The following is a 70,617-nucleotide window of genomic DNA, read 5'->3' as shown; positions in this document are numbered from 1 at the left end:
CTTCCCCAAGTCTTTCCTGCTGATGCCACTGTAATCAAGGCCTGTTAATGTCACCTCCCAAGTCTTTTCCAACTGATTTTCTTTGCTGCCAAAGCATGACTTCCACACTCTGTGCTTAGGTGTGGAGGTACAGAGATGAGAAGGTCAGTTCCACCTAGGACTGTTGTCCAGGAGGAGAAAGACGTGTACGTAATTAATTACAATACTTCTCAGTAGGCACCCTGTCTTAGGTATGAGAGCAAAGGCTTAAAGGAGGACCTAACTACCTAAAAGAATTTGGTAGTATTTTCACAGAGTGGACACTGGGTTGAGCTGGAGGATGAAGAGAGGTTAGCTATGTGAAAATGGGGGTTGGGTGGAAAGAGCAAAGGAAACAGCCAGGACAAAGGCCTGGATGTGTGAGCCAACTTGTTGAATATGGGAAATTGTGAGAAAATGCAGTGTTGATATTCAGCTGGTAGGCACATGGAGGGCTGGACCGGTTTTTATAGTCAGCGCCCATTCTGATTGGCCATCTCCGTCAAATATTTTGAATACTAGCCTCAGCTAGAACACAGTGAATAAGAAAGGGAAGAGAAGGAAACGAGCTGAAAAGCTAGGCCAAATGGGGGAAGTGGGCTGTGCTCATGCGGCAATTGGGAAGCAATAACTGTTACATTGATTACGCTACCACCCTCTTCAGAGACCTCCACTGACATCTTGTTTAATAACACAAAACCCATTTATACCCCGGCCTTCGCGGATGACCCTCAGGTCTGAGCTGTGTTTAGAGCCAAGGTAACAATTTAGAAAAAGAAAGACAAGCAAAAGGTCTGAGGTCCTTCTGAGTATGGCCCACTTGGACCTAAGCCAAGTATGAAGAAAAAAGGGGTGTGGGGTGGTGTCGAGATGTTGGGGGAACACTTTGTAAAGTATACGATTGTCTAACCACTATGCTGTGCACCCGAAATGAATACTGAATGTAAACTGTCTTGAAAAATAAATAAATAAATAAATGATACTCTGGGAAAAACAAAAAAAGAACACGAAGAAGGAAGACCTACAATCTCTTCAGGGGTCTATAGAGTTTTTTTCTATAAACCCATCTGTCCCCTCCCAAGGTACCTGGGAGACTTTGAGTCCATAAATCAGGTAAGTTCCTCCTGTGGTTGCAGTGGGAGAGCTCGCAGTAGTGGCTGGAGGAGATCACCATGATGCCCGGGGGCGGGGCGTGCTGGACAAACGTTATCGCCGGCCTCTCGTCGGAGATGCAGCCCTTCGTGGCTACGATTGCTGCCTTGGCCCCTGTTATGAGACAGCAGGGAGGGACCTGGGATGGTGGGCCGCACGTTCGGCCTGGGGGAGGGGAACGTGCTGACACACTCACCCCCTCCCACCCAATCCATCGGGCCCTTCTCCTTCTACCTGATTTAACAATCAGCAGGGATTCCTGGCAAAGTGATCCATTGTCACAAGTCTCAACTTTCTCTGTGCTCCAGTCAAACATGCTTGGATCGTCTTTCACGCTCATGGATATACCCTTGTGACAATAGAAATTTTGTGCCACTGGGGAGAAAATGAGGTGAAGATAAGCCCTTCTCTGCGGGGCCCAAATCACACCTTTTTTCCAGCAGAAATCCCTCCTGTGACCCCCCCTGCTCACCCCCTCCCCTGCACATACGAATCAAGGAGGAGGCTCTGAGGAGAAAGAGGAACAGCAAACCCTGGGTGGGCTGGGGACCCATGGCTCCTTCCAGAGAGGTTTGGGAGAGCTGCTGCGGACCTGCGATTGCGTGGCGGAGAGGAAGCTTGTCAGCCCCGCAGAAAGAGACCACACCTCGGTCCTGGCGAGCACCGGCTTCAGGGCCGCGCTTACCGCCTGTGCCCTCGGAGCCCCGAGGTCCCTCCGCCCCCAGCTGCAGTGCGGCCGTGCGCAGGCGCACTAGCTCCCTGTGCCTCAGTTTCCGCGCTGGGGGTCTCAGACCCAGCACCCAGCTCCCCGAGGCCAGGCGTTCAGCAAACAGAGGCTCCCCAACCCCAGGGCCCAGAGTCCGGCCCAGAGGCCCCTCCTCCCTCGGACTCAGCGTCCAGGCCCGAATCTCTGCTGCTCTCCCAAGGCTCAGGTCCCCGTCCCTGGCCCGGAGCCCGGCAGAACCCGGCATTCGGAGACCCCGGCCCGGTCCTTCCCAGGGGCCCAGGGCTTGGGTTCAGTGGCCGTTTTCCGCAGGACACGTTATTCCGGGCCCAGCCCCCGCCCCAGCCTGCGTCCCAGCCCCCGCCTCCTCTTTCCCCGGGACCCAGGAATCTCGGTCCCCAGCCCCCTTTGGGGTTTTAAAGGACCGAATTCTCCTGGCTTCCAGAGAACCTCACAGGAATGTAAAGGTGCTGAAAGTGTAGTCTGGAATGTGCCCTCTGGCCCCACCTGACCTTCTCTTAACGGCTGGGTGAGGCACGCCCCCCTCGCCCCCACCCTCCAGTCACTCGAGGCTCATTGGTCAAGCAGCAGCGTCCGATGAGCTCATTGGGTGAGCCTGGAGGAACGCCAGACTCCGTGGGCCCGGGCAGGCTTGGAAAGCACGCATGCGCAAAATCCTGAGTGGCGGGTAAGCGTGCACGCGAGGGGATGGGGGCGAAGTTCTTTGCATTTGCAGCGTGCAGCGTGCAACACAGGGAGCAGCAGCACATCACCCGATGACCTCGCTTACTCTGCTCTCTTTTTGGGCACTGGCACTTCTACTTCCCCTGTCACACTAGGAAGTCACACCTTTGGCCCTCACCCACTGAGGTTGTCTCTGGCCAAGTGGCCTCTCAGGGTTCCAGGCTGGCCCCTGCCCCAGCCCCCACGCAGAAGTCAGTTCTAGCTACTGGCTTCCTCAACTTGACCTCGTCACTCTTCACTTGGCAGTGGCTCCTGCTCGGCCCAGGAGCCGTCCTCTGATTGCATCACGGCACCAGTCCTGTCGTCCATCGTCTTCTGGAAGCTGCAGAGAGGAATGCTGATCACCAGCACCCCTGAGTATGCGCATGAGCAGTCACTGTGTGAAGGCACAGGCCGCCGTCATGTGTAGCCCAAGTGTCCGCGTCGGTACCGTGAACCAGGCGGGTCATTCCGTTTTCTTGTTCATGGCGGAAAATTCTGTTTCATTCCTATTATGTATATATAAACTTACTGGATGAACCATGAAATAAAGATGCCTGTTGTGTACTTTCAGACTTGCTATTGTTTCTGTGAGTTGTATGGTATTAATAGAGTAAAGGCCATAATAAGAATGGCGTTGGCGAAGCTCTTAATTTTTTGTAAAAATATGTTAAGAACTTTAACATGGTTAGAAAACCCTAAAGACAGTTAGTACAGACATTAAGAGAGAAGCAAATTAGCTAGATTAGGAAGAATATTTATCCTTTAGAATCCCTCAAAAATGTTTTTAATTAATCAATTTATTTTTAAAAATATTGATGGCTGGGTCCCACTCCAAGAGATTTTGATGTAATTAGTCTTGGGTGTAGTCTCAGCCTGTGGATTAAAAAAATATATTTTATTTATTTTTAGAGAGAGGGGAAGGGAAGGAGAAAGAGAGGAAGAGAAATATCGATGTGCAAGAGATACATTGATTGGTTGCCTCTTACACGCCCCCAACTGGAGACCTGGCCTGCAGCCCAGGCCTGTGCCCTGACCAGGAATCTAACATAACCTTTCTGTTTGCAGGCTGGCGCTCAGTCCAGTGAGCCACACCAGCCAGGGGAAACAAATAGTTTTATTTTATTAAAAAACCAACCAACCAGTAATCCGAGACAAAAGAGCTACAATTAGATTACATTGTAGCCCTAATCATTTGATGCTTTAACATACAAAACACTAAGAATGGGCATGTGATTCATGCAGGGGATGGGAAATCTTTAGGTGTCAGAAGCCCTCAGGTCCTGGGGCTACAGGACAGGGTGGGCTGGGGTCATCAGGAGGCAGGAGAGGATGAAACACCTCATGAAAGGGCCCCTGCCAACCTTGCCCCAGCAACCAGGCCAGGGGCAGCGGCCGCAGGTTTCAGGGGGAGAGGTGTCTGTTATGGTGAGAGTGAGTGTGGGTGATTTTGCTGTCAGTGTCTGGATGGCATGTTCTGGAAGTTTTGGCAGTTTTCAGGATAATGGAAGGGACTGTCTTGAGTGGTGTCTTTTAACAGGGAGCAGGCGTAGGGGTTAGGCAGTGTTTCGTGACCATCGTGGTTTTGATCCCACCTCCAGGAGAAAAGACAGCAAGAAGTTCACCTCAGATGCGGGGTCCCTGCTGCCTGGCCCCCATACTCTTACCACACAGGAACTTATGGCTCCCTATCTCGGTCCCCTCCCCCCTCTAAATATATTAAGAACTTTCAACTGGGGAGTGTTAACAACAAGAACGTAACTGTGAATATTATTATTAACCTAAATGTCAAAGGCAGCAAAGATAAATATTTAGAGGGTCTTTGAGGACCCAGGAGCCTGAATCAATCTCCCTTCTTTTCAGGACTCAGGGCCCAACACCCGCCTCCCTGGATCTGTGGCAGGACGTGGCTTTCCTAGGGCACTCTGTAACCGCAGGCGTGGGCCAGGGTCCCAGGTCTCGACCACAACTGCCAATGCAGGACTAATGGATTGGGGGATGTGGAGGCCAGAGAGGGTGGCTGGCAGCTGCACCCCTTCCCTCACCCCTTCCCATCTCTGACTCGAACTTCCCCTGCCTCTTCAGTCCTGGCCCCACAGCTGGCTTCCAGCACCTGCAGTGAAAGTCCTCTTACACCACTCTCCTCTCTGTCTGTGTGTTTGTTTCCTGGGGCCTGAGAGGCTTAAACAAAAGAAACGTATTGTCTCACAGTTCCGGAGACTGGGAGTCCAAAATCAAGGTGTTGGCAGGGTTGGTTCCTCCTGAGGGCTGTGAAGGAAGGGTCGGCTTCAGCCTTCCTCCTCGGCTTGTAAGTGGCCACCTTCTCCTTGTGCCTTCCCATCATCTTCCTTCCGTGTGTGTGTGTGTGTGTGTGTGTGTCTGTGTCCATATCCCCCCTTTGTACGGGATAAGGACTCCAGTCATGTTGGATTAGGACCCACCCTAATGACCTTTAATTTGATTACCTCTGTAAAGACCCTGTGACCAAATAGGTCACTCTGTGAGGTCCTAGGGGTTAGGGATTCAATTTATTAATTTGATCGGGGGAGGGGGACACAATTCCCCCCATGACAGCCTCTTAGAGCCCTGGGTTGCTGATGAAGTAGTGAGTGCCAACCAGCGCTCCATTTTGTGATTTCTTCTGTTTTACTGTGATTTCCTGCTGGGACCCTGGCCAATTCAATATTTAGGACGAGGAGTGGCACCTGGAAACAGAGGCATAAAACTGTATTCTGGCATTAGGTTTCCATCACCCAGGAGAAGCACAGAGATAAGCACCTTGATGGGGGAAGAGGGAGCACAGGCGAGACAGAGCCTGTGGTAATCTCGCAGTGGCTCCAATGACCACTGGTGCTAGCAGCCAAAGCAGTGCGGGCGGAAAGCAAGGCATTGGGAGTTGAAGTGGCTGTGGTGCTTTGTTACTATGGCAACAGAGCGACTGTTGATTGCAGTCAGTTGGTTTATTCGGATGATCCTACAGAGCAAAAGCGGGGAAGGGGAGCAACTGAAAATTGAGGATGTCCAAACGGAAATGCAATGAACAACTGGAAAGTTTCCTTCTCTTAGAGCGACCCTTGTCTTCTCTAGTACCAGGGCAGATATGGCTGACCCCCAAGCCCAGGGCCTGGTTGCAGAGTTGCACCGCCAGGTAAGTGTTGAACCCTGCCAGGCTGCGCTAAGGCGAAGGCACGGGCGACCCTCGGACGTGGGGTGGAGACCTTGGGGACCAAACTCTCTGCACACTGGTAGTCCCCCACTTCCGTTTGAGGGAACCAGCCCTCCCTGCGTAGAAGCCTGCAAGTGATGCGCCTGGGGGGCAGTCCCCTCACCAGGCAATGCCTGTTCTCCTCCAAGATGTACAAGAGAGGCTTTCCAACATAGTCCAGAGCAACACAGGGCCTGCCTGGGATGAGCATGCCACAGACTCAGCCTTACAGGACCTCGCCAGTCTGCCCTGGCAGAAGTCCCCGAGCATGTGTATGAATACCTTCGTGCCAGTCATCTGTTTATTGCTTCTCAGCTCCAGGTCCACTCATAATTGCGGTGGATCTTGCCAGCATTTTTCTTTGTCCTCCTGGCACATGCTAACCTTTGCCAGTAGAGGGTGCCAGAAGGACACTGCAAGAGGAAAGGCTTGTCTTCCAGCCAGAGGCGGAGAGGTTGCTACATTCCTTACTCTTCAGAGTTCTCCTTACACTTTTAGTAACCAGTCTCCATGTTAACTCTAATCCCCTGTTACTAGTGACTATTCCTTATATTACTTTTTCCCTGTTAAAACTAGTGTGTGGTTTCTGACTCCTTCCTGGACCCTGACTGATACAGATTCTAAGGGTATGAGACCAAAGAGGACCAAGAGTAAGGCTTGATGCGGCCGAATCTTTTCACACGGGATATAGGATTTAAGGTCAGCTCAAGCATGGGGGCCTAGCATTACCAGTTGGCCCAGTGAGTCAGTCAATATCTGGATTCAATGCTAGAGCTTCTCTGGCACGTTGGACATTGATAGAGTCCCCAGTCTGGGGTCAGGGGAAAGCTGGCATGAGTCTGTCAGGGGCAGCCTCCTCAGTCACCTGCTTACCATACCCCCTGGGGAGGAATTAGCACATACATGGAGAATCGGAGAAGTGCAGGCCTGGGTGGTGGACATCAGGTCACAGGAGACAAGAGATAAGACAAACTCTACAATCGATGACCTGGGATGGGGCTCACCCCAATGAATCTTGAAAACCCCATGGAATGAAACTTACTCCCCAGATATTAGAAGAAATGTGTCAGAAAAGTAACTGGGGACAGTCAGTATATCAACTGCATTCTTTCACTGGACAAGATCAAAGACAACTATCCTTTTGTTTAATTTTATTGTTCAGTCGCAGTTTACATTAATATTATTTTATATCAGTTTCTGGTTTACAACATAGACAATCACATACTTTACAAAGGGGTTCCCCTGTGTTTTCAGTATCTACCTGCCCCCACCCACAGTATTAGAACATTTAAAAAATATTTTGTTTATTTATTTTTAGAGAGAGAGGCAGGGAGGGAGAAAGAGAGGGAGAGAAACATCTTGGTTGCCTCTCACACGCCCCCCAACCGGGGACTGGGCCCGCAACCCAGGCATGTGCCCTGACTGAGAGTCGAACTGGTGACATTTCACTTTGTGGGGCGACGCTCAACCAGCTGAGCCAGACCTGTCATGGCGTTATTACAATATTATTGACTGTACTTCCTACGCTGTACTTTATACGTCCCTTTGACTATTTTGTGATTAGCAGTTTGTGCTTCTTGATCCTTTCACCTTTTTCACCCAGCCCCCAACCATCACTCTGATCTCTGTATTTATGAGTCTGTTTCTGTCTTGTTTGTTCGTTTATTTGGCTCCTTGGATTCCACATATAAGTGAAATCATATCGTATTTGTCTTTCTCTGTCTGATTTAACTTCACGTAACATAATACTCTCTAGGCCCACCCATGCGGTCGCAAATGTGCCGCTGCTTTTCATCCACTGGTCTGCTGATGGACACTTGGGTTGCTTCCATATTTTGGCTATTGTAAATAATGCTGCATGATCACAGGGGGGCCTATATTCTTTTAATTAATATTTTGGATTTCTTTGAACATATTTCTAGAAATAGAATCACTGGGTCATAATTCAGTTCCACTTTTTATTTATTTTTAGAGAGGGGGAAGGGAGGGTGAAAGAGAGGGAGAGAAACATTGATGTGTGGTTGCCTCTCACGCATCCCCATCTGGGGACCTTGCCAGCAACCCAGGCATGTGCCCTGACTGGGAATCGAACCGGCAACCCTTTGGTTCATAGGCCGGTGCTTAATCCATTGGGCCACACCATCCAGGGCCCATTTTTTTTATTTTTTGAGAACCCTTCATCCTGCTTTCCACAGTGGCTGCACCAGTCTGCCACCAACAGTGCACAAGGTTCCCTTTTCTCCACATCCTTGCCGACACTTGTTTTTTGTTGGTTTATGATGATAGCCATTCTGACAGGTGTGAGGTGATACCTCATTTATGGTTTTAATTTGCACCTCTCTGGTAATTAATGACATTCAGCATCTTCTCATATGTTTTTTGGCCATCTGTATGTCCTCCTTGGGGAAGATATGTTCAGGTCCTCTGCCCATTTTTTAATTGGAGTGTTTGGTTTTTTGGTGTTGAGTTGTATGAGTTCTTTATAAATTTGGTTGTTAACCCCTTATCAGATGTATCATTGACAAATATCTTGTTTTGTTGATAGTTTCCTATGCTGTGCAAAAACTTTTTAGTTTGATGTAGTTCTACTTATTATTTCTTTTGTTTCTCTTTCCCAAGGAGACACGTCAGAAGAAATATTGCCAAGAGAAATATCCAAGATTTTACTGCTTATGTTTTCTTCTAGGAGTTTTGTGGTTTCAAGTTTTACATTTCAGTATTTAATCCATGATAAGTTTATTCTTGTATATGGTGTAAGAAGGTGGTACTTCCAGTTTTTTTTTGCATGTATCTGTTAATTTTTCCAACACTTTTTATTGAATAGACTGTATTTAACTCACTGCATGTTTTCGGTCACTATATCTTTAAATAGGTTCTCAGGTCCTTGCTCTCTCCTTCTCTTTCAGGTACCCTATGATGCAGATCTTGTAATGCTTGATGTTGTCCCAGAGGTCCCTTGAACTATCCTCATTTTTTCTGTTTGCTGTTATTAGGTGTTTTCTGCTGCCTTGTCTTCCAAATTGTTGATTCAGTCCTCTGCTTCATTTAGTCTGCTGTTGATTCCTTCTACTGCATTCTTTTTTATTTCTTTTTTAAAATATATTTTATTGATTATGCTATTACAGTTCTCCCATTTCCCCCCTTATTCCTCTCCGTCCTGCACACCCCCTCTCCCACCCATATTCCCCCCTTTAGTTCATGGGTGTCTATGGGTGGTACATATAACATCTTTGGCTCCTACATTTCCTATACTATTCTTAACCTCCCCCTGTCTATTTTCTACCTGCCATTTATGCTACTTATTCTCTGTACCTTTCTCCCCTCCCACTCCCTCCCATTCCCCTGCTGAAAACCCTCCATGTGATCTCCATTTCTGTGATTTTTTTCCTGTTCTAGCTGTTTGCTTAGTTTGTTTTTTAGGTTTGGTTGTTAATAACTGTGAGTTTGTTGTCATTTTACTGTTCATATTTTTGAGCTTCTTTTTCTTAGATAAATCCCTTTAACATTTCATATAATAAGGGCTTGGTGATGATGAACTCCTTGAACTTGACTTTATCTGGGAAGCACTTTATCTGCCCTTTCATTCTAAATGAGAGCTCTGCTGGATAGAGCAATTTTGGATATAGATAATTGCCTTTCATGACTTCAAATACTTCTTTCCAGCCCCTTCTTGCCTGCAAGGTTTCTTTTGAGAAATCAGCAGATAATCTTATGGGAACTCCTTTGTAGGTAACTGTGTCCTTTTCTCTTGCTGCTTTTAAGATTCTCTCATCTTTAATCCTGGCTAATGTAATTGTTATGTGCCGTGGTGTGTTCCTCTTTGGGTCTAACTTCTTTGGGACTCTCTGAGCTTCCTGGACTTCCTGAAAGTCTATTTCCTTTGCCAGATGAGGGAAGTTCTCCTTCATTATTTGTTCAAATAAGTTTTCAATTTCTTGGTCTTCCTCTTCTCCTTCTGGTACCCCTATGATTCGGATATTGTAACATTTAAAGATGTCTTGGAGATTCCTAAGCCTCTCCTCACTTTTTTGAATTCATTTCTTCATTCTGTTTTGGTTGAATGTTTCTTTCAGCCAAACCGTTGAGTCCCAGTTTCCTTCCTGCCACTGTGGTTCCCTGCACATTTTCTTTATTTCACTTAGCATAGCCTTCATTTTTTACTCTAATTTGCAACTGTATTCAACCATTCCTGTGAGCATCCTGATTACCAGTGTTTTGAACTGTGCATCTGATAGGTTGTCTATCTCTTCGTTGCTTAGTTGTATTTTTTCTGCAGCTTTGATCTGTTCTTTCATTTAGGCCATTTTTTTTTTGTCTTAGCGCACCTGTTACGTAAAGGCCTTAGGTGTTCCCGGGGTGGGGTAACATTGGTTGCTGCACTGTGATGCTATATGTGGGGCAGGGGCTGAGAGGGAGCAATGACGCTTGCTCCACTTTGCTGGATTTCAGTCACTCCCTCCGCTATCCACAATCAAACTGGGCCCCTCTAGTGCTGATTGCCGAGTGGGTGGGCTTGTGCACGCTCTAGGCCCCTGTGGGTCTCTCCAACGACCTCTCCCGTGAGGCTGGGAGTTTGTCCTGCTGCCACCTCGACCCCCATGGGTGTTTTCAGAGGTTTGAGACTTTATTTCCCCGAGCTGGAGCCCTGGGTTGCGCGCGGTCTGTTTTGCTCCCCCGCCATTCCTCCCAGTTTATCTATGGGCGAAATGTGGGGCCGTGGGGTCTGCTAGCGGTCGCACTGCCTGCACCGTTTGTTCAATGATCCGCCACATCTCTGGGTCCGGCCATGTTGCTGCGAGTCCCCTCCACCGCAGCTGCCCATCTCTGCCCCGCCTACCGGTCTGGATGAATGTTTCTTTCTTATCTCCTTGGTTGTTGGACTTCTGTGTGGTTCAATTTTCTGTCAGTTCTGGTTGTTTTTTGTTTTTAAATTGTTGTCCTTCTTTTGGTCTACCTATGTCTCCATCTTGGCTGGAACTCCAACATTAAATAAAAAATTTGTCTGTGATAAAAAGAAACTCATGTTCTGTGGATTCTGGGTAAGAATGTCAGCCACTGAAAAAGTCTTCCCCTGACTCATTCAGGGGAAATCATGTGGTGAAGTTTCATCTATGAGAAAGTTAATGCTAATTTGTGAAAATCTGTAAACCCTGCAGCACAGATGCTGATGGAACCACCAAATAAAGCAAACATGTCAGACAAGCAAGATGTTTGAATTCTTTAAACTGTGGCTAGTCATTCTTATTCTGATAATCGGGTGGATCATGTGCCACCTCAGGCGAGGGCCCTCTGAATGGCCACTCGAGGAATTACAGCTGCCAGGATGGGCTCACATGGAATCAATTTGCTTTACTAAAGACCATTTAATGCCATTTATTCATTACAAAATACACAAGAACAATCAAAATTATCTATGTGTAATCACAGGACCCAAAGTGGTTGAGCCAGCCTTGCATACCCAAGTCCTTTCCCATGTTTCTGTGAAATGGTTTTAACCAACACTTTCTACCATTGTAAAAACTCTTTGCCGTTTCCTGATGGTGTCTCAGTTGAAGGAGAATCGCAGGAAGGTTGACTGGTGCTGAGACAGAGGAAGGAGGGGCAGAGTCTGTGAGGATTGCTGGCACTCTTTTGGCGTCATTCTACCAGCTCTGGAAAGCAGGAAACTCTTTGGGACTCAAAGCAGCAGGCCAGCCAGGGTTCCAAGGGGACTCTGGGTGCTCCCAGCTGCCATCTTCCCTCCATGGCACTGGGGCAGCCAGAAGTGCTCCATGACCTCTATGACCTTGGCTCTTCTTCCTTTCTCTCAGAAAATGGAAGGCCGTCATTCTGGGTGGGAAGAAATAAAGCCTCCAATCCAATTGTGTGTTTATGGGAAACTGGACTCCAGCTGCATCTCTTCAAGTTCTCAGCAAACAGTTTTCACTGTCAGTCAGAGGGCCTGGTCTTTCTGAAAAGTTCCTAAAACCTTGCTCCCAAGTAGCACTTGGGAAGGAAAGTAGGCTAGGACAGGGCTCCCACCTCCCCGCTTGTGGGTCAAATGCCTGTGCTTGAGAGGGCAAGTCTGCAGGATGGGACTAGCCAACCATGAACCCTTCCCAAAGCTTGTTCCCCAAGTCTCTCCATTGCCCTGCAGCCCTGGGGTTGGGTCTGGGGGTCTGAGCTGAGGCTCTGAGGACCTAGCCACACCTTTGCCCTGGTCAGGAGAGTGGGGAACTGTAGGGAACAGGACTGTGGTCCATGGCCCCAAGGAGCTGGGTACCAGTCTCTTCCTTGGGTGGACACTGCCCAGCTCTGTCCTTGCTCAGTCCTGTCTGAGACGCCAGTGCCTGGCAATCCACAGGCTACAAAGGGAAGGGGCTTCTCTTGGAGTAGAACATAGCTCCTGGAACACATGGAGGGACAGAGAACGGGGGCTATGTGCTGATGGAGGGTCTTCTGGAGCAGGGTCCTCAACTCTTCTTCCATCTGACTCTTCACCTGCACTTGACACTAGAGCTCAGAGGTCAAGGTTGGCATTTCTGGGCAGACTGCATTCACTTAATAATCATTTATAAACTCCAGTTCATCAGCCAGAGGGATCAGGCTCCCCAGCACTGCAAACCCTGCAGACCCTGGAGAACGGGGTGCACGTTGCAGAGTGTGTCTTCAGCACCTGACTTCACCCACAGGAGAGCGGTTATTAAGACCGAGACTTCTACAGGGGCCAAAGGAAAGTATATTAGACCCTGAGCACCCCAGGCTGTGGTCAGGAAAGCCAGCCCAGGATGCAGCCATTGGAGGGGGCAGGCAGCATTGTGGTGTATGAGTTTCAGAGGCCCCCTCCCCTCACCCAGTCAGCTACCCAGGACTCACCCTACAAGAAGGACGTGCTGCCGATTTTCGGCTGTCCAGTCTCGAAATGTCTGGCCCTGATGGGAAGCCAGAAGAATTTAAACATGAGTTCCTTGATTTCTGGCCAGTTTGGCCTGTCCTTGCTTCTGACAAGGGCGGGAAACGGGAGTAACCCTGGGTACCCTGGGACCTGCAGGGAAAGGAGGGAAAGAGGGTGTGGGGGCTTGGAGGCCTCAGAGAAGCCCCTCCAGACAGCGTCCACCTCCACCTGCAGCTTTCTCCCCAACCCGCTAGTGCTGCCTGCAGTAAGTCTTGGAGAACATGGTCCTCACCAGATGGGAAGCTGATGTCCAGCTCCAGAGCTGCAGAGCCTGTACTGCCCCTGGGTGCCTGGGGGCACAGTGAACAGGACGTTCTGCCCCAGAGGGGACTCAGCCCTACCCCAGCCTCCAGGTCCTGGTACCTCAGGCAGGGCTTCACCTCTCTTTCCACCCTCTGCCAATGCCCCACCCACCCAGGCAGTCCTTGCTTTGCTAAAGGGCCCAGGTCACTGTCGTCTGGGGAGGCTGGTTTGGGGAGTGGGGTATGTTCCAGGCACAGGGCACCATCACTCATTCTGAAGGAGGGGACTGTGCTTGGTCATGTGGAGGGGGAGGGGCTGCAGGGAAAGCTGCTCCGAGTCCCCTAAGCCCAGCAACCCTCTTCTAATGGCCTCTGGGAGAGGCTGGCGCAGCCATGTGTGGACACACAGGAGCCTGTTACATTTTCTTTGGCCCGTGGACCAGTCCCCAGAAGAGCCATCCACCTGGTGACAGGAGCCAGACAGTGAGATGGCTGAGAACTCACTGTGGAGAAGGGGGCTTCCTGGAGCACTGGAGGGCCCACCCGGTTACCTGTAGCGGCTGCCCAGCTTATTGTGCTCCCTGCGCCCAGCAGGTGCCCGATTCACGAAGCCCTGAGAGTTCTGTGTCCCCACTGGCTGGGACGCCTGGCACCGGGGACAGTTTCCAGGTGGGTCCCAGAGAGACGAGATGGTGGGAGGAGGAGGCTGCGCAGGTGGGATGCGGGCTCTGGTGCGTCTTCTGCAAGGGCGGCCTGAGGCCAGAGAAAGATGAGAAGGGGGTAGTGGAGCATAGGGAGATTGAAAATTAGGGACAAAGTTTAGGAGGACAGGGTGGAGGTCCAGAGGGGAAGAGGGAATGGCAGGGCAGGGATAGCTGGGGACCTCAGAGATCACTTGGACACCATAGCCCTTGGGGGCTCTCAAGTGAGGAGGGGCCCCACGATTAAGAGATGGGAACTTGGTTTGGCCAGGTGGGGGAGCAAGAGGAGTGGGGGGCTTCCAATGGCCATGGCGGATGCCAGGTGTGGAGGAAGAGGCAGAGGAAGGGGGAGTGGGAGAGAGGGGGGCAGGGACAGTGGGAAAACTGCAGGGCTTTTTCCTCATCGCTGCCAGTACGCAGAGTGAGAGCTGCACCCCACCCGGGGGTCAGGTAACTGTCTCCGTCATTGTGACCTCAGGAGCAGAGTACTGTAGACAGAGACCAGGAAGCCCCGCCCGAAGCACTGCTGTGAGCCCTGTAGAGCTGAGCAGACAGGTCTTTCCCTGTCAGTACAGTTCACATTCAATACCACTCTGTGTTAGCCCCAGGTGGACAGCACGTGGTAGGACACACGCACACTGTGCAGAGGTTTCAGCACACACGCGGCCACGTGCACAGCTGCTGCAGGACTGCTGACCGCGTCCCTGTGCTGTGCTCTCCGTCCCCATGACTGTTTCGTCACTGCCCTGTGTTCTCGGATCCCCTTCACTTTCCCCCCAGGCTCCCAGACACCCTCCCCTCTGGCCACCCTCCGACTGTTCTCTATCTGTGTGTCTATTTCTGTTTGTGCTTTCATTTATATTTTTTATTTGTTTTATTGTTATTTTTGTACAAAAGCATTTAGTTTATTCTCAGCTGTGTCACTGGTGTCCTCCCATTCACGTTTCCCTGTGCGCTCCTCTCCTCACAGTAGGTAGAGTGCAGTGTCCCTTACAGGAGGGTGGGTGTGGGCAGTCCAGGAGGACAAGGCAGGTGGCCCATCCCATGGGAGATGGGGGAGGGTGGGGCAGTCAGGGGAGGCGGAGTGGACCCCAGTCTTTTTTGCATTGGTCTGTGATCTCCATTCCTGATTCTTCCCGGCCGCCCTGGGTGGGATGGGCATGCAGGCCAGAGCAGGCAGGGCAGGGGAAGAAGGAGGAGTGGCAGGTCACCCTGGCAGAGCAGGGTGGATGGGCACAGTCATGGCTCCTGGGGTCAGGCAGCACCCCGTCTTTGGCTCTCCTGGTGAGGAAGTTTCTCCTGCTCTGCCCCTCTCCCCTACCCTCTAGATCAACACAGGGACCATGGGTGCCTCCTGGGGCCCCTGAAACAAGGGGGCCTGATGCCCAACTCAATGCAGCAAGGGGTGTGGAGGAAGGACAAGGACAAGCCCTCTCTGAGGACAAGACAAGGAAGGGCTGGGCAGGGGTCTGCTCAGGAAAAGGGTGGGGAGGGAGAGGACCGCATTCCCAGGAGCTGGCCCCCAGCTGAGGTCTGGAAGGTGGAGAAACTGGGGATCTCCGCTTTCTTTGGGGGGCCAGTTGGAGCCACAGCCCAATCTTGTGTGGCCGTGTGGACCCACCATGTGACCAGACATTGTGCTTTGTGATGATGCTGGGGTAGCCTGTCAAGGCAAGGATGCAGGGGGGGAGATGAGACTAAGGTGATTGTGCTTTAGCTGGGGGTGTCTGTACCCTATTTGCATACCCCTCCCCCACCCTCACACACACTTGAGTCAGGAAGACAAGTGCCAGGATCCCAACCTCACTGGACAGTCCTCCACGGCCACAACAAACAGATGCTGGAGGGACCCCTTCCACACCGGCTTGTGGGTGCTGCTAGGTTGGGGCCTGTCCTCGAAGCCAGATTACAAGGGTCCACAGGGGTGGTCCCCATCCTCCACTGGCCCTGCCTCTGGAAGTAATGGTCCATCACACATGGGGAGGAGGTGAGGGGTACAGAGATGAGGAAAAGGGATAGGGACATAAAAGGTCCAATGACAGCCAGCGTCGGGGCGTGGTGGGTAAAGAAAATAAAAAGAACCCTCTGGTTCACATGTAAAACTAAAGAACAAAAAAATTCAAAACCACTATCATGGGATGAGGCTAGAAAGAGAGGAAAGTTTAGAGAGAAAATTCAGCGAACAGCTGGGCACAGTGGAGTGGGTTCTGCCCTGTCCCCATGTGGTGGGCTCTGCCAACAGGCCACCACCAGGGACACCCTTCAAACGGAGCCCTGTGGGGAGCTGGCCAGACCCAACGGAGTCCCAGCAGTGGCTGGGCCTGGGTCCCACCTCAGAAATGTGGACCCACACTCCACACGCAGGCACACACTCAGTCTGCCCCCACCCCTGACCCCATCCTGCCTTCCATGGTCCCCGGGACCAAAGGGAACATCAGACACGGTTCCACTGTTTTGAAAGAGAAAAGAAACCTTATACTTTACTATATCATTAGGTAAAAAAACTTTGAAAAATATGTACAGGGGCTGGGGGCTGGGAGCCCTTTCGTAGTAGGGGATGGGGGAGGGAGGGAAGGGCAGCAGCCTGCCAGCCTGCCTCCTTGTTTCCAAGTCTGGCCCCACTGCCTCTGGTATCCTCATTTGTTTAAGAGCAAAACTTCTACATACGCATGTGCACACGCACCTGTGAACCCCGGATACCTCGCGTCCTGTCCTCACAGTCCCTCTGTCTGTACCTCTCCCTCAGCACATGACCCCTCAGGCCCCAGGGCACTGATGGGGGCAAGAGAGGCTGAGCACAAGGTGGGGAGAGAAGCGCACTGAACCCACCACTGCCTGGTCCCCTCAGGTGTTGGGATTTCTCTGAGCCTCCCTTGTCCTCAGCTTTCACAGGGGCAGTCCCCACAGCCTTGCCTATACCAGCCCCAGGTGCAGGGACAGGCGAGAGAAACAGAAATGTCATTTGGGAAACCTGGAAGCACTGGCTGGAGGTGCCGTCAGGGGTCCTGGTATTCTGGGGTCTCCCTAGGTCCAAGGGGCTGCAGGTTGAGGTGGAGCAGAGGACAGTCCTCAGACCAGCCCCTCCCTGCCTGGCTGGTTGAATGGAGTGGAGAAACAGTTGTTAGGGGCTAGGAGCGGGGGAGTAAGGGTTCCCCCACTGTGCCTGTGTGTGAGAGAGAGAGGCAGGGGTGGGGGCAGAAAGAGAGAGGGAGGGAAAGGGAGATGAAGGGAGGGAGAGGGAGAGCCATGCAGAGCTCGCACCATTTGCCACCCTCTCCCAGCCCACTCAGATTGTGGTCAGGGGTGGGACAGGAGGCCGAGGAGCTGGGAGCATGCAGCAAACCCCACAAGCCCTGGAAGGAACAGGCAGTACCTGTGACCAAGATGGCAGGTGAGGGGCGACAGGAAGGAAGTGTGACAGCCTCATGGGGAGCCTGGTGGAGGTCACTTGAAGACCTCATCTGAGGGGCCAGTCTTGCCACGAAGGTTGACAGTTTCCAAGCTGTGCTCCACGCCCATCACATCCAGCTCCAGTGTGCCCGTGTCACTAATAACCGTGGTGTCAGGGTCATCCCTAGGTGGCTTCCCCTTGGGAATCCAGCTCTTCTGCACCCCACTGTAAGCATTGGTACACGTTGGACATGATGCATTCATCTCACTCTCCTTGAAGTTCTGGGCAGAGTTCTGCCAGCAGTACTTGCCAGCTGGAGGGTGTGACTGTCCAGCGGTTTGCACCTGGGGTCATTGGTGGAAGAGCAGATGTCAATGCCCCAGCTGTTGGCCAGTGTGTTCCCATCAGAGAAGGAGGCTAGTAAGCGCAGCAACAGGGCCTTGTGCCGTGTGCCCACGCAGACATGGCAGTGCATGAGCTGGGCGCTTGTGATGCACTGTCACAGCTCCAGCTGCTCAGAGGGGCCACTGGCATCACAGAGGTTGGGGTGGCAGCGGGTACCTTTCAGGTGGATGAGCTCGACCTGTAGAGATGCCGAGTCTCGCAGCACCCGGATGGGATTCCAGGACTCAGGGTCACCTGCTCGGGGAGGGCCTGGAGGCACCCTGGCCGACCTTCACCACGCTCTACACGGTGTCCATATTGCAGATATGCTGGTACTGCGTGTCCCTGTGCTCCCCGCCCGCATCCTCCTCCTGGTCCTCTTCCTGGTGGTAGGAGCTGGGGCTGGGGCTGGAGCAGTGAAAAAAAACAGGGAAAGCATATAAGTCAAAGGTCTCAGTGAAAGGAAAATGGGAAGCTGATGCTTAAAGATCCAAACTCCCCAGTGGTTTACATTTAGTGTCTCTTAAGAAGAAAAAGAGAAAAAATTATGATTAGGGACTTCAGGGTTTGGGTTTGGGGGATGGGCCAGTTCTGATGTGAGTATCCATGATCTTCTTAAGTTGCTTTATTCCTCTGAAGTCATCCTGTCCGGGGTCTTCGGTTATGGGGGCCCAGAGCTCTTCCTGGTTGCAGACAACCCACAGTTCTGCAGTCCATTTTAAAATGGTTTTGGTGATGTTACCTTAAGAGCAGAGAACAGATCTATTAAGCTTTTGCTTAGCAGGCTATATCCTTCACCTGCAGCCTGCTTTGCTGACAAGTTTCTAGGCTTCAGGCCACATCTGCATGTATTCCTATGGAAAATTCCAAAAACACGAGGCAACGTTGGCCATACGAGACATTTCGGACAGAGAGAAACGTGAAAGAGTATGGGGTCTTAGGTTCAGAAGTGAGAACGGGCGGTTTATAGGGAGCTGAGCAGAGCCCGCAAGGCAGGAGAGTTCTTTCTACGCGACGCAGACACAGTGGGACATGGGGTGGCTAGCAAAGAGCCGCCTGCCTGAAGCCCTTCTATTGGCCACATGTGATTAAATTGGGCTAAAACGAACACCCTAATTCTTCTTCTAAAGCAAGTTTTTCGGTCTGAATCTCTTGGCAGGAAAGTGGGGAGAACCCAGAGTCTTTTCTGAGTGCTTCTTCTTAATGCAGAGCTGAAGGTCAATATCCTCAGAAGGAACTTCAGGGTGGCAGAGCTCTGGTTCCCTTCACTCCACACGTCAGTCACGTCCCACTCCTGCTCTGAAGCCTCCAGTGGCTCCTCAGGTCACTCAGAGAAAAGCCGAAGTTCCTGCCAGTGGCTCCTCCCTCTTCAAATTCATTTCTTGCTCTGTCTTCTCCAACCAGATTGTCTCCTTGATCCTTCAGTATTTTTAAGGTCAAAGAAAAAAAGAACACCCAAGCATGCCGTATTTTATTTTATAATGCTGTAACATATTATTCTTTTTGCTCTATGGTTTACTGTGAAACTCCCCCGTCAGCAGGTCAGGCCTTGAGGACTGGGATTCTGTCTGTTCTGGGTCACAGCCATGTCCCCAGTGCTTAGAACAGCGTCAGGCAGAGGGTGAGCACTTTGTGGGTGTTTTTTCATAAGCGAGTAAAGAAATTCCACATGTGGTAATGGTTAAAAAGATGAAACATGAAGCGTTATAACTACACATATTTGGAATTCTGACTGAAACTGAAGAACCAGGAAAAACTATCCTGAAAAATAGGCATCTAATAGACAATGAGCCCAGGCAAACCTAGAGCTCAAGAGGGGGCAGGAATGAGAGGTCCTGGCAGAGGACACAGCGTGTGCAAAAACCGGGAAGTGGGGAAGCTGAGTGACGTAAAATGAGTTCAGCTGACTCATTTGGGTGATTAAATGAGCTGATATGCTTGAAGTTCCCTGTACACCAAGAGCGCTAAAAATACAAGCCCTTGTCTGTATTGCATTTCTGTGAGCACATATCCAAGGTCTGCCCGCTTGGAAACAGCAGTGATAAAGGAACAGTACTCTCCCCTCCTGACCACATAAGCCAAACATGACATCAAGACTTGATTAAAGTCTGGCCGAGGTGTAAGTGACAGACAATACACCACACAAGGTAAAGGGTACAATCTGATGAGTGTTGACCTTCGTACACATTCTGTGTGTATCCATTCGACCCAAAACATGCTCACGTGCCTCAGGCAATCACTCATGTTAGGTCTTTCTCAGTAGAATTGTTTGCATTTTCTAGAACTTTATATAAATGCAATTACATAATATGTTGCTTTTTTGTCTGGCTTTGTTCATTCAGCATAATTATTTTTACGAGGTGCAATTCATACTCCATAAAATGAATTATATTACAGTGTACAGTTCAGTGGCATTTAGTGCAGTCACAATTTTTTTGAATTATGTTTTATTGATTATGCTATTACAGTTGTCCCATTTTCCCCCCTTTATTCCTCTCTACCCTGTGCACTCCCTCCCACCCACATTCTCCCCCTTTAGTTCATGTCCATGGGTCATATATATGGCTTCTACATTTCCTGCACTATTCTTACCCTCCCCCTGTCTATTTTCTACCTACCATTTATGCTACTTATTCTCTGTACCTTTTCTCCCTGCTCTTTCCCCACCCACTCCCCTGCTGATAACCCTCCATGTGATCTCCATTTCTGTGGTTCTGTTCCTGTTCTAGTTGTTTGCTTAGTTTGCTTTTGTTTTTGTTTTAGGTGTGACTGTTAATAACTGTGAGTTTGTTGTCATTTTACTGTTCATATTTTTTATCTTCTTTTTCATAGATAAGTCCCTTTAACATTTCATGTAATATGGGCTGGGTGATGATGACCTCCTTGAACTTGACCTTATCTGGGAAGCACTTTATCTGCCCTTCCATTCTAAATGATAGCTTTGCTGGATAGAGTCATCTTGGATGTAGGTCCTTGCCTTTCATGACTTCGAATACTTCTTTCCAGCCCCTTTTTGCCTGTAAGGTTTCTTTTGAGAAAACAACTGATAGTCTTATGGGAACTCCTTTGTAGGTAACTGTCTCCTTTTCTCTTGCTGCTTTGAAGATTCTCTCCTTATCTTTCATCTTGGCTAGTGTAATTATGATGTGCCTTGGTGTGTTCCTCCTTGGGTCCAGCTTCATTGGGACTCTCTGAGCTTCCTGGACTTCCTGGAAGTCTATTTCCTTCACCAGATTGGGGAAGTTCTCCTTCATTATTTGTTCAAATAAGTTTTCAATATCTTGCTCTTCTTCTTCTCCTTTGGCACCATTATGATTTGGATGTTGGAATGTTTAAAGATGTCCTGGAGGTTCCTAAGCCTCTCCTCATTTTTTTGAATTCTTGTTTTTTCATTCTGTTTTGGTTGAATGTTTCTTTCTTCCGTCTGCTCTAAACCATTGATTTGAGTCCCGGTTTCCTTCCCGCCACTGTTGGTTCTCTGTACATTTTCCTTTATTTCATTTAGCATAGCCTTCATTTTTTCCTCTAATTTGTGACCATATTCAACCAATTGTGTGAGCATCTGGATTACCAGTGTTTTGAATGGTGCATCTGATAGGCTGGCTACTCTTCGTTGCTTAGTTGTACTTTTTCTGGAGCTTTGGTCTGATCTTTCTTTGGGCCTTTTTTTTTTTAATTTGTCTTAGCTTATCTGTTATGTAGTAAGGGGCGGAGCCTTAGGTGTTCAGCAGGGCGGGGCAACCCATGTGTCTGCATTGTGACGCTGTATGTGGGGGAGGGGTCCGAGAGGGAATAATGGCGCTTGCTCTGCTCTCTGCTGGTTTTCAGTCACTTTCCCCGCTACCCACAATCAAATCGGGCCCTTCTGGTGTTGACTCACAGGTGGGTGGGTTTGTGTATGTTCTAGGACTCTGTTGGTCTCTCCAAGGTACTCTCCTGTGAGCCCGGGAGTTTCTCCCACCCCCTCAACCCCCACAGGTGTTTTCAATCAGAGGTTTGAGGCTTTATTTCCCAGTGCAGGAACCTGGGTTGTGCGGTCTGTCTTGCTCCCTAGTCGTTCCTCCTGGTTTATCTGCATGCCAATATAAGACCACTCAGTCCACAACTGGCCACCTCAGCAGGCCCACCAGTCACTGTCTTGCCCTGAGTCGTCTCCACCTGGCTGCCCGTCTCCGCCCCTCCTACCTGTATGGATGAATATTTCTTCTTTAACCCCTTGGTTGTCGGACTTCCATACAGTTTGATTTTCTGTCAGTTCTGGTTGATTTTTGTTTTTAAATTTGTTGTCTGTCTTTTGGTTGTGCGATGAGGCACAGTGTGTCTACCTACGCCTCCGACTTGGCCAGAATCAAATCTTGATTACTGGTTCTCTTTCCTCCAACAGAAGGTGGGAGGTTTGTTCTGAAGAGATTAAAACACAAAACCTCAGTCCTCTTAGTGTAGTCACAGTGTTGTGTAGCTACCCTGTCCACCTAGTAGTAAACTATTTTTTAAAATTATATTTTATTGATTATGCTATTAAAGCTGTTCCAATTTTTCTTCTTTGCTCCCTTCCACCCAGCAACGCCCACCATTGTTCATATCCATGGGTCATCCGTAGAAGTTCTCTGTCAACTCCATTTTCTGTAGTGTACTTTACATTGCCATGGTTATTCTGTAACTACCTATGTATACTTCTTAATCCCCTGACCTCTTCACCCATGCCCCCAGACCCCCTCCCATCTGGCAACCATCAAAACCCTCTCCAAATCCATGAATCTGTCTCTGTTCTTCTTGTTTGCTTAGTTTGTTTTTTAGATTCAATTGTTGATGGATAAGTATTTGTTGCCATTTTATTGTTGATAGTTTTGATATTCTTTTTCTTAAATAAACCCTTTAACACTTTGTATAATTAATGGCTTGGTGATGATAAACTCCTTTAGTTTTTTTCTTGTCTGGGAAGCTCTTTATCTTCCCTTCAATTCCAAATGATAGCTTTTCTGGGTAGAGCAATCTTGGCTGTAGGTCCATGCTTTTCATGACTGAATATTTCTTGCCAGTCCCTTCTAGCCTGCAAAGTTTCTTTTGAAAAATCAACTGACAGTCTTATGGGAACTCTTTTGTAGGTATCTGCTTTTCTCTTGCTGCTTTTAAGATTCTTTCTTTATCTTTAACCTTTGGCATTTTAATTATGGTGTGTCTTAGGGTGGGCCTCTCATATCTATCTTGTTAGGGACTCTCTGTGCTCCTGGACTTGCATGTCTATTTCCTTCCCCAAATTGGGGAAATTTTCTTTCATTATTTTTTCAAGAGCAAATTCTTGCTCTTTCTCTTGTCTTTCTGGCACCCCTATGATGTGAATGTTGGAATGCTTGAAGTTGTCCCAGAGGCTGCTTATACTAGCCTCTTTATTTTGGATTCTTTTTTCTTCTTGTTCTGTGTGGCTGCTTTTTGCTTCCTGATGTCCTGAATCATTGATTTGTTTCTCAGCTTAATTCACTCTACTGTTATTTCCTGTAAATTGTTCTGTATTTCAATTAGTGTGTCCTTCACTTCTGACTGAATTTTTTTTTTGTCCTGTTGAGGTCCTCACTAAGTTCCCTGAGCATCCTTATAAACAAGTGTTTTGAACTCTGTATCAGATAGATTGCTTATCTCCATTTCATTTAGTTCTTTTTCAGGAGTTTTGATCTGCTCTTTCATTTGGATCATGTTTCTTTGTCTCTTCATTTTGGCTGCCTCCCTCTGTGTGTGTGTGTGTGTGTGTGTGTGTGTGTTTTTCTCTGTATTAGGTAGAGCTGCTATGACTCCCTGCCTTGGTATCATGGTCTACTGTAGTAGGTTTCCTGTAGGGTCCAGGGGCACAGCCTCCCCTATCACCCAAGCTGGGTACTTGAGGTACACCCTTCATGTGGGCTGAATGCAACCTCCTCTTGTAATTGAGCCTTAGTTGCTGTTGGCAGATCAATGGGAGGGATTTACCCAGGCCAGTCAGTGGCAGGGATTGGCTGTGCCCACTGACCACCAACCTCCACCCTCCATGGAGGATCAGCTGTGCAGCCCCCTTGCAGGGTGTTGGCGATCTGATGTGGTCTCTAGCTGTTTGCTGGGTGCACAGGCCCTGGGCTTTCCCAGGTGTTGCAGGCCAAGGTCAGCTCCCTCATGTGTTTTTCCCAGGATTACCCTGCCTTAGCAATAGAGCAATCTGAGATGGCTGCTGCTTGTGCAGGGCTTGGAGATTCCCAGGCAAAGCCAAGCTGTGAATCTAGTCTAGCTGCTGCTAGTGCCATGTCTGGGGCCACTTAGCAAGAGGTACAGGGGCTGGAGGCTCACTGAGGTCAGCTGTTGCTTGTTTGAAAGCATTCAGGTAGTTGTGGAGCATGAGCCAAGACCAGCCATTCATATGGAAAAGCTAATGTTAACAGACATAAACTGGGTGGGACGGAGCCTTAGGGCATCTCCAGGTCAGGGCAAACAGTGTTAGCCAGGTCGATGGAGTCTCAGATGTGGCAACCTGCCTGCTGTCTATGTTGTTCTGCCTGCCTCTCTGTCTGAGAGAAGGCTGCAACCCAGCTCCAGCCTTGATGCCAGCCACCTCAGTTCATCCCTGTACGCCACTGGTGCCTTTCAGGCTGCTGCCCCTGTGCTGGGGCTCAGAGGGAGTGTATGTAAGTCCATGTGTGAGTTCTTTAAGAGTTCTGTTTGGGACCCAGAATATTCCTCACCAACTCAATCCTCACTGGTTTTTGTAGCAAGAAGTTGTGGAGATTTATCTTCCTGGCACTGGAACCCTGGGCTGGGTGCCTGGGGTGGAGCTGGGACTATTGCTCCCTAGATATCCCTCCCGAATTTTTATCCAGCACATGTGGTTGTGGGACTAGCCCATTCTGCATCTGCGCCCTCCTACCAGTCTGGATAGATGTAGTTTCTTTAATTCTGTACTTGTCAGACTTCCATTCAACTAAATTTCTGCCCGTTCTGAGTGATGGTTATTCTATAATTTAGTTATAGTTTTGATGTGGCTTTCTGAGGAGGTGAGCTGTGTTTACTTATGCCACTATCTTGACCAGAAGTCCCTAGTAAACCATTTTCATCACCCCAAATAAAACATTGTACCCTTTGAGATGTTGCTCCACATTCCCCCATCCCCTGACCCCTTCAAATATCCATTCTCAATTTTGTCTCCTTCTCCCTCCTCTCCCCCATTCTTTGTTTGCTGCCCATGCTGTCTGCTGGCCTGGACACCTGGTGCTCCCTCTTGTCACAATGGGAGGGCATGAATCTGAGTCTTCAAGACCTTATCCTTTCTCCCAACCCCGTGTCTCACTCCTCATCCTCATCCAAGTCTGTGAGAATAGCACCACCCACTTTACCTCACCAGCTCCAATGGCTCTTCCCTCAACAGCTAGGACAGCCACTCACTCATATTCCTCAGCCCCATCCTGAGACTCTCAGACAGCCCTCCAATGTGGCATCCCTAGTTCCCTAGAAGCCATATATTTAAAACCCTAAAACTTCTCAGGCTTTACAATTTCTCATGCTGACTCTGAACAGAACCCATTCCTCCACAGACCCCTCTATGCTCAACTCTTCTTACCTACAATCCACCTCTGGCCAGGCCTCCAAGGTTGTTATCCCAATATTTCAGAGGCCACAAGGAGCAAGAAAGGAATAATATCAGAGGAGAGATTTATTTCTCATTTTCCAGGTTGTGGTTGTGGACCCTCAAAAAAAAAATGTAGAGTTTGTAAAGACAAGGAAGGGAACAAAGAACGAGGACACTGATGTCCACCCTGAGCTCCAGGTCCCAGAGGGACCAAAACACAGGGTCATCAAGTGCAGGCCTGCAGGTGGCTGATGTGACAGGGACCTGATTGCTTACTAGAGTTGTTGAGTTTCGTGACAGAGTGTCTTCTGTGAGATCTGTGGTCTTGTTCTCTGAAGCTGCTGGGCAAATGCATGTGGGTTGAGAACAGCATTGGTGTTTCAGCCGCTGGGAAGACGTGTGCCTTCACGCTGGCATGTGTTCTCAGATTCTGGGCAGAGGCCTCCTGAGGCAACCTGAGCCCCAGAAGGATGCGGGCTGTCAGGTCAAGTGCTGCTGTGGACACCAAGTCAGAAGGGAGGCAGAAAAATTGGAAACATTTATTTGAAGGACTGTGGCCAGGTAAAGAAAGAAATGGAAAGATGAAATAGGGTACGGTTTGACGCTGTGAGCAAGATGACAGGATCAGCTAATTACAGGTATGTGATGTCAATGAGAAACAGGTGTCAGGGAAACTTAAAGAGGCAAGACAGACTTTATTCAAGATCATGCAACAGGGCAGTGAGACTGAACTCAACACCCTTGAAACAAAAGGCTGGGGAGATTTGAAGAACAGCAGAGGAAATCATAGTCATCTGTGTTTGCTCATTGGTTTCACACAAAAGAAAAGTAAACTTTTTATAAAATCCTGACAGATTGTTGTTTTATATGTTGGTTGCAAAGGTCACCACTCAAGTAGCTCATACCCTTCCTGAAAAATGGGATAGTAGGACACTAAAAAATTAAATATCAAAAAATGAGTCAGGCTCTTGAGATATATATTTTCTGGGTCACAGCACTTACAAGAAGCTTTTAAGGAGATGTATGTATCTTTTTAAAAAGCAGACAAAGAATCTAAAAAAAGAAAAAAGGACTCATGGATATGGACAACAGTGTGGTGATGGAGAACATAAGGAACTAAATAGTAATGGGAAAAAATACAATAAAACTTTGGATCATTAAAAAAATAAATTGAAAATTAAAAAATGCTTTTATTCCTACTTTTGAAATATAAAAGAGTATAAAAAAAGAATCTGTATTACAAATTGCAGTTACATTTCTAAAAATAACTGAACTCAACAAATAGGACAATAACTGAACTCAACAATTAGTTCCAAACAATGGAAGGTAGAGGCTTATATTCAAGAAAAAACCTATTTAAAAGTTAGTGAACCTGCCCTTCCTGGTGGGGCTCACTGGACTGAGTGCTGGCCTGTGAAGGAAAGGGTCACTGGTTTGATTCCCAGTCAGGGCCTGGGTTGCAGCCTAGGTTCCCAGTAGGGGGCGCTCAAGAGGCAACCACACATTGATGTTTCTCTCCCTCCCCCTTTCTCTAAAAATAAATAAATAAATACCTTTAAAAAAAAAAAAAAGGTTAGGGACTGTGAGGGAACAGTAAGGCTTCTAGATCATAAAAAAAAGTTCCGCACAGTGGAGAGAACCAAAACTAAACGTCTTTCAGCCAAGAACCAGTTTGTATCTCCATCAGTTTCTGCAATTTACAAAAGTGTACTAATTCCCATCCATTCATAAACACGAGCAAAACAGCTGAGAGTCCCTGGACAGAGCCAGGATCTGATCTCCCAGAAGGCTGTGCTTCTGGAGTTTTCCATGAAGACACTACATTTCTTTTTACAATCACCTTCCCTTTGATCAAACGTCATCTCCAAGGCAGAAGAGTATTCTTGATCCTACAACACAGCTGGAGTCAACCCATTTGGCCTGATTAGTTACCTACATGCAGAGGAGCTGACATTCACCACACGGTTTGCTCTGATGCAGGCTTTTCTGTGAGACCTGAGATGAAAGTTATAACAGCCTCTTAAGTTTAGGAAGCCTCACCCTCACACTTCACCTGCAGTCTCTCCAGGTTTAGGTGATGCCTTCTGCTCTGAGACCAAAAGACCCATCAGGTCTAACTTAGCTTCACAGAGGGTGGGGTCACTTCTAATGCTGTGGGCATCAGTCTGAAGTAGGACATTTCAGCCAAAATCTTGGTTGTATAACCAAAGTTTCCAACTATATCTTATTAACAAAAAGACAGATTCCTACTGAACTAAAGCAAATCAGTCTGCTGTTATGAGAATAAAACTGCTCAAATAGACTTTAGAGTTTTGTGGGAGACGTCAAGCAAGGAGACAAACATCAGCGTTGCTCCCCATATGGGTGTACTGGCCATTCCCCATGTCCACATCAGAGCTCACACGCCCCCAGTCATCTCCCGGGAGGGGGAGTAAAGCTCTGATTCCTGCGAGCTCATCACATGCTCCCACTGGTCGTCCCGTGACCACTGCCCGCGCTCTGAACAACTTGGTGTCACTTCCACTGTGCAGATGGTGCAACTGGGACCATCTGGAGGTGGAACCTGGTGTGGCACGTGCCCTTCAGTCAACAGTAATGACAATGTCAACACACATTTCTGAGCATCTGTTAACTCGATGCAACTCTTCTAGGACTTTCCACTATGACAACAAACCTATTTAAAAGGTTCAAAAAATTTATTCAGAGCTCAATATCATAGAGGAAGGAGGAGGGTCATTCATATTTCACATCCAGCTCAACGGGCACACTTTCAAAAGAGCTCATGGGGTTGGAGACTTTACACTGGTAATTCCCAGCACCCTCCCTCTTGACAGGGTCTATGGCAAGGCTTCTGTGGTCCTGGGACAGCTTCCTTCCCTCCCTGAGCCACACTCCTGCCACTGAACCACCACTGGGTGGAGACCACATTTGTGTACAGGTCAGCACTGCAGCATCCTTATGCTCTGAAACTGTGGTGCTGCTGGCTAGGAGGGTGGGTGCTCTCACGGGCTCTGTGGGGAAACAGAAGACGTGATGATTGATAGTGGGCTTGGCTCCTGTGACCATGTTGTTTCCTCAGAAAACTCAGACCTGGGTGTTCTGGCCATTCCCATGGTCCACAACAATGAGCTCTGTAAAGGTCGCCAGACGATAATCCTGACCTCTGCAGATAAACCATTGTCTCTGTTCAGATGGCAACATTTAAGGAGAGGGCGGCCCCTCCTCCCTGACTCCAGATCACCCCAGGGTTCCACCTGACCTGTTTCCATGGACACCTCTGCAGTATCAGCGCAGGAACCGCTTCTTAGCTCATGTGTTTCACACCCTCATCATTAGAGAAAGTTTTCTCTCATGAGCCTTCACTGAATTTTTCCTTGAACTTTCTTGGACTTCAAAAAAGACAGGTCCCACTCTTCCTGTAACCTTTTGTGTATGCTGGAAAAGGCAGGCTTAGCACCTCTGTCCAGCTCTGAGGGCAAGAAAACTTTACAGTAAGTGGGAAAGCAAAGACCTCGTTTTAAATGACTTACTAGGCAATAAAGATGGCCCAAGCAAGGTTTCATCACCTTGTCCCCAGAGAAGCTCCATTGAAAAGATTTCTGTTAACATCCTGTAAACAGGACCTTACTTCCTAGTCTGTGGATTGTATATCACTATAAAGAAAATCTCTATAGAAAAGTGGTTATGGTTTTTTAAAAACAGAAAAGCAGGAACAGTAAAAATAGAAGAAAACTACTTGATGTTGCAAAAGGCATCCATGAAAGCCCACAGCTAACACAACACTCGATGGAGAAACACCAAAAATGTCACTAAGTTTGTGAACCTGCTAAAAATGCAGCCTTCCCCACTAACTCAACATAGTACCGGAAGTGTGACCAAAACAATTAGGCAAGAAGATGAATAAGAGGTATCCAAACTGAAAAGAAAGAAAAATATTTTTCTCTTTTAACCAAAAACAGAATCTTATGTGCAGAAAATCCTAAACATTCCATCTTCCAGAAAAAGCAAAACTGTTAGAACTAATAGATAAGGTGAACTTGCAGGAGACAAAATAAACACTCAACATCATTTCCATTTCTGTGCGACAACAATGAACAATCCCCCCACCAACAAAATTAAGAAAACGCCTTTATTTACAGTAGCATCAGAAAAAATAGAATACGTGGGAATAAACTAAACCACGGAGGTGAAAGATGTAAACACTTAAAAGTACCAAACGTTTCTGAAACAAAATAAAAAGGAAACAAATCAAAAGAGACACCCATGTCCGTGGAGTGGAATATCCCAACCATCTACGTATTTTTTTTTTTTTTTTAATTTATTTATTGTTATTTAATTACAGTTGTATGCCTTTTCCCCCATCCCTTCACCCCACCCCAGGTGAACCCACTTCCCTCCCCCCTCTCCACCCTCCCCCTTGGATTTGTTCATGTGTCCTTTATAGTAGTTCCTGTAATCCCCTCTACCTACTGTCCCCGCCCCCACCCCCCACCCCCGCCCTTGCTATTGTTACATTGTTCTTAACTTCAATGTCTCTGGTTATATTTTGTTTGCTTTTTCCTTCTATTGCTTATGTTCCAGTTAAAGGTGAGATCATATGGTATTTGTCCCTCACTTCCTGGCTTATTTCACTTAGCATAATGCTCTCCAGTTTCATCCATGCTGTTGCAAAGGGTATAAGCTCCTTCTTTCTCTCTGCTGCGTAGAATTCCATTGTGTAAATATACCATAGTTTTTGGATCCACTCGTTTGCTGATGGGCACTTCGGTTGCTTCCAGTATTTGGCTATTGTAAATTGTGCTGCTATGAACATTGGGGTGCACAGATTCTTTTGGATTGGTGTTTCAGTGTTCTTAGGGTATAATCCCAGCAGCGGAATTGCTGGGTCAAAGGGCAGTTCCATTTTTAGTTTTCTGAGGAAATTCCATATTGTTTTCCACAGTGGCCTCACCAGTCTGCATTCCCACCAACAGTGCACTAGGGTTCCCTTTTCTCCGCATCATCTCCAACATTTGTTTGTGGATTTGTTTATGTTGGCCATTCTGACTGGTGTGAGATGATACCTCATTGTGGTTTTAATTTGCATCTCTCTGATGGCTAGTGATGCTGAGCATCTTTTCATATGTCTCTGGGCCTTCTGTATGTCTTCCTTGGAGAAGTGTCTGTTCAAGTCCTTTGCCCATTTTTTAATTGGGTTGTTTGTCTTCCTGGAGTGGAGTCGTGTGAGTTCTTTATATATTTTGGAGATCAGGCCCTTGTCTGAGGTATCATTGGCAAATATGCTTTCCCATATTGTTGGTTCTCTTTGTAATTTGGTGCTGTTTTCTTTAGCCATGCAGAAGCTTTTTATTTTGATGAGGTCCCATTTGTTTATTCTTTCCTTTATGTCCCTTGCTTTAGGGGATGTGTCTGTGAGGATGTTGCTGCGTGGAATGTCTGAGATTTTCCTGCCAATGTTTTCTTCAAGGACTTTTATGGTGTTACGGCTTATATTTAAGTCTTTTATCCATCTTGAGTTTATTTTCGTGTATGGCGTAAGTTGGTGATCGAGTTTCATTTTTTTGCACGTAGCTGTCCAGATCTCCCAACACCATCTGTTGAAGAGACTGTTTTTGCTCCATTTTATGCTCCTGCCTCCTTTGTCAAATATTAATTGATCGTATAGATTTGAGTTTATTTCTGGGCTCTCTATTCTGTTCCATTGGTCTATGAGCCTGTTTTTATGCCAGTACCAGGCTGTTTTGATTACCGTTGCCTTGTAATACAGTTTGATATCAGGTATTGTGATACCTCCTGCTTTGTCCTTCTTTCTCAAAATTGCTGCTGCTATTCGAGGTCGTTTATGGTTCCATATGAATTTCTGTAATGTTTGTTCTATATCTGTGAAATATGTCATGGGTACTCTAATAGGGATTGCATTGAATCTATAAATTGCTTTGGGTAGTATGGCCATTTTGATGATGTTAATTCTTCCAATCCATGAACATGGTACATGCTTCCATTTGTTTGTATCTTCCTTAATTTCTTTCTTCAGTGTTGTGTAGTTTTCTGAGTACAGGTCTTTTACCTCCTTGGTTAGGTTTATTCCTAGGTACTTTATTTTTCTTGTTGCTATATCGAATGGGATTTTTTTCCTGATTTGTGTTTCTGCAGTTTCGTTGTTGGTGTACAGGAATGCCTTTGATTTCTGGGTATTGACTCTGTATCCAGCTATTTTGCCAAATTCATTTATTAGGTCGAGTAGTTTTTGAGTGGAGTCTATAGGGTTTTCCATGTACACTATCATGTCGTCTGCAAACAGTGACAGTTTCATTTCCTCCTTTCCAATTTGGATGCCTTTTATTGCTTTTTCTTGTCTGATTGCTGTGGCTAGGACTTCCAATACTATGTTGAATAGGAGTGGTGAGAGAGGGCATCCTTGTCTTGTTCCTGATCTTAGTGGGAAAGCTCTAAGTTTTTGTCCATTGAATGTGATGCTGGCTGTAGGTCTCTCATATATGGCCTTAATTATGTTGAGGACTGCTCCCTTTATTCCCACTTGGCTGAGTGTTTTTATCAGAAATGGGTGCTGTATCTTATCGAATGCTTTTTCCGCATCTATTGATATGATCATGTGATTTTTGTCTTTGCTGTTGTTGATGTGATGTATTATGTTTATTGATTTGCGAATATTGTACCATCCTTGCATCCCTGGGATGAATCCCACTTGGTCATGGTGGATGATCTTTTTAATATATTGCTGGATGCGGTTTGCTAATATTTTGTTGAGAATTTTAGCGTCTATGTTCATCAGTGATATTGGCCTGAAGTTTTCTTTCTTCGTTGTGTCTTTATCTGGTTTTGGGATTAGGATGATGTTGGCTTCATAAAAAGAGTTTGGGAGTCTTCCATCAGTTTGGATTTTTTCGAATAGTCTGTGAAGGATAGGGGTTAGTTCTTCCTTAAATGCTTTGTAGAAATCTCCTGTGAAACCATCTGGTCCAGGGCTTTTGTGTGATGGGAGTTTCTTGATGACTGCTTCAATTTCCTTTGCTGATATTGGTCTGTTCAGGTTTTCTGCTTCTTCTTCAGTCAGTTTTGGAAGATTATATTTTTCTAGAAATGTGTCCATTTCATCTAGGTTTTCAAATTTCTTAGCATATAGGTCTTCATAGTAATTTCTTACGATCCTTTGTATTTCTGTGGTATCAGTTGTAATCTCTCCACTTTCATTTCTAATTCTGTTTATTTGGATCCTCTCTCTTTTCTTCTTGATAAGCCTACTTAAAGGCTTGTCGATTTTGTTTATCTTTTCAAAGAACCAGCTTCTGGATTCATTGATCCTTACAATTGTGCTTTTAGTCTCTATGTCATTTAGTTCTGCTCTGATCTTGGTTATTTCCTTCCTTCTGCTTGCTCTGGGCTGTCTTTGTTGTTGTTCCTCCAGTTCTTGTAGGCGTAGGGTTAGGTTGTTTGTGTGAACTGTTTCTAACTTCTTAAGGTAGGCCTGTATTGCTATGAACTTCCCTCTCAGGACTGCCTTAGCTGTGTCCCATAGGTTTTGGGTTGTTGTGAGTTCGTTTTCATTTGTTTCCAGGAAGTTTTTGATTTCTTCCCTAATCTCGTTCTTGACCCATTCATTGTTTAATAGCATGCTATTCAGTCTCCATGATTTTGAGTGTTTTGGGTTTTTACCCTTGGGGTTGGTTTCTAGTTTCAGACCCTTGTGGTCAGAGAAGATGCTTGATATGATTTCAATTTTCTTGAATTTGTTGAGGGTTGCTTTGTGTCCTATCATGTGGTCTATCTTTGAAAAAGATCCATGGACACTTGAAAAGAATGTGTATTTTGCTTCTTTGGGATGAAAAGCTCTGTATATATCAGTTAAGTCCATTTCCTCTAGGGTATTGTTAAGTGACACAATATCTTTGTTAATCTTTTGTTTGGAAGACCTGTCCATTTTTGATAGTGGGGTGTTAAAATCCCCTACTATAATTGTGTTGCTGTCAATATCTTTCTTGAAATCCTCCAAGATTTTCTTTATGTATTTGGGTGCTCCTATGTTGGGTGCATATATATTTATAATGTTTATGTCTTCTTGGTGGATTCTTCCTTTGAGTATTATGAAGTGACCTTCTGGGTCTCTCTTTATGGCCCTTCTTTGGAAGTCTATTTTGTCTGGTATGAGTATTGCTACCCCTGCTTTTTTTTCCTGTCCGTTTGCTTGGAAAATTTGTTTCCAGCCCTTCACTTTCAGTCTGTGTGAGTCTTTTGTCCTGAGATGGGTTTCTTGTAGGCAGCATATGTGTGGGTCATGTTTTCTTATCCATTCAGCTGTTCTATGTCTTTTGATTGGAGCATTTAATCCATTTACATTTAAGGTTATTATCGATAGGTAGTTATTCATTGCCATTATTTCCTACCTGTGTTCCTCTGTCTTTCTCTTTTCCTTCCTTTCCTTAAAGCAGTCCCTTTAGCATCTCTTGCAGAGCTGGTTTGGTGGAGCTGTATTCTTTTAGACTTCTTTTGTCTGGGAAGCTCTTTATTTGGTCTTCTATCTTGATTGAGAGCCTTGCTGGGTAAAGTAGTCTTGGTTGGAGGCCTCTGGTTCTCATTACTTGGAATATTTTTTGCCATTCTCTTCTGGCTTGGAGCGTTTCCATTGAGAAGTCAGTTGCTAACCTTATTGGGGCTCCCTTGTATGTTACTTCCTTTTTCTCCCTTGCTGCCTTTAAGATCCTCTCTTTGTCTTGGAAATTTGCCATTTTAATTATGATGTGTCTTGCAGTGGGTCTCTTTGGGTTCCTCTTGTTTGGGACTCTCTGTGATTCCTGGATTTGGGTGACTTTTTCTCTCCTCAGATTAGGGAAATTTTCCATCATTACTTTTTCAAACAGGTTTTCTATCCCTTGCTCTTCTTCTTCTCCTTCTGGTATTCCTATTATACGGATGTTGTTACGTTTCATGTTGTCCTGCATTTCCCTTATTGCCTCTTCATTCTTTCTGAGCCTCTTTTCCTTTTCTTGCTCCTTCTGGGTGTTTTTTTCTACTTTATCCTCCAGCTCGCTGATCCGATCCTCTGCTTCATCAAGTCTGCTTTTAATTCCTTCTACTGTGTTCTTCAATTCAGAAATTGTATTCTTCATTTCCTCTTGGCTCTTGTTGATATTTTCTATTTCCTTTTTCATGTTGATATAGTTTGCAGTGAGTTCATTGTAGTTTCCTTGTAGTTTCTGGTAGTTCTCTTTGAGCTCAGAGAGCTCAGTGAGCTTCCTGATGACCATTGCTTTGAACTCAGTATCTGATAGTTGACTTGCCTCTTTTTCGGTTAGTATTCTTTCTGAAACTTCCTCCTTTCCTTTCATTTGGGAATTGTTTCTTTGTCTTCCCATTGTTTGTGAGGCTCTTCTTGTTGGCCTCTGCTTCTTAAATTGCTTTGTTCTGAATCCCTGGGTTTATGATATGAACTTCTATGGTAGAATGCCAATGGGATTCGGTGGTGTTGTCTCCTTACTCTCCTGTGCTCACTGGTCTTGAGCTGACGTTTATGTGTTTAACACGGTCTAACTCTAGTCTTTTCAGCACTCCAGGTTTTGTTGTCGCACCTGTGGGAAAAATAGAAAGGGGGGGAGAAAGAAAAGGAAAAAACAAACAAACAAACAAACAAACAAAAAAAACCAAAGATGGGAAGGAGGGAAAAAGGAAATAGGAAAGGAGGAAAGGGAGGAAGGAGGGAAGAAGGATTAAAGAAAGATCGGAGGCAAGATAAGAAGGAATTTTAACAAAAATTAAAACATAGAAATAGATAAAAGAAGGGAGGAAGAAGACATAAAAATGGTAAAGGATGGGAGGAAGAAGGAATGAAAGAAAAAAAAGAGAGAGAGAGGAAGAAGGAGTTCAGGGGGAAAGGAAAAGGGAAAAAAAAAAAAAAAAAAAAAAAAAAAAGGGGAAAAAAAAAAAAAATCTTCTGTTGGCTTTAAACCGTTCAGGTTATTTCTGCTGTTGTCCTGTCTGTGCAACGGGAGGCGGTGGTTGGAAGGATTGGTTTCACTTTTCTTCCTTCCTGGGTCACACTCTTCACTGTTTTGTAGGTGTGGTCCCTGGCAGGCAATCAGGCCGTTGATCAGCCAATCCAGCAGCTTTGTTCTTGGGACTCTCGAGTGGCCGCTCCAGCCGCTTTGGCTCCGGACGCGTGCGCGCGCAGCAGGGGAATCCAGCCGCTTCGGGTTTGTGACGTTATTTGGGCTCTGAGCGCGCAGCCGGCCGACCGATCGAGCCGCCCAGGCTAGGGAGGCTGGCGCGCCGCAAACTGCTGGTTCAGCCGCCTTGGTGTTACGTCTCTCGCCAGCCCCTTTGTGCTTGGGAAGTGCGCATCCAGCCGGCCCTACGCTTGGTGAGCGCGCAGCCCGCCGCCGAGCCAGAGACTCTACGCTTGGGGGCCCGATCCAGCTGTCCGGGGCTTGAGACTCTCGGGTGGGCGGGGCCGCCCTGGGACCGAATCACGCGGTCCTCGGTTCCGAGGTTTTGGGTCTGTGGGTGGAGCAGCTAGTCTCTGCTCCAAAAGATCTCGGAGGTTTCAGGTGTGGGCGCCCCTCCGGGGTTTCATGTACGGGCCCCGTTCGCTAATCTGCGCGCGCGCTACCGCGCGCAACCGGACCTCAGGTGAGCGCCGGTGCTGCTTATCCCGCGTTCCCCGTTCGCAGTCCAGGGGCGGAGGGGGGAGGGGCGCCAGGGGCCTCGGCCACCACCGAGAGTTCTCTAACTAGCCCCTGAGTGTCTCTATTTTCTTTTTCTTTTTGAGAAATTCCTCCTTTTCAAGCCCCCCTGGTCCAATCAAGCACCTGGCTGCTCACAGCGCAGCCTGGCCCTCTCTCAGGACTCCTGCAGCAGCCCCTGCGCCAGAGCTGGCGCCTCTGCAGCCCTTGTACCGCGCGGTCCCGGGTCCCGGGGACCTTATTGTCCTTGAGCACTCTTCTTACCGTCAGATCTTTCAGTGTCCTCTATCTTTGGTCTCTAATCTTCGTATATGCTGGAGTACTGTTGGCTGTTCGCTCTGCTCCTCAGATCAGCTAGGTATTTCCCTGGCACTGAGGGGAAGTGAATTCTGCTCCCACCTATGTTGCCGCCATCTTCCCCACCATCTACGTATTTGATGCAACTCCTATTAAAGTCCCAAAGACGTTGGTGCAGAAATAGAAAATCTATTCAAGAATTTGTATGGGGTTTCGACGAACCCACAAATGCTTGCAATAATCTTATGAAAATTTACTGAAATTGGAGTTCTTACACATCTTAATTCCAAAGCTCCCTACAGAGCTAAAGTGACCAAAATAGTGTGACACTGGCACGAAAAACCTCTATGCATCAAAGACACGATGGAATTGTTTTGAGGAAAGAGCCCCGACTGTTCGTAGAGAGAGGACAGCCCTCCCCACAGACGGCGCTGCACAGCGGCATCCACTGGAAACAAACCAAGTGCTGCATCACTGAGGCTCACACAGAGTTTGTGTCAAAACGCGTCCAGCTTTAAAGGTGAGACCGGAAACTGCAAAACTCCTAGAAGAAAACACAGAGGGAGGAAGCACTATGGCATTGCATTGGCAATGATTTCTTGAATATGACACTAAGAACACGGGGGAAGAAAGAAATATCCGATCAATTGGATTTTGCCATAATGAAAACCTCTAGTTCATCAAAGGACAAAACCAGCAGAATGAAAGGTGATCTAGGGAATGAGAGAAAAGAATTTGAAAACGTGTATAAGATAAGGCGTTAATATCCAGAACATACGAAGAACTCCTACAACTCAACAAACACCAGAGCAAGTGACTCGACTCAAAACATGGGCAAAGCACTTGAATAGACATTTCTGCAGAGAAGATGTGCAAATGGCCGATGAGCACCTGAGAAGGTGCTCAATAGCAGGAAAATGCAAATCAAAACTCTCAGGTGGGAGTGATTTCTCGTGATGCTGGGTGTGGGCAAGTCCACTGTGCAGGTAACACAGAGAACATTGCCCTGAGTGGTACCTTTGATTCTTCCCCAGGCACCGTCTACAGTGCTGTCAGAGTTGACACCTCTCATCAACTTGAGTCCTCAAAAGAACAAGGCGGGTGTGTGTCACAAGCCAAGTGCACGGGGTCTGAGCAGTCAGAGACTGTGTGGCCTCCAGCTCTGCGCCTGAGAAAAAGTAGCCATTTTCTCAGGTGTAAATAGATTAGCAGGATTTTGTTGTGAAGAAACAGAGGGCCTGGAGTCAGAGACCCCCTCTCTGCACCTCTCCTGGTTCTTCACTGACCCGCTGACTGCCTGGCCAACCTCGGGCCATTCCAGCCAGCTGCACAGCCCTCCATCACCCAGCTGAGGGGAGTTTCTGTGAGGCACAGTTTCCCAGGAAATTGGAAAGACTGGGCTCTGAGCAGAAATAACATGGGGACCAGGAGCAAGCCAATCGGCAGTGGACTACTGAGGTCCCTGGGCCAAGAGGTAGGTCATCTCCCCAGGTGAGCGTGACTGACATGGGTCAGTGAACCAGGAAATGAGAGTCCAAGGGATGATCTGGAAAAGAGTGAGGGCACAGGCAGGAGCTGACTGTGGCAGAAGAACCAGGCGCTCTGCCTTGGTCGTTATCTTCACTCTCCCTGTGCTGAGGGCCGGTGAGGACGTGTGCAAGTGCAGAGGGAAGACCTAGTGCAGGGGGGGCCATGCACTTGCTGTGATTCTGGCCCTTGGGGAACGTTTCTGTTTGGTGCTTATGGGAGAAAACCTTGGGAAGAACCGAAACTTCTGCATACGTGAAAATTATCATTAATATCCCAGGAAGGGATATTTCTCTAGAGAGCAGCCAAGGGTCTGAGACTTGGGCCTCAGCCCCTGGGGGCACAGGGAGCTGGTCCCGTGTTGTAACGGGTACGTCAGACCAGAGGTCGCTGGAAAGCAAGGGGCCCAAATTCAGGCAGAGAGCCCCCAAAGAGTCACAAAGACTGCTCCCCCACTTGCCATGAAAGGCATGGGATGGGGGGAAGGGTGCCAAGCCCTCAGATGAAAGCAACCTGCTTCTGCAAAGGGAGGGGCTGCCTGAAAAAGGGGAAATGCCTGAGGCAAGGGGTAAGAATGCACAAAGAAGTTAACGGGAGGAGGGCAAAAGAGCTCCTGGAATGGAAACCCTTAATAGTCCACATCCTGGGGCTTCCAGCTCCTGACACTGGCTACATCAGGCTTGCAAGTGTTGTGGCAGCTAGACCGCTCCCCAGGGTGACTACAGAGGTCTACTGATTCCCAGAAAAAGGGACAAAGACAAACATGGCCATTGCTTATAAAGCTGAGCAGTCCCACTGGCTTCCAGAGCGCTCTGCATTCCAGGAGAGAGGACTCTTTAATAAAAACGGGAGGCAAGGAGGAGCTAGCTGTTCTTGTCTGTCTGGCTTTGGCACTAGGTGCAGGCTCTTGTCTCTCTCTTGTCTCTTGGCTCATGGAACATTGGCTTGGGGCTTAAGGTCGTAGATCCATTTGGACATTCTGGGTCTCTGACCCTTTCCCCCCCACCCCCACCCCCCACCCCGCCCCCTGACTGGAGGGATTGTGAGACCAGGCAGATGCCAGCCCAGCAGGAATTTAGGTCCTGCATGGTTGGAAGCCCGCTCCTGGCAGGAGGCAGAGTCCTACACTGGGAGGCGTGCCTCACCAGGCTCCAGCCTCTGGGACACTGACCCAGTGCAGCACTGTGTGTGGGCCCTGCACTGCTACCTGGAGCCCGAGAGCAGCACACCCCATGTCCTGAAGGAGAGCACTGCTGCAGATGGTGGCGACTCTGAAACCCAGGAGCGCACCTTCCAGAGAGGGTGGAGATCTGTGTGCGTGGCCGGCTTAAGTTCCAAAAGGGACAGATAAGAAAACGGGGAACTTCTGGGTGTGGTTTTGGGTTGTAATCTTTTGGGAAACAAGAAAAGTTCTGGGTCTCATAGGAGATAAGGGCTCAGAGCAGGAATGCCTCAGCCCCCCATCCCAAAATTGGAACCCTGTTAATAAAAACCTGTTTCCTCCAACACAAATCTTTGGGTCATGTGGATACAGGGTGACAAGCTGTCAAACCCCATGCTGCATAGTTGCAGTGTGGCCAGAATTCCAAGGGCTCTGCATCCAGGTTCCAGTTTCTGAAGAAATTTTGGATTATTCATTCAATCAATCGTCATTTATTTCTTTAAAAAAAAAACGTGTAATGCATCTTATGGTTTTTTTTTTTTCAATTTTTAAAAATATTTTATTTGTTTTTAGAGTGGGGAAGGGAGGGAGAAGGAGAGGGAGAGAAACATCCATGTGGGGTTGCCTACTAGGTCGAGCACCCCGTACTGGGGACCTGGCCTGCAACTCAGGCACGTGCCCTGACTGGAAATCAAACCAGTGACCCTTTGGTTTGCAGACCAGCACTCAATCCACTGAGCCACACCAGCCAGGGCACCATTTATTTCTTACTAATCCATCAAAAGCAACTGAGTGTTTCTTACAGTGTTGCCTGAGGTGGTTGCAGTGTGTAGAGTGAGGAGTGAGAAGGCAAAGTCTTTTTCTTTATATCTGTTGGGTGTGACACCAACACATCAGGAAGCAAATTAGTAATTTTAAGTCCAACACAGGGAAATGAGGATTGGCCACCTGAGGGGGAGGCCAGGGTATTTCCAGAACTGAATGTGATTGTTACTGCAGTAATTTGTTTCTAGAGTAAAAACAAATGAATTCTCCATTTCCTATCACACTTAAGACCACAATCTCTACCCCTGAGCTAAGAACGCCAAAGGAAAAAGGATCTGAACCAATGGTTGGCCGAGGGACTCAGAGACACCTAATAAGGCCCCAGAGTGAAGGAGAAGTTGGGGCTGTGGCTGAGGAGAGACCTGGAGTGACTCTGATCAGCTGCTCATGGTCTGTGTGACTCTGCTTTAGTGACTCTATTTACCTGTGCCTCAGTTTCCCCTCAGTGGAGGAGAACGAATGTTTGGCTGCCAGGGTGTCAGTGTATCAACTGTAAAATATTCACAGTCTCTGACCTAAATCTTGAGATAAATGGGCTGCTCAAATAAGAGACACCTGTTATTGATGGACTCCAAGAGCAAATCCCCTGGGCTGATCCCTGGTGAATGAGGAGCTGCCAGGAGCATCTTTTCTCCTCTGTTCTCCCTGGAATGCTGACTTCTCTTTCTACTCTCCTAAGTTCCCCGGGGTCATCCACAAATTGCCTGGTGGTTTTGTGTATCTGTGCTCTTCACACACAGAGTCAGGTGAAGGATTGGGCTCTACTCCTGCCCAGGTGTGACTCTTGGGGCTGAGCCCCAACTGGTGACCAGCTCAAAACCCTTGAGACTTGGGCACCCAATAAACCATTGCTCACAATCAGCTCTTCCCAGAGGTCAGAGCAGACCTGACACAGGATCCCCAATGTTTCTGGAGCCAGGAGCCCTGGGGCAGGGGTCTGGGGAGGGGCTGCTGGGCTGAGCTTCTCTGTGGAGATTCCAGGAGGCTCCTCAGATTAGGCCCTGATCCAGCCCTGCAGGATCTTTCTCAGGGTCATGGTCATGGGGAGGAATCAAGGGGGCTGAGCAGAGATTGGTCTCCCTTTGGTGAGTTACTCCCATCAGACTGGTCTTCTCCCTGTGGTGAATGTCTGCAGGTCTGGAAAGCTGTTAACAGCATGAATCTGCTCTGAAAACCCCACCCTGAGATCTTGGTGCCAGGGAAGGTGGACACGGGCCAGAGGTAGCAGGAAAATGCAGCCTTGGCCAGTCTGAGGCCAGTGAGCCAAATCCCCAGACTCCCCCACCACAGGTCTCCCGCTTCCACACAGTGTACCTAGGGGCCTATTGTCACTGTCTGGGCAAGAGGCAACTCCCCTCAGGAGGCCCCAGGTTGCCACCTGGGTGGGGTGTGGGTGGCCCACTGTCCTTGGTGTCCAGAGGTGTGGCGATTCCTGGGACACTAGACTTTTGGTGTTAAACCCAGCACAGTCCTTGGACAAACAAGCAAGAACTGGACACTGCAGGTTGGTTAGGGAGCTCTGCAGACTGCCCCTCTCTTCAGTGTGAGGGTTTCTGTCCCTCACTCATCCCTCTTGGAAGGACAGTGTCCTGCTGGGTTTTTGGCCCAGGTCCCTGCTTCCAGCTACTATGCCCAGGATGCACAGCTGTTCTTTGGCTCTCGGGGTGCATATGGATACCCCATTTCCTTCACCTGGACAAATGGGTACACACAACCCCTTCATTTCAGAGGTGCCTGACCTCACAGAATACACCTGGGGAAGAGTTCAGTACTTCTCTCTCCCTCAGAGATGGCTGGCAGGCACCTCAATTTTGACACCATGGTGACCACATGTTCAAGGCTCCCAGGCCACGGTCAGACACAGGGACTGTGAGTTACCTCAGCTGCGTTTGGCTGCCCACATGTGTGACAGTCTGCAACATATCAGAAATGGCCTGTCTCAGGACACTAGAGTGAGTGCTCCTGGACCCAGTGCCACCCCAGCCTGAGCTCAGCCTCCTGTTTTGCTGAGGGGCCCAGGCAGTGAAAGTTGATGGGTTTCCATGTCTGCTCATTATTTGCTCCACCAGGACAGCTCTCCTTCAGAGCTGGCTTATAGAGGGCCTGTAGTGGGTAACAGACCAGCTTGCCATAAGGAGGGTTCTGACCAATTAGTTCAGCCCCAGGGTCCCGAATAATTGTGCTGTGTGTTGCAATCTTTCCTCAGCCCTGTCCGGGATCACAGCCAGAATCGCACCCACCCTCAGCTGCCAGGACACACACACATACAGACACAGAGATACACACGTGTGTAGAGGGGCACACACACACATTTATACACTCAGTGACACATCCAACCCAGAAACACAGTCAGAGGAGTGCAAGGACATGCAATCTCCCACATGTACTTATACTTTTACAGACACACTCACAGATGGACACTTACACCCAAAGACACAAGTCTTTATACTACAGACCACACAAATGTGTAAGGAGCTCTAAAGTCAGAAAAGTGCAAGTGCTCATCCAAACACACAGCTAAACAGTGACAGGCACACCCTGAAACACCCACGGACCTTGTGGAGCTCCACTACCTCATATCTGGTACAAGACCTCCTCCTGGTCTTCCCTGCGGTCCCCTCCTGGCCTCCAAGCACTTCCAGAGCCCTGAGCAGGAAGGTGGAGGCAGAGTGTTCAAGAGGGACACTCAGAGAGGATGGAGCCAGGGTGCTAGCAATGTAAAGTCACCTTTCTTCTCTGTGGCACGATCCTCAGGCTCTCCACAGCCCATGACCAGGGTGAAGCCTCCAGGCCCCCCCACCACTCGGGGTGCAATTGAAGATTAAAACTGTTCATGAAGCCTATATTTGAAAAGTCACGAATCTAAAAGATTTTCAAAAAGTCCCAAACTCAATGAAAACAATTAAGGAATAAACCCTATAGAGAGTGATACATGACAGATGGAAAACATCCGCTTCCAGAAGTGGAACATGAGGTTATTTGTGGCGTATCGGGCATAAGAGAACTGTATTCGGTTTTCAGCTATGCGGAATCATACACAAGCTATAATATAACTTTGAGAAAACAAATTGGTGGAAATTTTTTACTATGGTTGCAACTATGCTAATAAACAAGCATTGGACATACTAATGGGAACAACATGGGAAAGGAAACACCAGAAGTAAGAGAAAAATGATATTAGGGGAATCCCCTCTTTCAATACTTCTGTAAAATGGGCAGATAAAAATGAGTTACAACTATATGGGTGTACGGTAATCAAAATCGACCTTGCCTAAGAGAAAAAATTACTACCTCAAGCTTTTAATAGCTTCTTCATAGAAGCAGAAAAAAATTTTGTAGAAGCACAGTGAGTCACATTTACTGAGATTAACACTGAGGACACTCTTTAACACTCTTGTTAACACTCATTAACACTTGTTAACACTCATTAACACTCTTGTTAAAATGAATTCAGAAAAGCCCACCTTTAAATTCTGTGTTCCAGTTCAGTAACAGAAATCATTGACTGAGGACCTGCTATGTGCACAGCATTTGGGACACAAAGACAAATGAGACACTCTATACTTCTTGGAGGTAATGCTGCCTGAAGTTAGGGCAGAGGAGACATAAAGAAGGAAGTGCTCATTCCAGAAGTGTTCAGGGGATATCCAATGGGCCAGAGGAGCTAATAAAGTGGGTGAGAAGATGAATGATGTGAAGTCAAGTGTGACTCTATTGTTTCCAGAAGTAGAACTAGATGGATCATGGGAAAAATTCAAAAGCAGATGCAACATGGGTGGGGCTCCAGGATTGGGCTGGGAGAAAGTTGGTTCCATTTAGGACCTGAGGGTTTGGAGGCCCAAAGGAGACTCACCGTCTGGGGAGATGACCAGTGGGGAGTCTTCATTGTAAGGACAGGGGAGGAAGCTGGTGGGTCTGAGTGAGACCATGCCCAGTGTGAGGGAATGAGCAAGCAGGAATCCCTGGGAGGAGCACTATGGAAAGGGGTGGCACAGACACTGGAACCCATGAACACAGAAAGGATCTGGTGAGAGGAAGCAGAAGAGAAAGTCCCAAAAGTCAATGGAAGGTCAAGCCACGATGTGGAGGAGCCTTTGGGGGCCAGGGCTGAGTCCTGGAAAGGGACATCCTGTGGGCAGCAGCGAGCATGCAGGGGTCCTTCCTGCAGCAGTGGTTCAGAGGGCCAGGGGCGCTTCAAAGTGGTGACCTCAGCTCACAGAAATAAGGTGTCTGGAACACACTTTGAGTCCAGGGTGATGCGTACAGATCAATTTCTCATCTTACCAAAATAAATTCCTAGAATCCTATTGAGTTATCACTCAAGGTGTCACTCAAGGCTTATCAAGTGGTTTGACTGGAGGCTAACTGCAAGTCATCAGTATTTGTGAATCCTCTGATGCTTCTCTGTAAAGGGTTAGAAGTGGTGACTGCTTTGGTGTAAACTGAGCTGGCTCTCCTGTGCCAGAAAGTGTTTCCTAGTCTTTCTTTTGTCTCCCTAGTCTCCTAAGTGAATTGATCAATTTTTACAGAATGTTAGCAAATTCAACACAAATTGAGCAATTTTATTTAAAATGGTTTCCTTGAATGAAATGACCATGATTTTAGTTTTGGCCTTATGACTTAACATTACATAAAAATTCAGTCTGTGTTAAAAAGCAACTCGTGGTCTGTGGATTCTGGGTAAAAATGTCAGCCACTGAAAAAGTCTTCCCCTGACTCATTCAGGGGAAATCACGTGGTGAAGTTTCATCTATGAGAAAGTTAATGCTAATTTGCCAAAATCTGTAAACCCTGCAGCACAGATGCTGATGGAACCACCAAATAAAGCAAACATGTCAGACATGCAAGATGTGTGAATTCTTTAAACTGTGGCTAGTCATTCTTACTCTGATAATCGGGTGGATCATGTACCACCTCAGGCGAGGGCCCTCTGAATGGCCACTCGAGGAATTACAGCTGCCAGGATGGGCTCACATGGAATCAATTTGCTTTACTAAAGACCATTTAATGCCATTTGTTCATTACAAAATACACAAGAACAATCAAAATTATCTATGTGTAATCACAGGACCCAAAGTGGTTGAGCCAGCCTTGCATACCCAAGTGTTTTGCCCTGTGTTTCTGTGAAATGGTTTTAACCAATACTTTCTACCATTGTAAAAACTCTTTGCCGTTTCCTGATGGTGTCTCAGTTGAAGGAGAATCGCAGGAAGGTTGACTGGTGCTGAGACAGAGGAAGGAGGGGCAGAGTCTGTGAGGATTGCTGGCACTCTTTTGGCGTCATTCTACCAGCTCTGGAAAGCAGGAAACTCTTTGGAACTTGAATCAGCAGGCAAGGACAGGCCAGGGTTCCGAGAGGACTCTGGGTGCTCCCAGCTGCCATCTTCCCTCCATGGCACTGGGGCCGCCAGAAGTGCTCCATGACCTCTATGACCTTGGCTCTTCTTCCTTTCTCTCAGAAAATTGAAGGCCGTCATTCTGGGTGGGAAGAAATAAAGCCTCCAAACCAATTGTGTGTTTATGGGAAACTGGACTCCAGCTGCATCTCTTCAAGTTCTCAGCAAACAGTTTTCACTGTCAGTCAGAGGGCCTGGTCTTTCTGAAAAGTTCCTAGAACCTTGCTCCCAAGTAGCACTTGGGAAGGAAAGTAGGCTAGGACAGGGCTCCCACCTCCTCACCTGTGGGTCAAATGCCTGTGCTGAGAGGGCAAGTCTGCAGGATGGGACTAGCCAACCATGAACCCTTCCCAAAGCTTGTTCCCCAAGTCTCTCCATTGCCCTGCAGCCCTGGGGTTGGGTCTGGGGGTCTGAGCTGAGGCTCTGAGGACCTAGCCACACCTTTGCCCTGGTCAGGAGACTGGGGAACTGTAGGGAACAGGACTGTGGTCCATGGCCCCAAGGAGCTGGGTACCAGTCTATTCCTTGGGTAGACACTGCCCAGCTCTGTCCTTCATCAGTCCTGTCTGAGATGCCAGTGCCAGGGGGAGCACAGCTACAAAGGGAAGGGGCTTCTCTTGGGGTACAACCTAATTTCAGGAGAAAATGGATGGAGAATGGAGTTCAGCTGCGATGGAGTGTCTTGTGGATTGGGGTCCTCAACTCCTCCTTTGTCTGGCTCTCCACCTGCACTTGACACTAGAGCTCAGAGGTCAAGGTTGGCATTTCTGGGCAGACTGCATTCACTTAATAATCATTTGCAAACTCCAGTTCATCAGCCAGAGGGGTCAGGCTCCCCAGCACTGCAAACCCTGAAGACCCTGGAGAATGGGGTGCGTGTTGCTGGGTGTGTCTTCAGCACCTGACTTCACCCACAGGAGAGCGGTTATTAAGACCGAGAATTCTGCAGGGGCCAAAAGAAAGAATAATTTTAGCCCCTGAGCACGCCAGGCTGTGGTCAGAAAAGGCAGCCCCAGATGTGGCCCTTGGAGGGGGCAGGCAGCATTGTGCTGTGTGAGTTTTCAGGGGCCCCCCTCCCCTCACTCAGTCAGCAACCCAGGACTCACCCTACAAAGAGGACATGCTGTCGATTTTCGACTGGCCAATCTTGAGCTAGCTGGCCCAGATCCAAAGCCAGAAGAGTTAAAATGTGGATTCCTCGTATTCTGGCCAGCCTGGCCTCTCCTTGCTTCTGACAAATTTGGAAAACGGGAGTAGCCCTGGGTGCCCTGGGGCCTACAGGGAAGGAAGGGAAAGAGGGTGTGGGCGCTTGGAGGCCTCAGAGAGGCCCCTCCAGACAGCATCCACCTCCACCTGCATCTTTCTCTCCAACCCGCTATTGCTTCCCCCAGAAGGTTTGGAAACTCTGTCCTAACCTGAGGTTGATGGCCAGCTGTACTGCAGAGCCAGCACTGCCCCTGAGTGCCTGGGGGCACAGTGAACAGGACACTCTGTCCCAGAGGGGACTCAGCCCTTCCCCATCCTCCAGGACCCAGTGTCTCAGGCAGGGCTTCACCTCTCCTCCCACCCTCTGTCACTGTCCCACCCACCCAGGCAGTTCTTGCTTTGCTAAAGGGCCTGAGTCCTGTCCCCTAGGGTGGCTGGTTTGGGGAGTGGCATATGTGCCAGGCACAGGGCACCATTGCTCTTTATGAAGGACGGGACTGTGCTTGGTCATGTGGAGGGGAAGGGGCTGCAGGGAAAGCTGCCCCGAGTCCCCCAAGTGCAGCCACCCTCTTCTAATGGCCTCTGGGAGAGGCTGGCGCAGCCATGTGTGGACACACAGGCGCCTGTTATTACATTTTCTTTGGCCAGTGGACCAGTCCCCAGGAGGGCCATCCACCTAGTGACAGGAGCCAGACAGTGAGATGGCTGAGAACTCACTGTGGAGAAGGGGGCTTCCTGGAGCACTGGAGGGCCCACCAGGTTACCTGTAGCGGCCAGCCAGCCTGTTGCGCCCAGCAGGTGCCCGATTCACCAAGCTCCGAGAGGTCTGTGTCTCCATTAGCTGGGATGCTTGGCACCGGGGACAGTTTTCAGGTGGGCCCCAGAGAGGCGAGATGGTGGGAGCAGGAGCCTGGGCAGGTGGGATGCAGGGCCCAGGGAACCTTCTTCTGGGGTGGCCTGAGGCCAGAGAAAGGCCTGAAGGGGGTTTCAGGGCGTCAGCAGATTGTAAAATGGACACACAGTCCTGGAGGAAAGGGTGGACGGCAGGAAGGGAAGAGGGATTGTTAGGGCGGGGGGAGCTGGGGACCTCAGGGATGGTGTGGAGGCCGCCGGCTTTGCCGACTCCCAAGTGAGGAGGGGCTCTGCGGTTGAGAGATGGGAACTTGGTTTTGCGAGGTGGGGGAGCAGGAGGAGTGGGGGACTCCCTTAGGCAGTAGGGGAAACCAGGTGAGGAGGGAGAGGTAGGGGAATTGGGAGGGGGCGAGGGTGGGGTGGGGACAGTAGGAAAAGAGAATGGCTTTTTCCACATCGCTGTCAATACACAGAGTGAGAGCCGAACGCAACCATGGAGTTCTAGAAATGCCTTTGTCCTTGTGACCTCAGGAGCAGAGAATTCTAGACAGAGACCAGGAAGCCCCGCCCGAAGCACTGCTGTGAGCCCTGTAGAGCTGAGCAGACAGGTCTTTCCCTGTCAGTACAGTTCACATTCAATACCACTCTGTGTTAGTCCCAGGTGGACAGCACGTGGTAGGACACACGCACACTGTGCAGAGGTTTCAGCACACACTCGGCCACGTGCACAGCTGCTGCAGGACTGCTGACCGCGTCCCTGTGCTGTGCTCTCTGTCCCCGCGACTGTTTCGTCAGTGGCCGTCTGTACTCTGAATCCTTTCACATTCCCCCCAGGCTCCCAGACACCCTCCCCTCTGGCCACCATCTGACTCTTCTCTGTATCTGTGTCTGACTCTGTTTGTGAGTGTGTTTACATTGCATTTTGTTTGTTTTGTTGTTATTATTGTTTTGTACAAAGGCAGTAAGTTTATTCCAAGCCGTGTCACTGGTATCCTCCCATTCACGTTTCCCTGTGCGCTCCTCTCCTCACAGTAGGTAGCGTGCAGTGTCCCTTACAGGAGGGTGGGTGTGGGAAGTCCAGGAGGACAAGGCAGGTGGCCCATCCTATGGGAGATGGGGGAGGGCGGGGCAGTCAGGGGAGGTGGATTGGACCCCAGTTTTTTTTGCACTGGTCTGTGATCTTCCCGGCCGCCCTGGGTGGGATGGGCATGCAGGCCAGAGCAGGCAGGGCAGGGGAAGAAGGAGGAGTGGCAGGTCACCCTGGCAGAGCAGGGTGGATGGGCACAGTCATGGCTCCAGGGGTCAGGCAGTACCCCGTCTTTGGCTCTCCTGGTGAGGAAGTTTCTCCTGCTCTGCCCCTCTCCCCATCCCTCTAGATCAACACAGGGGCCATGGGTGCCTCCTGAAACAAGGGGACCTGATGCCCAACTCAATGCAGCAGGGGTGTGGAGGAAGGACAAGGACAAGCCCTCTCTGAGGACAAGACAAGGAAGGGCTGGGCAGGGGTCTGCCCAGGAAAAGGGTGGGGAGGGAGAGGACAGCAGTCCCAGGAGCTGGCCCCCAGCTGAGGCCTGGAAGGTGGAGAAACTGGGGACCCCTGCTTTCTTTGGGGGGCCAGTTGGAGCCACAGCCCAACCTTGTGTGGCCGTGTGGACCCACCATGTGACCAGGACATTGTACTTTGTGATGATGCTGGGGTAGCGTGTCATGGCCAGGATGCAGAGGGGGAGGTGAGACTAAGGTGACTGTGCTTTAGCTGGGGGTGTCCACACCCCTATTCACTTGCCTGTCTCCCCGCACTCACACACACTTGGGTCAGGAAGACAAGTGCCAGGATCCCAGCCGCACTGGACATTCCTCCACGGCCACAACAAGCAGATGCTGGAGGGACTCCTTCCCCACTGGATGCTTAGGGCTCCTGGGTCGGGGGCTGGCTTTCAAGTCAGATTCCAAGGGTCCACAGGGGTGGTCCCCACCTTTTGCTGGCCCTGCCTCTGGAAGGAATGGTCCATCACACATGGGGAGGAGGTGAGGGGTAAAGCAGTGAGGAAAAGGGCTAGGGACAGAAAGGCTCCAATGACAGCCAGCATGAGAGGATGACGGGTTAAAAAAAAAAAAAAAAAAAAAAAAAAGGACCCTCTGGTTCCCATGTAAAACTCAAAAAAAAAAAAAATCAAAAATCAAAAAAAAAATCAAAAATCAAAACCACTATCACCGGGTGAGGCTAGAAAGAGAGTAACAGTTAGAGAGAAAATTCAGCAAACACCTGTTCACAGTGGAGTGGGTCCTGCCCTGTCCCCACGCAGTGGACTCCGCCAACAGGGCACCACCAGGGACACCCTCCAAACATAGCCCTATGGGGGGCTGGCTGGATCCAACGGAGTCCCAGCAGTGGCTGGGCCTGGGTCCCCCCTCAGAAACGTGGACCCACACTCCACACGCAGGCACACACTCAGCCTGCCCCCACCCCTGATCCCATCCTGCCTTCCATGGTCCCTGGGACCAAGGGGAACATCAGACACAGTTCCACTGTTTTGAAAGAGAAAAGAAACCTTATACTTTCCTATTAGGTAAACAAAACATTGAAAAATATGTACAGGGGCTGGGGGCTGGGAGCCCTTTCGTAGTAGGGGATGGGGGAGGGAGGGAAGGGCAGCAGCCTGCCAGCCTGCCTCCTTGTTTCCGAGTCTGGCCCCACTGCCTCTGGTATCCTCATTTGTTTAAGAGCAAAACTTCTACATACACACGTGCACACACACCTGTGAACCCCGGAAACCTCGCGTCCTATCCTCACAGTCCCTCTGTCTGTACCTCTCACTCAGCATATGACCCCTCAGGCCCCAGGGCACTGATGGGGGAGAGAGAGGCTGAGCACAGGGTGGAGGAGAGAAGCGCACTGAACCCACCACTGCCTGGTCCCCTCAGGTTAGTGTTGGGATTTCTCTGAGCCTCCCTTGTCCTCAGCTCTCACAGGGGCAGTCCCCACAGCCTTGCCTACACGAGCTCCAGGCACAGGGACATGTGAGAAGCAGGAAGGTCATTTAGGAAACCTGGAAGCACTGGGACTTGGTGGCATCAGGGGTTCTGAGCTTTCTGAGGGCCCCTTGTCTCAAGGGGCTGCAGTGAGAGGTGGAACAGAGGACAGTCCCCAGACCAGCCCCTCCCTGCCTGCCCTGGTTGAGTGGAATAGAGAAACAGTTGTTCAGGGTTAGGAGCGGGGGAATGAGTGTTCCCCCACTGTGCACTTGTATGTCTTTGTGTTTGAGTGTGTGTGTGTGTGTATGTGAGAGAGAGAGAGGGAAAGAGAGAAGGAGAGGGAGGGAGACAGAGGGAGAGCCATGCAGAGCTCACACCATTCGCCATCCTCTCCCAGCCCACTCAGATTGGGGTCACGGGTGGGACAGCAGGCTGAGGGGCTGGGAACATGCAGCAAACCCCAGGGGTCCTGGGGAGAAACAGGCAGTAGCTAGTGACCAAGATGGCAGGTGAGGGCTGATGAGAGGGGAGTTTTTGGCCTCAGAGGGCCTGGTGGAGGTTACTTAAGGGCCTGTTCTGAGGGGTCAGCCTGGCTACTGAGGCTGGCGGTTTCCAAGCTGTGCTCCACGCCCATCACGTCCAGCTCCAGTGTGCCCGTGTCAGTGTCACCTCTAGGTGGCTTCCCCTTGGGAATCCAGCTCTTCTGCACCCACTGTAAGCATTGGTGCACGTCAGTCGCAAAGCATTCACCTCACTGTCCTTGAAGTTCCCGACTAAGTTCTGCCAGCAGTATTTGACAGCGTGGCGGGTGCTGGTGTCCAGAGGTTTGCAGCTGGGGTCATTGGTGGAAGAGCGGATGCCAATCCCATGGCTGTTGTTCAGCCTGTTCCTGTCACAGAAGGAGGCGGGGAGGCGAGGCAGCAGGGCCTTGTGCCGTGTGCCCGCGCAGACATGGCAGTGCAGGAGCTGGGCCCTTGTGATGCACTGTCACAGCTCTGGCTGCTCAGAGGGGTCGCTGTCATCGCAGAGCTTGGGGTGGCAGCTGTTACATTTCAGGTGGATGAGCTGGGCCTGTAGAGATGCCGAGTCTTGCATCACCCGGTGGGATTCCAGGACTCAGGGTTCACCTGCTCAGGGAGGGCCTCCATCTTCTCAGCACTCTGGCCGACACTCATCACGCTCTACACGGTGTCCATGTTGCAGATATGCCAGTACTGCGTGTCCTTGGGCTACTCTTGGCATCTTCCTCCTGGTCCTCTTTGTTGTGTAGGAGCTGGGGCTGTGCCTGGTGCAGGTGCTCGAGGTACCTGGGCTGGTCTGTGGTGCATGCTGGGCCCTCTCACCCTCCCAGGCTGCTGCTGAGGCTGCCCCCAGGGCCTGCTGGAGGCCGGTGGGGCAGTGTGGAGAACCTGGCTACTTTGCGGCTGCCGTTGCCAGTCCTGTTGCTGCCAACGCCGGCCTCCTGGCTGCTGTCTCATAGCTGCTTGGCCACAGATGCACACTGCCCAGAATCCTACTCCTGGTGCTCTGTCCTGATAAGCAACAGGACGGACAGCGGGGTGCTGCAGGTTGTCCAGCCCCATGTCTGAGCCACAGGGTTCTGGGGCTCAGAAGACATTGTGTCCTCGGTGTGCAGGCCGGGTTGTTGCAGGCCTGGGAGTTGCAGCTGGGGGAGCTCAGCTGGAGAAGAACTTGGTGTCTGTCTCCATGATCTCCTGGATCTGCAGGATGGCAGCGTATACATGAGCAGGAACTGGTCCCCCATGTTCATACTCAGCTGGCCTGTGGTGCAGAACCTGAGAATCGGGGAAGGACTGGGCTGCAGGGCTGCCAGCAGCTGTACCCGGTGCTGGAGCTGCTGCGGAACAGGTCTGGGAAGGAGAAGCTGCTGGCAGCCAGTATGCCCGGTGAACTTGAAATGTGGCCCTTGACCTTGGACAGACAGACACATCACAGTGCAGGCCCTGCTGCTGCTGCTTGGTCAGGCACTCCAGAATGCTGCTCTGAAGTTCAAGACCTCCATTTGCAAGGTCCGAGCTGTGGTGGAAGCTGCTCAGTGGCCGCCCATCAAGGGCTCCTGGATGTCCTCTGCAGTGGTGGCTGGGTCTGGCCTAGGCCCGGGGTGCACCATCCTGTGCCTGTGCCTCGGCCTTTGCCTCCATGGCCTCCACTTCAGCAGCAGCAGCAGCCCCAGTGGGTGTCTACCATGGGCCAGGCCCCCCCAGCGGAGCATCTGGACAGTGCACGCCAGGCGCCTCCACCTCAGCAGCCGTGCCGGGTTATACTGTTCTTCAGATTCCACACATCATTGAAATCACATGTCTTTTGTCTTTCTCCGATCAAATACTTCATTTAGTTAATACCTTCTACATCCATCCAGCCTGTTGCAAATTGTTAAGAGTTCATTCTTTTTGATGGCCGAGTAATATTCCGTTGTATATGTATACTACAGCCTTTTATCCATTCATCTGGTGACGGGCACTTGGGGTGCTTCCTATCTTGGCCATTGTAAGTAAGTCTGCAATGAATTTATTGGCACATATGTTCTTTTTTCTCCCCTATTTTTCTCACTAGTTTATTTTGTTTCTCAGATTCCACATATTAGGGAGATCATACGGTATTTGTCTTTCACTGACTGGCTTATTTATTTATTTATTTTTTAAAATTTATTTATTTATTTTTTTATTCAGTTACAATTGTCTGCATTTTCTCCCCTTCCCTCTACCCCACCCCAGCCAGTCCCACCTCCCTCCCCTACCTTTACCCTCCCCCTTGATTTTGCCCTTGTGTCCTCCACAGTAGCTCCTATAGACCCCTCTCCCCACTATCCCCTCCCCACTATCCCCTCCCCACTCCCCTGTGGCTATTGTTACAATGTTCTTAATTTCAATCTGACTGGTTTATTTAATTTAGAGTTATGGTCTCCAGGTCCTTCCATGGTGTTGCAAAAGGTAAGAGTTTCTTCCTTCTTAGTGCTGCACAGTATTCTGTTGTGTAAATAAACCACAGCTTTTTTTTTTTTTATCCATTCCTTTACTGATGGGCACTTAGGCTGTCTCCACAGCGTGGCTATTGTGAATAAGGCTGCTACGAACATAGGGGTGCATATATTCTTTTGAATTGGTATTTTGGGATTCTTTGGACACATTATCAGATGTAATATTGCAGGGTCAAAAACTGTTATTCTTTCGAATTAGTGTTTTTAGTTTTCTTCAGATATGTATACTCAGAAGTGGAATTGCGGGGCCATAAGGTGGTTCCATTTTTAATTTCTGAGGAACTTCTATACTGTTTTCCACAGTGGCTGCCCCCAGCTGCATCCCCACTAACAGAGCACGAGAGTGACCTTTTTCCACATCCTCTCCAGCTCTTGTTGTTGATTTATGGATGATGGCCATTCTGAGGTGTGAGGTGACATCTCGTTGTGGTTTTACTTTGTATGTCTCTAAGGATTACTGACATTGAGCATCTTTCATGTGTATATTGGCAATCCGTTTCCTATTTGGGGAAGTGTCTATTCAGGTCCTTCACCTATTTTATAATAGGTTTGTTTGTTATTTTTGTGTTATATGAGTTCTGTATAAATTTTGGATGTTACTTGCTTATCATCAGATATATTATGGCAAATGTTCCCTCCTATTCAGTGCATTGTTTTTTTCATTTTGCTGATGGTTTTCTTAGCCGTGAATAACTTTTTAGTTTGCTGTAGTCCCATTTGTTTATTTTTTTGTTTCCTTTGCCCAAGGAGATATATCAGAAAAAATATTACTGAGGGAAATGTCCAAGATTATGTCGCTTATGTTTTCTCCTAGGATTGCTATGGTTTGAGTCTTACATTTAAGTCTTTAATTCATTTAGGGTTTATTCTAGTATATGGTGTAAGAAAGTGGTCTAGTTTCATTTTTTTTTTCATGTATCTGTCCAATTTTCCCAACAACATTTATTGAAAAGATGTCTTTACCTGATTGTATGTTCTTGCCCCCTTTGTCAAACATTAGTTGTCCACATAGGTATGGGTTTTGTTCTGGACTCTTTATTCTGTTCAATTGTTTTAGATGTCTGTTTTTATGACAGTACCATGCTGTTTTGATTACTATAGTCTTGTAGCGTAGTTTGATATCAGTTCGCATGATACCTCCAACTTAGTTCATCTTTCTCAGGATTGCTGTGGGTCTTCGGATGTTTTGTGGTTCTATGTAACTTTTTGGCATATTTGTTCTAGTTCTGGGAAATATGCTATTGCTATTTGTATAGGAATTGCACCGCATCTGTAGGTTGCTTAGAGTAGTTAGGACATTTTAACAATGTTAATTCTTCCTACCCATGAGAACAGTGTATGCTTCCATTTACTTGTATCCTTTTTAATTTCTTTTCACAGTAACTTACACATATTCAAGTACAGGTCATTGAGCACCTGGGTTAAATTTATTTTTAGGTATTCTATTTTCTGATGCAATCATAAATGTGATTATATTCATAGTTTTCCTTTCCTTTTGTAAAGGTATATTTTATTGATTGCGATATTACAGTTCACCCATTTTTCCCCCTTTTTGCCCCTTCCACCCAGCACCCCGTACTCCTTCAGGCAATCCCCACACCATGTTTTTTAGATTCAATTGTTGATAGATATGTATTTACTGCCATTTTATTGTTAGTAGTTTTGATCTTCTTCTTTTTCTTATATAAGTGCCTTCAACATTTCATATAATAATGGTTTTGTGATGATGAACTCCTTTAGTTTTTTCTTGTCTGGGAGGCTCTTTTTGCACCCTCCAATTCTAAATGATATCTTTGCTGGGTATAGCAATCTTGGCTGCAGGTCCCTGTTTTTCATGACTTTGAATATTTCTTGCCAATCCCTTCTAGCCTGCAAAAGTTTCTTTTGAGAAATCATCTGACAGTCTTATGGGAACTCCCCTGTAGGCAAGTAACTACTTTTCTCTTGCTGCTTTTAAGATTCTCTCTTTATCTTTAACCTTTGGCATTTTAATTATGATGTGTCTTGGAGTGGGCCTGTTTGCATCCATCTTATTTAGTCTCCGTGCTTCCTGCACTTGCATGTCTATTTCCTTCACCAAATTAGGGAAGTTTCCTTTCATTATTTTTTCAAATAGATTTCCAGTTTCTTGCTCTTTCTCTTCTCCTCTGGCACCCCTGTGATGCGAATGTTGGACTGCTTGAAGTTGTCCCAGAGGCTGCTTACACTGTCCTTGTTGTTTTGGATTCTTTTTTTCTTCTTTTCCTGATTGGTTGTTTTTTGGTTCCTTAATTTCCAAATCACTAATATGGTTCTCAGCTTCATCCACTCTACTGTTGTTTGCCTGTAAATTGTTCTTTATTTCAATTAGTGCATGCTTCATGTCTGACTGGATCTTTTTTATGCTGCTGAGGTCCTCTCTAGGTTCCTTGAACAACCTTATAACCAGTGTTTTTAACTCTGCATCTGATAGATTGCTTATCTCCATTTCATTTAGTTCTTTTTCATGCGTTTTGGATCTATTCTTTCTTTTAGGCCGCGTTTCTTTGTCTGCTCATTTTGGCAGCCTTCCTGTGTTTGTTTCTGTGTACTAGGTAGAGCTGCTATGACTCCCTGTCTTGGTAACGAGGCCTAATGTAGTGCATGTCCTGCAGGGTCCAGTGGCACAGCCTCTCCTACCCCCCAAGCTGGGTACTCAATGTGCACCCTCCCTGTGGGCTGAGTACACCCTCTTCATGTACTTGAGACGTGATTGCTCTTGGCCGTTAAATGGGAGGGATTTACCTCGGCCACCCTGCTGCAATGACCCGGTGTGACCACTGATCGCCAACTTCCGCTGTCCGTGGAGGATCAGATGTGCAGGGTCTGGGTGGTGGTGTTCCAATGTGGTCTGTAGCTGTCCACTGGGTGTGTGGGTCTGGGGTTTCCCAGGTGGTGCAGGCCAAGGTCGCCCCTCACCTGTGTTTTTCCCGGGGCCACCCTGCCTGAGGTATAAGGCAATCTGAGGTGGCTGCTGCTTGTGGCTGGGCTTGGAGATTCCCAGGCGAAGTGAAGCTGTGAATCTAGGCTGGCTCCTGCTGGTGCTGGGTCTGCTGCCATTTAGCAAAAGTACAGGGGCCTGGGGCTCACTGAAGCCAGCTGTTGCTTGTGTGATAGGATGTAGGAAGTTGTGAAGCATGAGCCAAGACCAGTCATTCATATGGAAATATAGCTTGACTGGACCTGTAGTTGAATCTCTGGGGATCTCCAGGGCGGGGCAAACAGTGTTAGCCAGGTTGATGGGGTCTCAGATATGGCACCAGCCTACCCGCTCTGTACTCTGTGTGGGGTGGAGGCGGGGGGCTCAGAAAAGGGACAATGGCCTCTACCTGCCTTTTCCCCCCAGCTCTTGCCTTGATGCCAGCCTCTTCAGTTTTTCCCTGTATGCCACAGGTGCCTTTCAAGCTCCTACCCAGGTGATGGAGCTCAGAGGGAGTGAGTTTGAATAAGATCGTGTGTGGGTTCTTTAATGGGAAGTGCTTGAGAGAACAGCAGTTTCTTCCACCGAATCAATCCCAGCTGGGTTTTGCAGCCCGAAATTATGGGAACTTATTTTTCTGGCCCTGGAACCCTGGGCTGGGGGCCTGGTATTGGGCTGGAACTCCTCTCTCCTGAGATATCCCTCCCAAATTTTTATTCACCACATGTGGCTGTGGGACCGTCCTGTTCTGTGTCTGCGCCCCTCCTACCGTCCAGAGAGATTTGGTTTCTTTAATTCTGTAGTTGTCAGACTTCCATTCAACTTGATTTCTGTTGGTTCAGAGTGATGGTTGTCCTATATTTTAGGTGTAATTTTTATGTGGTTGTGCAAGGAGGTGAGCTGTGCTTTCCTATGCCTTGGTTTTCCTTTCTGGAAGTTCATTCTTGGTGTATAAAAATGCAAAGGATTTCTGGATATTTATTTTGTATCCTGCTACTTAACTAAATTCATTGATCAGTTCCAGTAGTTCTTTAACATCCTTTTTATTGTTATTTTATTACAATTGTCCCGATTTTTCCCCCTTTACCCTCTTCTGACCATCCCGTCCCCCACTCCCACAGACAATCCCCACACTGTTGTCCACATCCGTGGGTCATTCATACATGTTCTTTGTCTAGTCCCTTCCCCTTCTTTCCACCATTACCCCCCTCTCCCTCCACTCTGGTCACCGTCAGTCTGTTCCACGCTTCCATGCCTGTAGCTCTAGTTTGTTCTTTAGTTTATCTTGTTTCTTAGATTCCTCTTACAGGTGAGATCATATGGTATTTGTCTCTCCCCGACGGGCTTGTTTCACTTAGCATGACATTCTCTAGTTCCATAGTTCTGGTAGTTTGGTGGAAGAATTTTTCACGTTGTCTGTGTACAATCTTATGTCCTTATGATGACCATGACAATTTTCTTTCTACCTTTCCAATTCGAATGACTTTTCTTTCTCTTCTTGTCCAGTTGCTGTGGCCAAGACTTCCAGCACTCTGTTAAATAAGAGTGGTGAATGTGGATGCTTCTGTCTTGTTCCTGATCTTGAAGGAAATGGATTCACTTTTTTCCCACTGAGTGTGACGTTCGCTGTGGGTTTGTCATATATGAGCTCTATTATTTTGAGATGTTTTTCCTGTATTCCCACCTTGCCGAGAGGGTTCGTAAATGGGTGTTGGATTTTGTCAAATGCGTTTTCCTGCATCTCAATAGATATGATCATAGGATTTTTATCCTTTATTCTGTTTATGTGGTGTATCATATTAGTTCATTTGCAGATATTGTACCAACCTTGCATCCTGGGATTAAATTCCACTTGATCACAGTGTACAATTTTATAAGGTACTGCTAAATTCAGTTTGCTAATATTTTGTTAAGGAGTTTTGCATTCATGTTCATTACAGATAGTGCCCTATAATATTTTCTTTGTAGTGTTTTTGTCGGGTTTTGTAATTAGGATAAAACTGGCCTTATAAAATAAGCTTTTGAGTGTTCCCTCCTCTTGTAATTTTTGGAATAGGAATTTTTTGAGAAGAAGAGGCACCAGTTCTTGTTTGAATGTTTGTTAAAATTTGCCTGTGAATCTACCCAGTCCATAACTTTTATTTGTTGGAAGTATTTTGATTACTGCTTTGATTTCTTGAGTCATAATTAGTCTATTCAGGTTTCTAGGTTTTTTTTTTTTCTTTCTTGATACAGTTTTGGAAGATTGTGTGTTTATAAATATTTATTCATTTCTTCCAGATTGTGATTTGTTGGCATATATTTGTTCATAATATTTGCTTATAATTTTTTGCATTTCTGTGTTGTCAGTTGTTACTTCTGTTGTCTTTCTGATTTTATTTTTTGGGTCTGCCTCTTATTTCTTGATGGGTTTGGTTAATTACTTATCAATCTTTTTAGCTTTTTATAGAATCTGCCCTTGGATCTATTGATTTTTTTGTATTTTTTTAGACTCTATTATTTATTATTATTATAATATATTATTTATTTATTTATTATTTTTTTCTTGTAATAGCTTTGGAATTTGTTGGTTGTTCTTTCTCCAGTTCCTTTAGGTAAGGTTAGTTGTTTATTTCAGGGTTTTTTTGTTTGCTTATTGATGTAGGCCTGTAATGCTATGAATTTCTCACTTAGGATCACTTTTGCTGTGTCCCATAGATTTTTGGTTGTTCTGTCCCATTTTCGTTTGTTTCAAAGTATATGTGTATATTTTTTGTTAAAGATTTTATTTATTTTAGCCCTGGCTGGTGTGGTCAGTGGATTGAGTGCTGGACTGTGAAGCAAAGGGTTACCGGTTCTATTCCCAGTCAGGACATATGCCTGGGTTACAGGCCAGGTCCCCAGTAGGGGATGCGTGAGAGGCAACCATACATTGATATTTCTTTCACTCTCTCCCTCCCGCTCTCCCTCCCTTGCTTGCCTCCATTCTGTTTTGTTCTTTTTATGGGGATTTCTCCTGTTCTTTCATTTGAGGTGTGTTTCTTTGTCTCTGTGTTTGTTGCTGTGTGTTTAGGTGCATCTGCTGTGTCTCCCAGTCTTGGTATTGTGGTCTTAGTAGCAGGTGTCATGTGGGGCGCAGGAGCACAGTTTCCCTCGTTACCCAAGCACAGTACTCCAGGAATGTCCCTTGTTTGGGTTTTGTCAGCCCTCCTGTTGTAGTTAAGTCTTGATTGCTGTTGGCCCTTCCATGAGTGGGGCCAGCCTGCAGGCTGGCTGACGGTATGGACTGACCCCAACCATTGTGGACAGTCTGCTGTGCAGGTGCTGACCCCACAGAGCAGAATTTGCTCAACAGGGTCTGGTGTCTGCCAAGACCTCCCTTTGGATCTGCAGTTTGTGGAGCTAACTGGGTTGTGTTCTGATTTGTTCTGACTCCAGCCAGTGGGTATTTTGTTCCGACTCCAGCCAGTGGGTATTTTGTTCCAGGGCCCTTTTGGGAGGGACTCTTGTATAGGTCAATATCAGACACTGCCTGTACTGGCCATGAGCTATCTGTGAGCATTCACAGTTTGAGTCTGCCTCTGGTGGCCTGCATGTGTGTGGGAGAGGCTGAGGTGTTCACCAAGGCCAACTTCCACCAACACTGAGCGTGAGTGTTGAGTGTAGGTCGGGAAAAGGCCCAAGGCACCCTGAGATCCACCTTTGTTTACCTCCATCTGCAGGCTGCCTGTTAGGGTCTGTCATGGAAAGAACTGCCAGAGAAATACAGAGTTGCATGAGATATGTTGTCAGTGAGTCACCAGGTAGGGACAAGTGGTGTTAACCAGAATGATATAGATTATAACTCCATGCCAGTGCTGGGTTTGAGGCTCCTCCGTAAAAATCCCAGGGTACACCGCAGCCAGCTGCCATCCTTGGGGTGCCCATAGACCTTTGTGTTGCCTAGGGGTCTTGGGGAATTGTCAGGATAAGCTACCATGGTTTATCTGGACCCAGCTGACCAATATTTGGACATGAGAAGGGAGGGCTCTGCATGGGAATGGCTGCACTGGTTGGGTGTACGAGAGAAAAACGGCCACCATCCTAGATCACACAGCTCAGTCTGTCCCAGTTTGGGCCAGAACTCACTGACAGCTCTAGCATCAGGAAGGGGCTGCCAGGGGCAGTTGGGGCCAGTGGATCTTTCATGGGGATGGTTGGCGTGAGTCAGGGTTATGGGAAGGGAACAGGGAAATGGCCTTCACCCCAGAGCCACACAACTCACTCTCTGATACCCTTTTGAGTCCTCCCAAACCTCTATACCAGAGACACTAGCAGCTTAGTTCTCTGTTGTATGCCAGAGAGGGCCTACAGGGACTCAGGAGGTTGGGACTGTTGCATCCCCCCAGTGATGTGCTGTATGGAGGGGAGTGCTTGATACCAGAAAGGTGGCATCTCTGGGCAGTCAGTGTGTGAGAGGGACTCAGCACAGGAGTCCCGATGTTTGTTTCTTTTATCTTTCTCCCAGGAGCCACACAACTCAGTCTATCCTCACATGACTGTACTCTGCTTTGGGCCACCCTGTCTCTGCTGGAGCTCAGCATGAGAGGCTCCTAATGAGATTTTGTGCTTTGGACCTTTAAGAGGGCACCTGGGTTTCTGGCCGACTCTCCTGTGTTGTTGGCAGATAGAATCTCTACTGATTTTCACAGCCTGATGTTATATGGTCTCCTTATTCTGCCTCTGTTGCTCTGGGCTGGAGCCCTGCGGGTGGGATTGAGCTGGCATGGGGTTGAGACTCCTCGCTCCTCACAAGGGCTCTTTGCAGCTGAGATGTCCCTCTGGATTCTCAGCCATGCATGTGGGTGTTGGGCCATCTCTTTTGTGTCCTTGCTCTTCCTACCATTCTTGATGTGGCTCCTTCAAAAGGTCATTGGTTATAAGACTTCTGTTCAGCTAGTCTTCGATTGGTTATTCAGGTGGATTGTTCTATATTTTAGTTGTAACGGACATTAAATGTGTAGTCGTAAGTATTGGGTTGGCCAAAAAGTTCGTTTGGTGTTTTCCATTAGATGGCTCTCCTGGTGCTTAGGTGTCTTTAACTTCATTCAAAACCATTTTGTTAGATTGTATTGTGACAGCTGTCATATCAGTGAACATTTGAAAAAACTTATCAAAATTTCTGAAATTTTGAGTGGCCATTTTAATATTGAAGATGAAAGAAAAGAAGCAATGTTTTCAGCATATTATGCTTTATTATTTCAAGAAAGGTAACAATACAACTGAAATGCAAATAGAAAAAGATTTGTGTAGTTTATGGAGGAAGTGCTGTGACTGAACGTGTCAGAAGGGATTTGCGACATTTCATGCTGGGGATTTCTCAGGGGACTATGCTCCATGGTTGGGTAGATCAGCTGAAGTTGATGGCGATCAACCTGAGACATTAATTGAGATCAATCAACATTATACTATGCAGGAGATGAAGTTATTGGTAAAAATGAAAAAATGTGTCTTTCATTTTATGGAAAAAGCCATATGAATTTTTTGGCCAACCCAATATAAGAGATACAAATGCTTCTTCAAGTTCAAGTTGCCCTGAGTGTGGGGAGGGGGAAGCCTGAGGCCAAAGCATGCTCAAGTCCTTTTCTATCTACTATGAGGTTAGCTGTGGGCATCCTTCCAAAATTAGAGCCTTCTCAATGTCAACGTGCACTTTTAATTTGGTTGGAATTGTTCCCACATTTGGTATATAGACAGTAGGAGGGTTTTCCTGAATTTGGCCCCAGGGGTGAGGGCAGCAATTCCACAATGTCCATTTCAGTTGAGCGGTGGTGTGGAGTGTACATTTTTTTTCCACAAGGAAAAGAGTAAAGGCTTTCATGGTGCGAGAATTAAAAAAAAGGATGGTCAGAGAGGGAAGGAGCCCTGGAAAGAAACCTTCTTGGTCCAACATCTTGGGAGGAAGCAGTCTGCCTCGATGTCGGCCACTTCTCTTCCTAGTCAATGTGATTTTGAGGCCTCTGGGTTTTGCACAGGCCAAGATGTGAAGTGGAGCCTTCTTCAGCTGTGGAATATGGACCCAAGTGCTGACACCTTTTGCTTGGTAGCACGTCAGTTTTCAAGAGTACTTGGTAGGGTCCTTTGCACTAATCTCCCTTATGTAAAAGCATGGGAGCAAGACAAACTGTCCAGTTTTTTCTTGTGATAACAACTTTGAAGACCTTCTCTATTAGCAACTTTTGCATACACAGTGTGGTATTGCTACCCACAGTCACCATGCTGGACATCACACCCCCAGGACTTGCTCATCTAATAACTAGGAGTTTGTCCCTTCTGACCACCTTTCCCCATTTATCCCACCCCAAGCCCCCACCTTGGGCAACAGCTGATGTGTTCTTTGTATCTATGCGTATCTTTAAGATTCCACATGTGAGATCATACAGTACTTATCTTTCTTTGTCTTGTTTTCTTAGCACCGTGCCTTCAAAATCCATTCATGTTGCCTCAGATGGCAGAATTTTCTTCCTTTTCATGACCGAATAGTATTCTATTCTCTATATGTACCCCCTTTTTTAACCCATGCACCCCCCGTAGGGCATACGTTATTTACATGTCTTGGCTATTGTGAATAACGATGCAATGAACATGGGGTGCAGATATCTTTTTAAATACATTTCATTTTCTTGGGATATATACCTAGAAGTGAATTGCTCAATCATTCGGTAGTTCTATTTTTATTTCTTTGAAAAACCTTCACAATGTTTTCCATGGTGGATGCAACCATATACGGTCCCACAGGGCAGAAGGGTTATTTTTTTCCCCATTGTCTAAAGCACTTGTTATCTCTGATCTTCCTTTATATTTTTTTAAATGTTAATTTAATTTTTATTTTTTCAATGTGTGGTTGCCTCTTACACCTCTCCTACTGCGGACGAGGCCCACATCCTAAGCATGTGCCCCAACTGAGAATCGAACTGGCCAGCAGGCCAGCACTCAAGCCACTGAACCACACCAGCTGGGGCTTGTCTTCCTCATCATAGCCTTTCCCACAAGTGTAAGGTGATGTCTCGTTGTGGTTTTGGTTTGCATTTCTCTGATGACAAATGATGTCGAGCACCTTTTGGAGTACCAGTTGGCCATTTGAATGTCCTGTATGAAAAAATGTCTATTTAGTTTCTTTGCCCATATTTTAATCAGATTGTTACTCATTGCAATTGAGTTGTGTGAGTTCTTTATATATCTTTGTTATTAACCCTTTATCAGATATATAATTTGCAAATATTTCCTCCCATTTGATAGACTGTTTTTTTCACTTTGTTGTTAGTTTCCCTTGCTGTGCAAAAGCTTTTCAGTTGGATGCACTCCCACTTGTTTACTGGTGCTTTTGTTGCCTTTGCTTTTGGTGTGAAATCCAAAACATTATTCCCAAGACCGGTGTCAAGAGGCTTACTGCCCGTGTTTTCTTTTAGGAGTTTATGGTCTCTGATCTTGTCTGAAAGTCTTTAATGCATTTCGAGTTGATTTTTTGGGTGTGTGGTGTGAAATAGGGATGTAGTTTTGTTCTTTTGTGTGCGGCTGTTTGTTATTCCAACACTGTTTTTCGGGCCCTAGGCCTGGCCTCTCCTCTTGCTCCCCCGCTTCACCCTGCCAGGCTCCCATCCTCACCAGTGGTCCCCCTCCTCACTTGGAAGCCCATAAGTCCTGCAGCTTTCAAAGGTCCCCTGATCCCCCTGCCCTGTCAGTCCTTCCCTTCCTTCTTTCCACCCTCTTTGCCTGGCCTCCCTCTTTGCTCTTTACTCTTCCTTCACCTACAGCACCCCTTCTGGCCCTTCTCTGGCCCCAGGGACCTGGGCAGACAGCTTACCTGCCACTACTGTCCTCCTGCTTAGTCACCTTCCACTGCCACCCCCTTCCTTGGGCCATGCTGCAAACTGTTCCCTAGGCCTGGAGTTCCTGTCATTGTGCACCAGGGGTCTCAAAGCTTCATGACCAGGGCACCTCAGCCTCCCCGGGAGACAGTGGCTGGGAGATGCTTCAGTACAGCAAACACTACCAGGCCCTGGGAGGCCGTGGCAGCGGGAGGAGAGGTGAAGCCCTGCTGTGAGCAATGGGGGGATGGAAGCCTGCAGGGGTGGGAAGGGAATGCTGGGACCTGGGTTTTCTAGGGGTGTCAGTACAGTGCTCTTCCTACACAAGCTTGGCCTTAGAATCCCCTGACTTAGGTTTCTGAGGTCACACGTCAGGTACTCTAACGCACTCTGCTACTGCAGAGGTGCCGGGCCAGGCTCCAGTCAACCCATCTGGCTCCCACCCTCTTTGCCTGCCCAGATTGTCCCCTGGGGCAGGTGCTTTACTTGTCCACCTTAGAAACTCTCCCTTTCAGACCTAACATATTCAATTGCTTCCACAGGGCACCAGCCTTGGCACTTGTGCTACGTTTGAGGGGTTGCGGGGGCCTGACTGCCCTGGCTGTGGCTCCTCTGCACCCTTTAGCATACAAGGCTGATAGCTCTCCACTCAAAGGACAGAACTTGGTGGTTTCTAACCCAGCCACACTTTCAACCCCTGGCTCTGTTGATTTGCTCCAGGGCCTTGAGGAGGTTGGTCTGGAGACCAAATGTGAGGTGACCAAAAGCTGTTAACAGCATGAATCCCCTCTGAAAGCCCCACCCTGAGCACTTGGTGCCAGGGAAGGTGGAAACGGGCCAGAAACAGAGAGAAAATGCAGCCTTGGTCAGTCTGAGGCTGGTGAGCCAAATGATCAGGCTCCATGTCCCCACCCTGATCCCCGGCCCCCACTCAGTGCTTCAGGGGCCTGCTGTCGCGGTCTGGGCAAGAGGCAGCTGCTCCTCAGAAGCTTGCATTTTGCCACCTGGGTGGGGATAGCGTGGCCTTCTGTCCTGGGTGACCAGGGCTGAGGGGATTAAAACCATACAGACCCCATACGAGAATGAATGAACTGGCCACTGTAGGTCAGTTAGGGAGCTCTGTGGACTGGCTCCTCTCTTCAGCCCGAGGATTTATCTCCCTGACTCACCCTTCTGGGAAGGACATTGTTCTGCTTGGATTTTGGCCCAGTTCCCTGCTTCTAGCTGACTGTGCCCAGGATGTACATCTGCTCTCTGGCTCCTGGGATATATACAGGTACCCCCTTTGTCTCCACCTAGACAAATGGGTGCACACAACCCCTTCATTGAAGAGGTGCCAGAATTGCAGAGCAAACACCTGGGGGAGGAGTTGGTACTTTTCATATTTCCCTCATTGATGGCTGGCAGGCACCTCAATTTCAACACCATAGTGACCACATCTTCAAGAAAAGGCTCACAGGCCACGGTCAGACACAGGGACTGTGAGTTACCTCAGCTGCGTTTGGCGGCCCGTGTGGGGACTGTCTGCAATGTGTCGGAAATGGCCTGCCTCAGGACACTAGAGTGAGCGGTCCCGGGCCCAGCGCCATCCCAGCCCCAGCTTGGCCTTGTGTTTCCCTGAGGGGCCCAGGCAGTGAAAGCTGATGGGACTCCGCGTCTGCTCGTTATTTTTTCCACCAGGACGGCTCTCCTTCTGAGCTGGCTTATAGAGGGCTCCAGTGGGTAAGAGACCAGCTTGCCATACAGGGGATTCTGCCCAATAAGTTCAGTGCCAGGGTCCAGGATGATGGGGCTGTGTATTATAGTCTTTCTTTAACCCTTCATGGGTTCACAGCCACAGTCGTCCATACTGCCCTGAGGGTCACAGACACGCACACTCATACATGCACACATGCTTAGGCTTTCACTCATATTTACAGAAACACATTTATACCCAAAGGCACAGGTCTTTATAGTACAGACAAATGCAGAAGGAGGTCTAATGTTACAAAAGTGTACATATTCATCCAAAATCACGTACCCATGGACACTCTGCAGCTCCACTACCTTATATCTGCTACATGACCTCCTGTCTCTCCCCACGGTTCACCTTCTGGCCTCCAAGCACTTCCAGAGCCCTGAGCAGGAAGGTGGTGGCAGAGTGTTCAAGAGGGACACTCAGGGAGGACAGAGCCAGGGTCCTAGCAATGTAAAGTCACCTTTCTTCTATGTGGCACGATCCTCACACTCATTGCAGCCCACTGGCCAGGGTGAAGCCTCCAGACACCCCCCACCAATTGGGATGCCATTGAACAATTAAAACTATTCATGTAGTCTACCTTGGGAAAGTCATTAACCTAAAATGTTTTCAACAAGTCCCAAACCCAGTGAAAACACTTAACGAATAAATACTGTAAGAATGGAAATGTGCCGGATATGTGAAGAATGGAACACATAATGCTTAGAGAATTGAAGTGTATGGTTAATTATGGTGTATCTTTCATAAGAGAATTGTATTAGGTTTTTAGCTAAGTGGAATAATACATGAACTATGATATAACTTTAACAAAATATATTTGGGGGGGTGGAATATTTTTCCTGTGGTTGCAACTATGCTAATAAAGGAGCATTGGACACACTAATGGAAACTACACATAAAAGGAAACACTAGAGGTGAAAGGAAGATGGCATTGTGGGGAATCCTGTTTTTCAATCCTTTTGTAAAAGGGGCAGATAAAATTAAGTTACAACCATCTGGGTGTATTCATCAAAATCTTCCTAGTCACAAGAACAAATACTACCTCAAGCTTTTAATAGCTACTTTGTAGAGCAGAATAAAATTGTGCAGAAGCAGAGAGCATTGGGTTTAATGAGTTTGACCCTGAGGATATACTGAAACTAACTTTTCATTTCAGAAGAGCCCACCTTTAAATTCTGTGTTCCAATTCAGTAACAGAAATCATTGACTGAGGACCTGCTATGTGCACAGCATTTGGGACACAAAGACGAATAAGACACTCTTTATACTTCCTGGAGGGGATGCTGCCTGAAGTTAGGGCAAAGGAGACATAAAGAAGGAAGTGCTCATTCCAGGAGTGTTCAGGGGAAATCCAATGGGCCAGGGGAGCTAATGAAGTGGGTGAGAGGAAGAATGATGTGAAGTCAAGTGTGACTCTACTGTTGGATCATGGGGACTAGATGGATCATGGGGAAAATTCAAAAGCAGATGCAACATGGATGGGGCTCCAGGATTGGGCTGGGAGGAAGGTGGTTGCACTTGGGACCTGAGGGTTTGGAGGCCCAAAGGAGACTCACCATCTGGGGAGATGCAGAGTGGGGAGTCTTCATTGTAAGGTAAGGACAGGGGAGGAAGCTGGTGGGTCTGAGTGAGACCATGCCCAGTGTGAGGGAATGAGCAAGCAGGAAGCCCTGGGAGGAGCACTATGGAAAGGGGTGGCACAGACACTGGAACCCATGAACACAGAAAGGATCTGGTGAGAGGAAGCAGAAGAGAAAGTCCCAAAAGTCAATGGAAGGTCAAGCCACGATGTGGAGGAGCCTTCAGGGTGAGCCAGTGGCCAGGGCTGAGTCCTGGAAAGGGACATCCTGTGGGCAGCAGCGAGCATGCAGGGGTCCTACCTGCAGCAGTGGTTCAGAGGGCCAGGGGCGCTTCAAAGTGGTGACCTCAGCTCACAGAAATAAGGTGTCTGGAACACACTTTGAGTCCAGGGTGATGCCCACAGATCAATTTCTCATCTTACCAAAATAAATTCCTAGAATCCTATTGAGTTATCACTCAAGGTGTCACTCAAGGCTTATCAAGTGGTTTGACTGGAGGCTAACTGCAAGTCATCACTATTTGTGAATCCTCTGATGCTTCTCTGTAAAGGGTTAGAAGTGGTGACTGCTTTGGTGTAAACTGAGCTGGCTCTCCTGTGCCAGAAAGTGTTTCCTAGTCTTTCGTTTGTCTCCTAGTCTCCTAAGTTAATTGATCAATTTTTACAGAATGTTAGCAAATTCAACACAAATTGAGCAATTTTATTTAAATTGGTTTCCTTGAATGAAATGACCATGATTTTAGTTCTGGCCTTATGACTTAACATTACATAAAAATTGAGTCTGTGTTAAAAAGCAACTCGTGGTCTGTGGATTCTGGGTAAAAATGTCAGCCACTGAAAAAGTCTTCCCCTGACTCATTCAGGGGAAATCACGTGGTGAAGTTTCATCTATGAGAAAGTTAATGCTAATTTGCCAAAATCTGTAAACCCTGCAGCACAGATGCTGATGGAACCACCAAATAAAGCAAACATGTCAGACATGCAAGATGTGTGAATTCTTTAAACTGTGGTTAGACGTTCTTATTCTGATAATCGGGTGGATCATGTGCCACCTCAGGCGAGGGCCCTCTGAATGGCCACTCGAGGAATTACAGCTGTCAGGATGGGCTCACATGGAATCAATTTGCTTTACTAAAGACCATTTAATGCCATTTATTCATTACAAAATACACAAGAACAATCAAAATTATCTATGTGTAATCACAGGACCCAGAAGTGGTTGAGCCAGCCTTGCATACCCAAGTGTTTTGCCCTGTGTTTCTGTGAAATGGTTTTAACCAGTATTTTCTACCATTGTAAAAACTCTTTGCCGTTTCCTGATGGTGTCTCAGTTGAAGGAGAATCGCAGGAAGGTTGACTGGTGCTGAGACAGAGGAAGGAGGGGCAGAGTCTGTGAGGATTGCTGGCACTCTTTTGGCGTCATTCTACCAGCTCTGGAAAGCAGGAGACTCTTTGGGACCCAAAGCAGCAGGCCAGCCAGGGTTCCAAGGGGACTCTGGGTGCTCCCAGCTGCCATCTTCCCTCCATGGCACTGGGGCAGCCAGAAGTGCTCCATGACCTCTATGACCTTGGCTCTTCTTCCTTTCTCTCAGAAAATTGAAGGCCGTCATTCTGGGTGGGAAGAAATAAAGCCTCCAAGTGCGATTGTGTGTTTATGGGAAACTGGACTCCAGCTGCATCTCTTCAAGTTCTCAGCAAACAGTTTTCACTGTCAGTCAGAGGGCTTGGTCTTTCTGAAAAGTTCCTAGAACCTTGCTCCCAAGTAGCACTTGGGAAGGAAAGTAGGCTAGGACAGGGCTCCCACCTCCCCGCCTGTGGGCCAAATGCCTGTGCTGAGAGGACAAGTCAGCAGGATGGGACTAGCCAACCATGAACCCTTCCCAACGCTTGTTCCCCAAGTCTCTCCATTGCCCTGCAGCCCTGGGGTTGGGTCTGGGGGTCTGAGCTGAGGCTCTGAGGACCTAGCCACACCTTTGCCCTGGTCAGGAGACTGGGGAACTGTAGGGAACAGGACTGTGGTCCATGGCCCCAGGGAGCTCGGTACCAGTCTCTTCCTTGGGTGGACACTGTCCAGCTCTGTCCTTCATCAGTCCTGTCTGAGACACCAGTGCCTGGCAATCCACAGTCTACAAAGGGAAGGGACTTCTCTTGGGGTAGAACATAGCTCCTGGAACACATGGAGGGACAGAGAATGGGGGCTATGTGCTGATGGAGGGTCTTCTGGAGCAGGGTCCTCAACTCTTCTTCCGTCTGACTCTTCACCTGCACTTGACACTAGAGCTCAGAGGTCAAGGTTGGCATTTCTGGGCAGACTGCATTCACTTAATAATCATTTGCAAACTCCAGTTCATCAGCCATAAGGATCAGGCTCTCCAGCGCTGCAAACCCTGAAGACCCTGGAGAAAGGGGAGCTTGTTGTAGGGTGTGTCTTCAGCACCTGACTTCACCCACAGGAAAGTGGTTATTAAGACTGAGACTTCTACATGGGCCAAAGGAACGTATAATTTTAGACCCTCAACACCCCATGCTGTGGTCAGAAAAGGCAGCCCCAGATGTGGCCCTTGGAGGGGGCAGGCAGCATTGTGCTGTGTGAGTTTTCAGGGGCCCCCCTCCCCTCACTCAGTCAGCAACCCAGGACTCACCCTACAAAGAGGACATGCTGTTGATTTTCGACTGGCCAATCTTGAGCTATATGGCCCAGATGCAAAGCCAGAACAGTTTAAATGTGGATTCCTCCTATTCTGGCCAGCCTGGCCTCTCCTTGCTTCTGACAAATTTGGAAAACCGGAGGAGCCCTGGGTGCCCTGGGCCCTGCAGGGAAGGAAGGGAATGAGGGTGTGGTCACTTGGAGGCTTCAGAGAGGCCCCTCCGGACAGCTTCCACCTCCACCTGCAGCTTTCTCCCCCAATGGATAATGCTGCCCACAGTAAGTCTTGGAGCACATGGTCCTCACCAGGTGGGAAGCTGTTGGCCAGCTCCATTTCAGAGCCAGTACTGTCCATGAGTGCCCGGGGGCACAGTAAACAGGATGCCCTGCCCAGAGGGGGCTCAGCCCTTCCCCAGCCTCCAGGCCCCAGTGTCTCAGGCAGGGCTTCACCTCTCTTCCTACTGCCACTCTCCCACCCACCCAGGCAGTCCTTGCTTTGCTAAAAGGCCCCTAGTCACAGCCCCTGGGGAGGCTGGTTTAGGGGGTGGGGCATGTGCCAGGCACAGGGCACCATCAGTCTTTCTGAAGAAGGGGACTGTGCTTGGTTATGTGGAGGGGAAGGGGCTGCAGGGAAAGCTGCCTCGAGTCCCCCAAGTGCAGCCACCCTCTTCTAATGGCCTCTGGGAGAGGCTGGCGCAGCCTTGTGTGGACACACAGGGGCCTGTTACATTTTCTTTGGCCAGTGGACCAGTCCCCAGGAGGTCCATCCACCTGGTGACAGGAGTCAGACAGTGAGATGGCTGAGAACTCACTGTGGAGAAGGGGGCTTCCTGGAGCACTGGAGGGCCCACCAGGTTACCTGTAGCGGCCAGCCAGCCTGTTGCGCCCAGCAGGTGC

General features: G+C 48.2%; 1 protein-coding gene and 1 pseudogene across 1 annotated transcript in view; both read right to left on the bottom strand.

The window, feature by feature from the left end:
* TEX101 (testis expressed 101) overlaps positions 1–2,373 on the bottom strand; it is a 3,108-nt gene extending 735 nt beyond the window's left edge. Inside the window, exons 1-4 of the mRNA XM_053915638.1 lie at positions 2,320–2,373; positions 1,661–1,762; positions 1,405–1,545; positions 1,105–1,284 (exon numbers count right to left, since the gene is read on the bottom strand). Coding sequence (XP_053771613.1) covers positions 1,105–1,284; positions 1,405–1,545; positions 1,661–1,724 — 385 coding nt within the window. The 5' untranslated portion in view covers positions 1,725–1,762; positions 2,320–2,373. The remainder of the gene's footprint in view (positions 1–1,104; positions 1,285–1,404; positions 1,546–1,660; positions 1,763–2,319) is intronic.
* A 14,770-nt stretch (positions 2,374–17,143) lies between these two features.
* LOC112312872 (nucleus accumbens-associated protein 1 pseudogene) lies at positions 17,144–52,156 on the bottom strand (annotated as a pseudogene).
* Positions 52,157–70,617: the final 18,461 nt, after the last annotated feature.

The sequence above is a fragment of the Desmodus rotundus genome, chromosome 12 (genome assembly GCF_022682495.2).
Source record: "Desmodus rotundus isolate HL8 chromosome 12, HLdesRot8A.1, whole genome shotgun sequence".
In the NCBI taxonomy this organism is placed as follows: Eukaryota; Metazoa; Chordata; class Mammalia; order Chiroptera; family Phyllostomidae; genus Desmodus; species Desmodus rotundus.
The sequence above is the reverse complement of the archived record's forward strand: the minus strand, read 5'-3'. Positions and strand labels throughout refer to the sequence as shown.